The sequence below is a fragment of the Oncorhynchus nerka genome, linkage group LG1, assembly GCF_034236695.1.
Source record: "Oncorhynchus nerka isolate Pitt River linkage group LG1, Oner_Uvic_2.0, whole genome shotgun sequence".
NCBI lineage: Eukaryota > Metazoa > Chordata > Actinopteri > Salmoniformes > Salmonidae > Oncorhynchus > Oncorhynchus nerka.
The window spans coordinates 24415592-24487680 of NC_088396.1; the positions used below are offsets into that span (position 1 = coordinate 24415592).

The 72089-nt window shown below is 42.0% G+C and overlaps 1 protein-coding gene across 2 annotated transcripts; it reads right to left on the minus strand.

Annotated features, from left to right (window-relative positions):
* Nucleotides 1-18464: 18464 nt before the first annotated feature.
* On the minus strand, nt 18465-57556 carry LOC115124619 (cystathionine beta-synthase-like). Of its 2 annotated transcripts, none has more exons than XM_029654078.2 (14): nt 57283-57554; nt 46594-46974; nt 42954-43060; nt 40438-40572; nt 40039-40118; nt 39742-39946; nt 39554-39645; nt 28177-28302; nt 27869-27953; nt 27426-27531; nt 27019-27231; nt 26735-26843; nt 26528-26612; nt 18465-21572 (listed from the first exon to the last, which is right to left on the minus strand). In XM_029654078.2, the coding sequence occupies exons 2-14, from the start codon at nt 46965-46967 to the stop codon at nt 21412-21414; spliced, it is 1878 nt and encodes a 625-aa protein (XP_029509938.1). In that variant the 5' UTR covers nt 46968-46974; nt 57283-57554; the 3' UTR covers nt 18465-21411. The 2 variants fall into 2 exon arrangements, with proteins under 2 accessions (XP_029509938.1, XP_064873495.1); XM_065017423.1 differs by having other exon boundaries at nt 21482-24439; nt 57283-57556.
* Between the last annotated feature and the right edge of the window lie 14533 nt (nt 57557-72089).

Genomic DNA, 72089 nt, shown 5'->3' on the forward strand with positions numbered 1-72089 from the left:
GTGAGTCTCTGATCCACCTCTACGCAGACGACACCATTCTGTATACTTCCGGCCCTTCTTTGGACACTGTGTTAACAATCCTCCAGGCAAGCTTCAATGCCATACAACTCTCCTTCCGTGGCCTCCAATTGCTCTTAAATACAAGTAAAACTAAATGCATGCTCTTCAACCGATCGCTACCTGCACCTACCCGCCTGTCCAACATCACTACTCTGGATGGCTCTGACTTAAAATACGTGGACAACTACAAATACTTAGGTGTCTGGTTAGACTGTAAACTCTCCTTCCAGACCCATATCAAACATCTCCAATCCAAAGTTAAATCTAGAATTGGCTTCCTATTTCGCAACAAAGCATCCTTCACTCATGCTGCCAAACATACCCTTGTAAAACTGACCATCCTACCAATCCTCGACTTTGGCGATGTCATTTACAAAATAGCCTCCAATACCCTACTCAACAAATTGGATGCAGTCTATCACAGTGCAATCCGTTTTGTCACCAAAGCCCCATATACTACCCACCATTGCGACCTGTACGCTCTCATTGGCTGGCCCTCGCTTTATACTCGTCGCCAAACCCACTGGCTCCATGTCATCCACAAGACCCTGCTAGGTAAAGTCCCCCCTTATCTCAGCTCGCTGGTCACCATAGCATCTCCCACCTGTAGCACACGCTCCAGCAGGTACATCTCTCTAGTCACCCCCAAAACCAATTCTTTCTTTGGCCGCCTCTCCTTCCAGTTCTCTGCTGCCAATGACTGGAACGAACTACAAAAATCTCTGAAACTGGAAACACTTATCTCCCTCACTAGCTTTAAGCACCAACTGTCAGAGCAGCTCACAGATTACTGCACCTGTACATAGCCCACCTATAATTTAGCCCAAACAACTACCTCTTTCCCAACTGTATTTTATTTATTTATTTATTTTGCTCCTTTGCACCCCATTATTTTTATTTCTACTTTGCACATTCTTCCATTGCAAAACTACCATTCCAGTGTTTTACTTGCTATATTGTATTTACTTTGCCACCATGGCCTTTTTTGCCTTTACCTCCCTTCTCACCTCATTTGCTCACATTGTATATAGACTTGTTTATAATGTATTATTGACTGTATGTTTGTTTTACTCCATGTGTAACTCTGTGTCGTTGTATCTGTCGAACTGCTTTGCTTTATCTTGGCCAGGTCGCAATTGTAAATGAGAACTTGTTCTCAACTTGCCTACCTGGTTAAATAAAGGTGAAATAAATAAATAAAAAAATAAAAAATAATGAACATGCACAATAAACTCTTTACAGTGTAGCTTTTCCTGACATTATTTTTGCAAATTAGCAAAACAGTGTGAAAGGCATAACCATTAAACACTTAAACCACTCCAACATTTCGACTGACAGTTGGCACAAATGCACATCAATATTTAGCCACTCCCCCACATATGTTAATGAGCACCGACCAGTACACTGCACTCACTTATGTTAAAGCACAGTAATGATAGTACCTTATATTCAAAATATTGGGTAGAAAAATCACCCATATCTACAAGGTACTGAACTATACCATGTCAGTTTATATGTGTAGCTGTGAAGTGTACCTTTTTTTGTACACCAGGGAACAACACTCTACCATAACCATACCCTTCTTTTTTTAAGTGTGTTAATCATTGGAGGCTCCTCAGAGGAGAAAGGAGAGGACCATCCTGTTCTGTGAATTTAATAGAAATAAAACTTGTGAAACATTAAAAAAGTTGTCCTTTTTAGGTAAAACTATACAAACTATATTCACGTCACCAAATAATTGATCAAAAGGCTGGGTTTCTGTATAGCACTTTGTGACATCTGCTGATGTAAAAAGGGTTTATAAATACATTTGATTGATTGAATAAAACACACTGTTTTGAAATTAAGGTCTACTGTAGCCTCCACAGCACTCTGTAGGGTAGTGCCATGGTGTAATCGGAGGACAGCTAGTTTCTGTCCTCCTCTGGGTACATTGACTTCAATACAAAACCTAGGAGGATCATGGTTTTCACCCCCTTCCATAGACTTACATAGTAATCTAGTCCGGAAAGCATACGCTACAGCTAGCTAGAGCTGTAGTGCATAAAATGTGGTGAGTAGTTGACTCGAAAAGAGAGAAAAAATGTTTTTGAACCGTTTTCAACAAATGTATTTCTTAAAAAATGAAGAAGCAAGAGAGAGCGAGCAAGCTATGTTTTGTTGTATTTTTTGCCACTATCACTTTCACTTACCCAGCGAATGCAGCTAGCTAGTTTAGCCTACTCAAACACCTCTCAAACACGTCTCAAACAGAGAGGGATGCTATGTTAGCTAGCTGGCTATGCCTATCCAACACTGAAACTCTTCCAAGTCAAGGTAAGCTTTTTATAAATGTATTGCCACCGGGGCCCGCCAGTGTAACTGCTACACTGCTTGATGACTGTACACTACTGCATGATTGTAGTGGATTTACTAACATGTTTGCTCTAGTACAGTGGTTCTTAACCTGGGTTCGATCGAACACCAGGGGTTCGGTGAGTCAGTCTCAGGGGTTCGGCGGAGGTCAAGACACACATCCGACTCATATGCTTCGTGATGACACGCCCCGCTTGGCCATCATTGGCTGCAGGTGATCACGCTACATCGCTTGGCCTATCTGTGCTGCAGGGAATTTGGTGCGCTCAGTAGTCGACTTGTGACTGTCGTGATGGTACGTCTTGTGATTTCTTTCTTAATATTTTAATCCCTTCATACTTACTATGTCGAGCAAAAAAGAATGTGGTCGGACGAATATGTACAATATGGATTCACATATATAACGGAACGTGATGGGAGTCAGCGTCCTAACTGCGTGATTTGCAATACCAAGTTGAGCAATTCTAGTCTAGCACCGGCAAAACTAAGAGAACACTTCCTTAAGCTGCATGGAGATGGAAAATACAAGAACACAACGCTCGCTGAATTCAAGGTGAAGAGAGACAGATTCGATGAAAAGGCTACTCTGCCTGTTCTCGGCTTTGTACCCATCAACAAACTGATCCTCACAGCATCGTTCGAAGTTGCTTACCTGATCGCAAAGCAGGGCAAACCACACACCATTGGTGAAACACTCATAAAACCAGCTGTGTTGAAGATGGTGAATATCATGCTGGGAAAAGAGGCTGAAGTTAAGTTATCCCAAATTCCTCTTTCAAATGACACCATCAGCGACAGAATAGAGGACATGAGCAAAGACATCTTGGCTGAAGTAGTTACAGATCTGATTTCAAGCCCGGCAAAATTCAGCCTTCAACTCGACGAGACCACAGACGTTTCCAATCTAAGCCAGCTTGCTGTATTCGTGCGCTATGTGAAAGACGACGTGATAAAGGAAGATTTTTTATTTTGTAAGCCTCTTACAACAACAACTAAGGCAGCCGATGTAAAGAAACTTGTGGATGACTTCTTCAAAGACAACAATCTTTCGTGGGACATGGTTTCTGCAGTTTGTTCGGACGGAGCTCCAGTCATGCTGGGAAGAAAGTCTGGTTTTGGTGCGCTAGTGAAAGCCGATGCACCACACATCATTGTCACGCATTGTATTCTGCACAGGCATGCGTTGGGAAGAAAAACCTTGCCTCCAAAACTGGCAGAAGTATTAAAAATTGTAGTGCAATGCGTGAACTATGTGCGAACTAGTGCTCTGAGGCACCACATCTTCAGTGAGCCGTGTAAAGAAATGGGCTCTGAATTTGACGTTCGGTGGTTATCCCGGGGACAGGTGCTGAATCGTGTTTTTGCCGTGCGTGTGGAATTAGCCCTGTTTTTTCAAGAGCACCAAAATTGTCATGCAGATTGCTTCAAAAATTCTGAGTTCATTCTCATTTTAGCGTACATGGCTGATATCTTCGCAGTTCTCAATCATCTCAATCAAAAGATGCTGAGCGGTGGAGTCAACATCATTGAAGCGGAGGAAAACCTGAAGGCTTTTCAAAAAATCTACCGTTATGGAAACGACGAACAGAGAACGATAACTTCGCAAACTTTCCCCTGCTGGACGACTGTGTAAGTAAGATCGAAGATGTATCTGGAATCGGAGACATTTCTGTACCCGCGGAACTGAAGCAAGCAATTGCCACGCACTTAGATGAGCTTGCAATGTCTCTCGACGGATACTTCCCTACAAGAGAGTCATATCCAGCATGGGTGAGACAGCCGTTCACGTTTAGTGTTGAGACAACAGATGTCAATGATGAATACCTCGATGAAATCATTGAAATTCAGCAGAGCCAGGTTCAACAGCAACTCTTCAGAACAACAACGCTTTCAACGTTTTGGTGTCAACAAATGGTAACGTACCCTGTTATTGCTAAGAAAGCTCTGGAGATTTTCATACCTTTTGTAACAACATATCTTTGCGAGCAATCCTTTTCGAGGATGCTGGAAATAAAAACGAAGAAAAGGAACAGGCTTTGTTGCGAAAATGACATGAGAGTGGCACTTGCCAAGGTGAAGCCGTACATTTCTGAACTGGTCTCTGAAAGGCAACAGCAGAAGTCACACTGATTTGCAGTAAATATTCGTTATTATATTTTTGTTTTTGTGTGAAAATCACGTTTTGATGATTTTGTTCTTTGAACACAGTGATGTTCATGCACGGTTCATTTTGTGCACCAGTAAAATATATACCTATGTTTTGAATTTGAAAAAATCATATTTTATTATTCCAATTAAGAAGGGTTCGGTGAATGTGCATATGAAACTGCTGGGGTTCAGTACCTCCAACAAGGTTAAGTTCTAGTAGCTATGTTGACTTTGACATTAGCTAATATGGTGACAATGATGTAGGCTGTGTGTAGCGGTTAGGGGTTATGATATAAAGGTTTGGCTTGGAAAGTTTTTTTCGCCTGGTCTCAGACAGCTGATGTGTTGTGCACTGAAGTCCACAAGCAAGGGAAAGGTGAGAGGTGGAGAGCGTGTAGATGCGAGAAGGAATTATAGCTACAACGATCAAAGGGATGATGCTGTTTGTATGTGGCTGGTATAAGTGAACTGTGTTTGCATGTGATCAAGGGTGTATTGATTCCACCGATTCTGTTCTAAAACTTCTTAAACAGAAGCAAACAGAACGAAACGGGATAAACTGAATTTGTCAAATAGAAACTCTCGTTTGCAACTGTTGGGCAAATGATTACACTTTAGATCAGCTAGATTCAGGTAAGAGTGTGCAAGGCAGTATTTAATGTTTCAGTTTGTCACCCTGATTACTCAAATTTCTCTCAACCTACGTTGTAAAATGTAATTCATAGGCTAGGTTGCAGCAACCTCATGATGGATATAGGGAAGATTTGAGTATCATGTAGTAACCTAAACCTATCAATGTTACATTGAACTGGATGAATGGAATATGAATGACAGTTATCCAATATGCTGTAATAGAAATAATGCCATGCTCATTAAAAAAAAAATGGTCCTCCCTCATCTTAAACAGCACCAACCGCCACTGGTGTTAATATACTGTATGTTCCAAACAATAAGTATGTACCTGGTGGAACTGTGAAAACATTGATGCACTTCCAAACAAGAAGTTGGAAGTGCTGCTCTCCAAAGAATTTGTCTACACTGAGTGCACAAAACATTAAGAACACCTGCTCTTTCCATGTTATAGACTGACCAGATGAATCCAGGTGAAAGCTATGATCCCTTATTGGTGTCACCTGTTAAATCCACCTCAATCAGTGTAGATGAACGGGAGGAGACAGCTTAATGAATGATTGACAATTGAAACGTGTATGTGTGCCGTTCAGAGGGGGAATGGGCAAGACAAAAGATTTAAATGCCTTTGAACAGGGTAAGGTAGTAGGTGCCAGGTGTACCAGCTTGCTTGTGTGTCAAGAAACTGCAACGCTGCTAAGTTTCTCAGGCTCAACAGTTTCCCGAGTGTATCAGAACTGTTCCACCATCCAAAGGACATCCAGCCAGCTTGACACAACTGTGGGACACATTGCAGTTAACATGGGCCAGCATTCCTGTGGAACGCTTTTGGCGCCTTGTAGAGTCCATGCCCAACCATTTGCGGCAGTTCCGAGGGCAAAAGGGGTTGCAACTCAAAATGAGGAGGGTGTTCTTAATGTTTTGTACACTTAATGTATATAGTGTTGGACCACCCCAAAAAATATAGTTGTCTAAAAAAATATCCCAATTCCCAGTGATTGGGGACATTGTCCTGTGTAAGGTGCTGTCTTTCGAATGGGATGTTAAACAGGTGACCTGACTTTATGGTCACTAAAGAACTTACCTGGTAAAATAAGAGTAAATAATAATAATAATAAAATTGTTACACAATATCATCTCATATTGTACTTTTAACCATTACACAAAGAGGTCTCTATCTCTTGATAAGGTCACTCAGTGTTGAATTAAGGGCATTTCATTAATATTAACCAGACTTTATTGCCACATGCTCTTATGTAAGCATTATAAAGACTTCAGAACTGGCAGCAGGCATGCTTAAACTTGAATCTTCTTCTTCTTTGAGATTGGGTTGGCGGAGCGCATCCAACTTTTAGGTGCATACACCGCCACCTACTGTACTGGAGTGTGAGGCCAGTCATGGCCTAACTACATTAAATTCCGGTAATACAAAATTGGGGAACAGGTAAATTACTCTGCCAACTATTATCCTTCAAAAAGAAAACACCACCCCATTCCACTATTTAACCCTATCTAATCCTACTCCAGGCCCACAGTCTGGGGGACAGAACACTACCACTCAACACCTCCTGCGAATCTTCTGCAGTAAAAACTTGCAATCCCAAGTACTTCTCTGCAGCTGCCAGCACATCCTCTATTTTCTGTGACTAACGTCCCATTTCTGCAGTACAGTTGACAACCATAGCTATGAAAGCTAAGAAACCCACTTTACTCAGGGACATATTATTCTCAACCTCTTCATTGGTCTCTGCCTACTCACACAAATACTCTCCTCTACCACTCTTTTCCCTGCTTCAGCATAAAACACTTTCTGTACTACTCTGACCATGGCAACCTCAACATGCTTTTCTTTCACCAGACACCTCTGTGCTCCAACCCCATGGTCACCCCACAGCTTACCCAGGTTTGGCACCTTAGTATTAGAGTACTCTAAAAATACTTAACATAACCATAGACCACTTAAACTGGTACAACACTTCCATATATGGGTGGCCAAAAAAATAACTGATTTTACAAGCCCCTGCAAAGCCACACCTCCAATATCATTTCCCAGTGTGACTTGCCTTTTTTAGTCAATTGTATATTTACCACCAATGACTGTATTTGTTAGTGACATTGTTGTTAAATTCATTCATTTTCAGTCCTGTGGTCTTCACCAAGTGAGTGTAACAGTATAGCTTCTGTCCCTCTCCTCACCCCTACCTGGGCTCGAACCAAGGACCCTCTACACACATCTACAACTGCCTCCCACGAAGCATCGTTACCCATCGCTCCACAAAAGCCGCTGCCCTTGCAGAGTAAGGGGAACAACTACTTCAAGGTCTCAGAGTGAGTGACGTCACCGGTTGAACCGCTATTAGCGCGCACCCCGCTAACTAGCTAGCCATTTCACATGGGTTACACTCACCCCCTTTTGACCTCCTCCTTTTCCGCAGCAACCAGTGATCCAGGTCAACAGTATCAATGTAACAGTATACCTTCCGTCCCTCTCCTCACCCCTACCTGGGCTCGAACCAAGGACCATCTGCACACATCAACAACTGCCTCCCACAAAGCATCATTACCCATCGCTCCATAAAAGCAGCGGCCCTTGCAGAGCAAGGGGAACAACTACTTCAATGTCTCAGAGCGAGTGACATCACCGATTGAAACGCTACTAGCGCGCACCCCGCTAACTAGTTAGCCATTTCACATCGGTTACACGAGGTCCTTCTGTAGGTAAATTGTATCAAAATTAAAGTTTTTATAACAATACATTACATATCATGCCTTACTTCAATGACCATGTATTACCCCAACGCAGTGGTGCTAGGAACCTGCTGGTTTACAGGCCACATCAGGCCTGCAAATCACATTATATTGGCTTGCAAAGCTATATGTAATTCCTATTGGAATCAAGACAGAGTTAGGACATCCAATAGTTGGACTTTTTATTCACCACAACCTACATTCAGAGTAATTGTCAAACGGGACTACCTAAACCATTTAAAATGGAACAACCATTTCAGTAACAGGTGCAATATATCTAAGTAACTGATTGGATTAGTTTAGAAAAATGTAGGATATTTATATTTGTGTAGCATATGATTAATCAATCAATCCATGGAAAAACATGGAAAAACACAGATATTAAAAACGATCCAAAAAAATGGAACTGCAGTAAAACATACTGGGAAATAAAATAATGATGGGCGTGGTTTTGATGGGAAGGTTTTTTGTCACCACAGAGTAAAACTGACACAATCAGGGTCTCACACAATACTAGTGACTTTAGGATCAACGTTGTGAATGTACCAGCCAGGGCCTGCTCCAGGCATAACTGGCATAAGCTGTCACATAGAACCCTCTGCAAATAGAGTGCCCACGAGCCCAAAAGAATGAGCTCAGTCAGGATTTTAACTGAGGATAGTAGAAAACACCAAGTGCAATTTTAAAATATGATTGTGCATCAGATGTTTTTATCTTGTTATGTCAGTCACTCAATTAGCTGACAATTAGCCATTTACATTTTTAGATTGGTAGTTAGTCAAGACAGCTATCAAAACTTGTAATAATCATGGCTGAATACTGACTTGCAGGGCACGTTTAAGGCCACCAAAAGGCTAGAGCCAGCCCTGGTACCAGCTACAGTCATTTTTCATACTTGGGTCGACCTACTATGAACTTTTTTCATCCAAATTTCTTCCAATGTGAAGAAAAAATATTTTTGCCCAAACGTATGATGGCTCTGCTGTAATGGAATGTATTTGTATTTACATCTAAGTCCCCTCCTCTTCCCTGACTTAAGAAATGATGATGATGATCACTCAACTCCACTGCAAGTGTCAACTCTCTCCTTATTTGAACTGAAGCCATGTCTCATGTGCCCTCTCATCCCCTGGCACATTGAATGCTTCTTCTCCAAGCACTGTGAGTAAGTAGCCCTGTCAATGTTCATTACTGTATGTAGAGTCAATCACATACACAAATACAATAACATTATTACACATCAGTGTGATTTTAATCCTTGCTCTCGGACTAACTCGTTGTTTTTTTGTCTAACTGAGTTGGGTTCGTGTTTTTTGTCTTCTCAGTCAGATCCTGTCCTGTCCTCATTGGAAGAGTTGATCCCTCCTCCAATACCATCCATCCACGATGAGGCTGTCCAGCATTGAAGCCTCTGAACACCTCAATCCCTGTCCTGCACTGAAATTAAGCCTCCGAACACTTAAACGTATGCCTCATTCTGTGATCATTCCTTCCCAATACTAAGTAGTAGCCCCCTCATTCCCATTCCCAATAATATTTTACTATAAATGTATTTATGAAAGGTCAGCAACCTTCCCGCTAGCCATGATTGGCTGAGATAATGAATGGACTGGATATGCCGAGAGATGTGCTTGGATTGTTCTGCCATATAGCATGCCTCTCTCTAATTTAGCTGGTCAGTATGTGTAGGTAATCCTGTGTATCGTGTAGTAAAACTGCATAGGTGTTGCTCTCTACTTTCTGGAGGACCGACTTTTGAAATCAATGGAATTCAAGTATGAGAGCTAAGGAGATGGAGAAAACACCTGTCTCCAGATTACATTTCCAAACCAAGGGCAACCATGGCATCCGTGACAGGACACATGTTCATCTATGATAGTCTAGCCTAGCGAGCTACATTTTCAGATATTACACGTTTCTAATTTTGACAGAAAGGGGTTTCATTTCATGTTAAAGTGTACTGTCAGCTAGCTAACATTAGCTGGCTGGCTTGCTAGCTAAAGTTACGTGTATGAGCTTATTATTCGTATCTCAGAGGGATTTGCTTGACTAGTTACAGCCTAATCTTAGCTAGCTGACATTGAACCAGGTTGGTTAGCTACCTGCAGATTCATGCAGGGTAGTAATGTCATGAGTTGGGATTATGGTTTATTGTTTAGCTAGCTAGCTAGCTACATGTCTTAACAAAAGACTCCACTATGTAAGTAACCATTTCAGGTATGTTCGTAAATTCAGTCTGGTCATCTACTCCGATTTCAGAGCACTCTCGTCTGAGTGTGCCAGAGTGCAGAATAACTGATGATTTACATACGTTCAACACACATTGAATATAGCCGGTGTCAGTAAAGGTTGCCAGTGTAAACAGTATAACTTTAGACCGTCCCCTCGCCCATACCCGGGTGCGAACCAGGGACCCTCTGCACACATCAACAACAGTCACCTACGAAGCATTGTTACCCATCGCTCCACAAAAGCCGCGGCCCTTGCAGAGCAAGGGGAACCACTACTTCAAGGTCTCAGAGCAAGTGACGTCACCGATTGAAACGCTATTTAGCGCGTACCACCGCTAACTAGCTAGCAGTTTCACATCCGTTACACCAGCAGCACAGTTACAGTCACTAATATTCTGGATGACATGTAAACAGCCTAACCAACGTTACCACGTTCATCTGTACATACAATAGGACGCAAGTATAGACACCATGGGACCACGCAGCCATCATACCGCTCAGGAAGGAGACGTGTTCTGTCTCTTAGACATGAACGTACTTTGGTGCGAAAAGTGCAAATCAATCCCAGAACAACAGCAACAGCATGCTGGAGGAAACAGGTACAAAAACAGGTACAAAAGTATCTATATCCACAGTAAAATGAGTCCTATATCGACATAACCTGAAAGGCCGCTCAGCAAGGAAGAAGCCACTGCTCCAAAACCTCCATAAAAAAGCCAGACTATGGTTTGCAACTGCACATGCGGACAAAGATCATACTTTTTGGAGACATGTCCTCTGGTCTGATGAAACAAAATATAACTGTTTGGCCATAAAGACCATCGTTATATTTGGAGGAAAAAGGGGGAAGCTTGCAAGCCGAAGAACACCATCCCAACCGTGAAGCACGGGGGTGGCAGCATCATGTTGTGGGGGTGCTGTGCTGCAGGAGGGACTGGTGCACTTCACAAAATAGATGGCATCATGAGGGAGGAAAATTTAGTGCATATATTGAAGCAACATCTCAAGACATCGGTCAGGTGGTTAAAGCTTGGTCACAAATGGGTCTTCCAAATGGACAATGACCTCAAGCATATTTCCAAAGTTGTGGCAAAATGGCTTAAGGACAACAAAGGTATTGGAGTATTGGAGTGGCCATCACAAAGCTCTGACCTCATCTTGTAAAACATTTGTGGGCAGAACTGAAAAAGCGTGTGCGAGCAAGGAGGCCTACAAACCTGACTCAGCGACACCAGCTCTATCAGGAGGAATGGGTCAAAATTCACCCAACTTATTGTGGGAAGCTTGTGGAAGGCTACCCAAAATGTTTGTCCCAAGTTAAACAATTTAAAGGCAATGCTACCAAATACTAATTGAGTGTATGTAAACATCTGACCCTGTCACACCCTGACCATAGTTTGCTTTGTATGTTTCTATGTTTTGGTTGGTCAGGGTGTGATCTGAGTGGGCATTCTATGTTACATGTCTAGTTTGTCTAGTTCTATGTTTGGCCTGATATGGTTCTCAATCAGAGGCAGGTGTTCGTCATTGTCTCTGATTGGGAACCATATTTAGGTAGCCTGTTTGGTGTTGGGTTTTGTGGGTGATTGTCCTTGTTCCTGTCTCTGTGTTTGCACCAGATAGGACTGTTTTTGGTTTTCCACGTTTATTGTTTTGTAGTGTTCATGTTTATCTGTTTTTATTAAACATGAATCAATATAACCACGCTGCGTTTTGGTCCGCCTCTACTTCACCACAGGAAAACCCTTACAGACCCACTGAGAATGTGATGAAAGAAATAAAAGCTGAAATAAATCATTCTCTCTACTATTATTCTGACATTTCACATTCTTAAAATAAAGTGGTGATCCTAACTGACCTAAGACAGGAATTTTTACTAGGATTAAATGTCAGGAATTGTGATACACTGAGTTTAAATGTATTTGGCTAAGGTGTATGTTAACTTCTGACTTCAACTGTACATCAGTTACATTATGTCCATGTGTTTGTGACAGACATTGAGTGACAGCCACAATAACAGACGTTGGGTCATTGACGTAACGTAACTGTAGCTTTCTAGGCATGGGTCCTGGTTTGTGACCCTGCTGGTACGATCATGTGACTATTCTGGCATTAGCTAATGGCAGAGCTGAGGCGGTGATCCGGTGTATCGGAGGGGTTGTCACTGACACCGGCGCTCAGGGACAAGTGGCCCATGTCTAACCGGGTGACATATGCAGGGCCAAGGGCCCAGTGACAAGCATTCTCCGTCATCGCTTATGGCCGTTTGCCCATGCTGAAACTGATAGGGCTCAAGTGCCACCAAGAGACACCACAGGGACATGTTACCCACACCATGTGTGTGTGTTTCTGGTGTACATTTTCTGTTATGAATACAGTGGCTTGAGTCTCTTCCTGTGACAGGTGTCACAATCTCTCTCTCATCCTGTTTTGTCTTAATACTGAGGGTTTGAATGAGCTACAGGCATATAGTGTGTGTCAATGAGAGAGTCTGTATGTACACTACATGATCGTCAAACATCTCATTCCAAAATCATGCCCATTAATATGGAGTTGGTAGCCCCTTTGGTAATATAACAGCCTCCACTCTTCTGGGAAGGTTTTCCACTAGATGTTGGAACATTGCTGCAGAGACTTAGTGAGCATTAGTGAGGTCGGGCACTGATGTTGGGCAATTAGGCCTGGCTCACAGTCTGCGTTTCAATTAATCCCAAAGGTGTTTGATAGGATTGAGGTCAGGGCTATGTGCAGGCAAGTCAAGTTCTTCCACACCGATCTCAACAACCCATTTCTGTATGGACCTCGCTTTGTGCATGGGGGCATTGTCATGCTGAAACAGGAAAGGGCCTTCTCCAAACTGTTACCACAAAGTTGGAAACACAGAATCGTCATTGTAGGCTGTAGAGTTAAGATTTCCCTTCAATGGAACTAAGGGACCTAGCCCAAACCATTAAAAACAGCCTCAGACCATTATTCCTCCTCCACCAAAATTTACCGTGGGCACTATGCGTTCAGGCAGGTAGCATTTTCCTGACATCCAACAAACCCAGATTCATCCATCGGACTGCCAGATGGTGAAGCATGATTCATCACTCCAGAGAACGCGTTTCCACTGTTCCAGAGTCCAATGGCAGCGAGCTTTACACCCCTCCAGCCGACGCTTGGCACTGTGCTTGGTGATCTTAGGATTGTGTGTGGCTACGCGGAAATGGAAACCCATTTCATGAAGCTCCCAACTAGCAGTTCTTGCTTCTATATTCAGTTTGGAACTCGGTAGTGAGTGCTTTTTTACGCCCAACGCGCTTCAGTACTCACTAGTTCCGTTCTATGAGCTTGTGTGGCCTACCACTTCCCGGCTGAGCCGTTGTTGCATCTAGACGTTTCCACTTCACAATAACAGCACCTACAGTTGACCGGGGCTGATCTAGCAGGGCAGAAATTTGACAAACTGATATGTTGGAAAGGTGGTATCCTATAACGGTGCCACATTGAAAGTCACTGAGCTCTTCAGTACAGGCCATTCTACTGCCAATGTTTGTCTATGGAGATTGCATGGCGGTGTGCTCAATTTTATATACTTGTCAGCAACAGGTGTGGCTGAAATAGTCAAATCCACAAATTTGAAGGCATGTCCACATACTTTTGGCCATGTAGTGTATACTGTAACTACATGTCATAGTGGCAACTTAACTACATGTCATAGTGGCAACTTAACTACATGTCATAGTGGCAACTTAACTACATGTCATAGGGGAAACCTAACTACATGTCATAGTGGCAACTTAACTACATGTCATAGTGGCAACTTAACTACATGTCATAGTGGCAACTTAACTACATGTCATAGTGGCAACTTAACTACATGTCATAGGGGCAACTTAACTACATGTCATAGGGACAACTTAACTACATGTCATAGGGACAACTTAACTACATGTCATAGTGGCAACGTAACTACATGTCATAGTGGCAACCTAACTACATGTCATAGTGGCAACTTAACTACATGTCATAGGGGAAACCTAACTACATGTCATAGTGGCAACGTAACTACATGTCATAGTGGCAACCTAACTACATGTCATAGGGACAACTTAACTACATGTCATAGTGGCAACTTAACTACATGTCATAGGGGAAACCTAACTACATGTCATAGTGGCAACGTAACTACATGTCATAGTGGCAACCTAACTACATGTCATAGTGGCAACGTAACTACATGTCATAGTGGCAACGTAACTACATGTCATAGTGGCAACTTAACTACATGTCATAGTGGCAACCTAACTACATGTCATAGTGGCAACCTAACTACATGTCATAGTGGCAACTTAACTACATGTCATATGGGAAACTTAACTACATGTCATAGTGGCAACTTAACTACATGTCATAGTGGCAACTTAACTACATGTCATAGTGGCAACCTAACTACATGTCATAGTGGCAACCTAACTACATGTCATAGTGGCAACGCAACTACATGTCATATGGGAAACTTAACTACATGTCATAGTGGCAACCTAACTACATGTCATAGTGGCAACCTAACTACATGTCATAGTGGCAACTTAACTACATGTCATAGTGGCAACCTAACTACATGTCATAGTGGCAACCTAACTACATGTCATAGTGGCAACTTAACTACATGTCATAGTGGCAACTTAACTACATGTCATAGTGGCAACTTAACTACATGTCATAGAGGAAACCTAACTACATGTCATAGTGGCAACTTAACTACATGTCATAGTGGCAACTTAACTACATGTCATAGAGGAAACCTAACTACATGTCATAGTGGCAACTTAACTACATGTCATAGTGGCAACTTAACTACATGTCATAGTGGCAACTTAACTACATGTCATAGTGGCAACTTAACTACATGTCATAGTGGAAACCTAACTACATGTCATAGTGGCAACTTAACTACATGTCATAGTGGCAACTTAACTACATGTCATAGGCGAAACTTAGTGGGTCAGGGATCCAGACAAGGTGATCTGTATACAGTATGCGGGGTAAGTAAGAGGACGTCACTGTGTTGGGCTCCTGAGTTGCGTATCGGTCTAAGGCACTGCATCTCAGTGGAAGAGGTGTCACTACAGTCCCTGGTTTGATCCAGGCTGTATCACATCCGGCTGTGATTGGGAGTCCCATAGGGCGGCGCACAATTGGCCCAGGGTCGCCTGGGTTTGGCCGGGATAGGCCGTCATTGTAAATAAGATTTTGTTCTTTAACTGACTTGCTTAGTTAAATAAAGGTTTCATGTTTTTTTTTAAGTGTGTCTGGAGCTTAGTGTGCCCAGGCCCACCAACTCAGGTGCCAGGCCCACCCAACCAGAATGAGCAAAAATGTATTTATTTATTTAATGCTCTTTACTTGTCACTGTTCAAAACTGGACATTATTTGTGTTTTACCTAAACATGCAAGCTCCATCAGATAGAATCCATAGGTTTGTCAGATTTGATTGAATATAACAGAACAGATGAACTGAAATGACATTCACTCTCACAGGATGGGAAGACAAAAATAACTAACTACCCCATAATGACAAAGCGAAAACAGAATTAGAAATGTTTGCAAATTTATAAAAAATAAAAAACATAAATACCTTATTTACATAAGTATTCAGACCCTTTGCTATGAGATTCGAAATTGAGCTCAGGTGCATCTGGTTTCCATTGATCAGACTTGAGATGTTTCTACAACTTGATTGAAGTCCACCTGTAGTAAATTCAATTGATTTGACATGATTTGGAAAGGCACACACCTGTCTATATAAGATTCCACAGTTGACAGTGCATGCAGAGTAAAAACCAAGCTATGAGGTCAAAGGAGTTGTCCGTAGAGCCCCGAGACAGGATTGTGTCGAGGCATAGATCTGGAGAAGGGTATAAAAAATGGTTTTGCAGCATTGAAGGTCTCCAAGAACATAGTGGCCTCTATCATTCATAATTGGAAGAAGTTAGGAACCACCAAGACTTGTAACAGCATTCCTCCTCCGCTTCTGAGGAGGAGAAGCGAGAAGGATCGGAGGACCAATGCGCAGCGTGGTAAGTGTCCATAACGTTTATTTACAGACATAAACTGAACACTATGAAAATACAAAACAATAAACGTGAACAGGAACGAAAACCGAAACAGTACCGTGTGGGCAACAAACACTCACACGGAAACAAACACCCACCACTCAAAAGTGAAACCCAGGCTACCTGATTCTCAATCAGAGACAACTAACGACACCTGCCTCTGATTGAGAACCATACAAGGCCGAAACAGAAACCAAACATAGAAAAACAAACATAGACTGCCCACCCCAACTCACGCCCTGACCATACTAAATAAAGACAAAACAAAGGAAATAAAGGTCAGAACGTGACAAGACTTTCCCTAGAGCTGGCCGCCCGGCCAAACTGAGCAATCAGGGGCAAAGGGCCTGCATCAGGGAGGTGACCAAGAACCCGATGGTCACTCTGACAGAGCTCCAGAGTTCCTCGGTGGAGATGGGAGAACCTGCCAGAAGGACAACCATCTCTGCAGCACTCCACCAATCAGGCCTTATGGTAGAGTGGCCAGACGGAAGCCACTCCTTAGTAAAAGGCACATGACAGCCTGCTTGGAGTTTGCCAAAAGGCACCTAAAGGACTCTCAGACCATAATAAACAAGATTCTATGGACTGATCAAACCAAGATTGAACTCTTCGGCCCGAATGCCAAGTTTTACGTCATAAGGAAACCTGGAACCATCCCTACGGTGAATCATGGTGATGGCAGCATCATGCTGTGGGGATATTTTTCAGCGGCAGGGACTGGGAGAATCATCATGATCGAGAGGAAAAATTACAAAGAACGTTCATGAAAACCTGCTCCAGAGTGCTGAGAACCTCAGACTGGGGCAAATGTTCACCTTCCAACAGGACAACGACCCTAAGCACACAGCCAAGACAACACAGGAGTTGCTTCGCGACAAGTCTCTAAATGTCTTGAGAGCCTTGACTTGAAGCCGATCTAACATCTCTGGAGGGACCTGAAAATAGCTGTGTAGCGACGCTCCCCATCCAACCGGACAGAGCTCGAGAGGATCTGTAGAGAAGAATGGGAAAAACTCCCAATATAGGTGTGCCAAGCTTAGTGTCATACCCAAGAATACTCAAGGCTGTAATCGCTGCCAAAGGTGCTTCAACAAAGTACTGAGTAAAGGGTCTGAATACTTTCTGAAATCACTGTATAAAACTGCAATTTTTCCTCTCTGCCCAATGGTAAATTGTGTCATAATTTGCAGCAAATTAGCTTTAAAATAGCAACATTTTCTCTCAGCCTCATGGCAAATTGTGTAAAATAGCAGTACGTTTGATTAAATGCTAATATCGGTCCCGTGACTTGAATGGGATTTGAGAAACAAATGTTAAAACATTAGCATTTGGAAACAGTGCCAAGTAAACTGTCCATAAGCATGGGTAAGCAACCCTGTTTCTGGAGTGCTGCAGGTACTGCAGGATTGTGTTCCAACTAGGCACCATAGGCTAGCACTGCCCCCTTATGGGGAAAATGTGCACAATCTTCCACTGTAATTGTCTTTAATTGAAGCATTGAGCATTAAGACCATAACACATGCATCCACACCTCTTACCCACATGTTAAACTGTGATAAACAGGAAAACATGTACACCCACGTGCGCACATACACCACCCCCTGGTTGATGCTTATTTATAAAACCATTTTAGGCCTCACTCCCCCCTATCTGAGATATCTACTGCAGCTCTCATCCTCCACATACAACACCTGTTCTGCCAGTCACATTCTGTTAAAGGTCCCCAAAGCACACACGTCCCTGGGTCGTTCCTCTTTTCAGTTCGCTGCAGCTAGCGACTGGAACAAGCTGCAACAAACACTCAAACTGGACAGTTTTATCTCAATCTCTTCATTCAACGACTCAATCATGGACATTTTTAGTGACAGTTGTGGCTGCTTAGTGTTGTCTCTACCTTCTTGCCCTTTATGCTGTTGTCTGCCCAATAATGTTTGTACCATGTTTTGTGCTGCTACCATGTTGTGTTGCTACCATGGTGTCTTATCATGTGTTGCTGCCTTGCTATGTTGTTGTCTTTAGGTCTCTCTTGTTGTGATGTGTTTTTTGTCCTATATTTATAATGTATTTTTGATTTTTTTTTTCAGGCCCTCGTCCCCGCAGGAGGCCTTTTGGTTGGTCGTCATAGTAAACAAGAATTTGTTCTTAACTGACTTGCCTAGTTAAATAAAGGTTAAATAAAATAAAAATGTTCAAGAGAAAAATAACAAGCCTTTATTGGAAGAAAGTAATAATATACAGTGGGGAGAACAAGTATTTGATAACCTGCAAAATCAGCAGTGTTTCCTACTTACAAAGCATGTATTTTATTGTAATTTTTATCATAGGTACACTTCAACTGTGAGAGACGGAGTCTAAAACAAAAATCCAGAAAATCACATTGTATGATTTTTAAGTAATTAATTTGCTTCTTTTTTTTTTTGCATGACATAAATATTTGATACATCAGAAAAGCAGAACTTAATATTTGGTACAGGAACCTTTGTTTGCAATTACAGAGATCCTACGTTTCCTGTAGTTCTTGACCAGGTTTGCACACACTGCAGCAGGGATTTTGGCCCACTCCTCCATACAAACCTTCTCCAGAGCCTTCAGGTTTCGGGGCTGTCACTGGGCAATACGGACATTCAGCTCCCTCCAAAGATTTTCTATTGGGTTCAGGTCTGGAGACTGGCTAGGCCACTCCAGGACCTTGCGATGCTTCTTACGGAGCCACTCCTTAGTTGCCCTGGCTGTGTGTTTCGGGTCATTGTCATGCTGGAAGACCCAGCCACGACCTATCTTCAATGCTCTTACTGAGGGAAGGAGGTTGTTGGCCAAGATCTCGTGATACATGGCCCCATCCACCCCTCCCCTCAATACGGTGCAGTTGTCCTGTCCCCTTTGCAGAAAAGCATCCCCAAAGAATGATGTTTCCACCTCCATGCTTCACAGTTGGGATGGTGTTCTTGGGGTTGTACTCATCCTTCTTCTTCCTCCAAACACGGCAAGGGGAGTTTAGACCAAAAAGCTCTATTTTTGTCTCATCAGACCACATGACCTTCTCCCATTCCTCCTCTGGATCATCCAGATGGTCATTGGCAAACTTCAGATGGGCCTGGACATGCGCTGGCTTGAGCAGGGGGACCTTGCGTGCGCTGCAGGATTTTAATCCATGACGGCGTAGTGTGTTACTAATGGTTTTCTTTGAGACTGTGGTCCCAGCTCTCTTCAGGTCATTGACCAGGTCCTGCCGTGTAGTTCTGGGCTGATCCCTCACCCTCCTCATGATCATTGATGCCCCACGAGGTGAGATCTTGCATGGAGCCCCAGACCGAGGGTGATTGGCCGTCATCTTGAACTTCTTCCATTTTCTAATAATTATGCCAACAGTTGTTTCCTTCTCACCAAGCTGCTTGCCTATTGTCCTGTAGCCCATCCCAGCCTTGTGCAGGTCTACCATTTTATCCCTGATGTCCTTACACAGCTCTCTGGTCTTGGCCATTGTGGAGAGGTTGGAGTCTGTTTGATTGAGTGTGTGGACAGGTGTCTTTTATACAGGTAACGAGTTCAAACAGGTGCAGTTAATACAGGTAATGAATGGAGAACAGGAGGGCTTCTTAAAGAAAAACTAACAGGTCTGTGAGAGCCAGAATTCTTACTGGTTGGTAGGTGATCAAATACTTATGTCATGCAATAAAATGCAAATTAATTACTTAAAAATCATACAATGTGATTTTCTGGATTTTTGTTTTAGATTCCGTCTCTCACAGTTGAAGTGTACCTATGATAAAAATTACAGACCTCTACATGCTTTGTAAGTAGGAAAACCTGCAAAATCGCCAGTATATCAAATACTTGTTCTCCCCACTGTACTTACACCACAAAAACACCTGAATAAAAAAAATAAGAGAAATAAAGAGACATATGAAATGAACAACTGAAACCAGAGGGTGGAAATAAAGAGACAGGAATGTAGTTCAAATATCACCTCCATAACTGCATCACCTCACGCAAATACTGCAGCATCTGTCTTAAGAACACTAAAGACATATATACATACAAATACATCCCTGCTAAAGTAAATAGATCATAACAGCTCTGGGTCCATGGTCATACATAACATTACACATGAATGATTGTACATGAAGTCAACAAGTACAGAAAAATGGTACAAAGTTGAAACAACCCAAGCCTTGGCGTAAACAACCTGCCCCAGACAGACAGGCCTGTATAAAAGAGCTGCACTGTGCACGCTCAGCCAACAAACTATTCAATACAGACTTATTCAATACATCTTGTTTCAATACCAGAACAAAATGACCCAACACAAGTCCTACTGTTTGGGTTGCAGTTTGGTTGTGTGCCAAACTCGCCTATCCTTAACCTGACCTACCCTGCGACCTTGGTTACTTTACCAAAGCCTTCAAACAAAAAGACAGGTACTCTTCACCGACATCCTATCTCTTTGAATGTTGTCAACGTAACGCTTCTTCTTGGTAACCATTTCACACTGAGCAACCCAAATAGCCATTTTTTTGGCCCATGCCCTGTCTTTAGCTGTCACTAGATGGCGATGTAACTTCATTGGTATCAAAGAAGCAGCAAAAATCTATAATGTGCTTTTAAGTCTTAAGATGAAGCTCACATTCGCATATCAGTTATATACAAATCTCAATGCAATACAAATGGTAGCTATATGATGACTATTTAACTGAAAGATTCAAATGTACTGAGTTGTTAGTCTAGCGAGGATATTGTAATGTTTCAGTATCCTCTGCAATAAAAATGACAAGTCAGAGGAACACTATTATTTTTAAGGAGATTAAAAAGTAGAAGACTTTCGATAATGAAGAGGCAAGGCAGTCTAGTTGCACACTGTTTGTTTCCATACCTTAAAGTTAGAGGAAAACCATTTATCTGAAACCAGCTAAGCTGCTTCAATCACAGTATAAGCTACAGTGAATAATTATTATCATCACAGACAAATAACAAAATCAATGTAGTCAAAAGGAGAGGAAATTAATATTGACTTATTTTAAGACTAAACCACAACCCCCACCACTTCTACATCATCTTCATCGTCATTGTCGTTACTTAGAGGGTGTCAGGTGGGCGGTCACTTCCTCCTCTCCACAGGAAACAGGAAGTGGTCACAGCTAGTCGGTCAGCGAGCACTCTGACGTTATTGAGCACTCTGACAGCGTGCGCTCGCGTGTGCTTCCCTGCCGCTCGCGCGTGGTGATGTAATTAAGTATGTCAATGGCGGTCACCACCCCGAATACCATCTGTCTAAGACAGGGCGAGCCATCATCCATGTCTTAACAGAGAGAGAAAGAGAGAGGGAAGAGAGATGGTTATTACTACTATTGAGATAACAGACTGTGACAAAGGTTTGTGACGAAAGGTGAATTAAGAGCAGTAGAACCACATCAATTATGTTAAATTACTTCTCCAAGTTCAAGATTTGGTAGATGGGAATGTTTTCCACAAAGGAAGTTGGAAACTAACTTCCCAAGCTCTTTATCCAAGGATGCAATAGTTGGAAATTACACCAAATTAAACCAATCAGTTTACAAGAAGTTATGTAACTAGCTTCCTGTTTTCGAGAGACAGGGTTAGAGTTAGGTCCCAACGAGAGTTTCCAGTGTAACATTTCTAGTGTTGATTCAGGAGTTAAATAAATAACCAGTGTTGAGTGTGTCCGTTTTACTCTGTTGAGAGTAAAACATTCCCATCAAAACCATACCCAACATTTCCCAGCATGCTCTACTGCAGCTAGATTTTTTTAAAGATTGTTTTTTAAATCTGTGTTTTTGCTATGTACAGTACATTGACTGAATGATTGATTAATCTTATGCTACACAAAGATAAATAAAATACATTTTTCTAAACTAATCCAATCAGTTAGATTTATTGCACCCGTTACTTAAATGGTTGTTCCAGTTTCAAATGGTTGAGGTAGTTTCCTTTATCAATGTTCCTAACTCTTGACAGTCATTATAAATACAAGGCTGCAGGTGAATACAAATTCTAACTGTTAGATGTCTGAACTCTGGCTGGATTCCAATAAGAATTACATATAATTTTGCAAGCCAGCATAATGTGACTAAATCAAACATGGCCATCAAAGTAAGGCCTTATGATATATGTAACATATTGTCATAAAGAGTTTAATTGTAATGATAACATTAGCCTACAGTAGGAGCTCACTTGGTGAAGTCCACAGGACTGAAAAATAAATTAATTCGACAACCATGTATCTGTCATTAACAAATTCAGTCATGGGTGGTAACTCTACAATTCACTTGAAAAGGCAAAGCACACTGGGAAACTATGTTGGGTGTGTGGCTTAGTGGGGCCGTGGCTTTCAATTACAGTTTTTCTCAATTGCTAAAACACTAAAACCCATTGGCTGAACATAGTTCTCAGTTGCCTGGACTCATTTAGCTAATTATGCAGTCTGTTGTCAATACCTTAAAACATTTCACATGGTAAAACACAATTTTCAGATCTCACTTAGACTTTTCAGCAAAACTCCAAACACATTCTCATTCTCAAAACACATTCTGCACTCTAATGCACATGTCATCCATACTAGTAAACACAAGTGGCAACAATCAAATAGAAATAGAGAACACATGTCATTGATTGAACACAACCACTCAAAATTGATTTAACCTGTTTCAAATGATGCAACACAACCAATATAAGCCAGTTCAGAGAGCAAACAGGTTGTTGAAGGTGGGAAGGAGAAAGTCTGAGAATGGATAGAAGAAACAATGTGAGAGGACGAGTGCGTATGCGAGGAGGAGGAGGGAAAGAAAGAGGAAGACAAAGAGTGGAAATATCTGATGAAATTGGAGCAACAGTTATAGACCATGTTCTTGTCCATGGACTGACAATGAGGGAAGCAGGACTTAGAGTGCAACCCAATTTGAGCTGATGTTCTGTGTCCACCATAGTAAGGACATTCAGAGAAGAGAACAGGTACAGTATACTACTGTATTTTTGTAATTACACATTTACTGTACTACACTATATGCAGCTGTTTCAATAGACATTTGTAATGTTAATCACTGTATGTATTGTACTGCATGAATATGTTTTGTAACTGCACAACTACTTTTTGTAGAATTGCAAGGCTGCCACATGCAGGTGAAAGGACAGCTATATTCACTCGGGAGCAAGAGGCCATTATTGGCATGGTCCTTCAAGATAATGCAATACAACTCAGAGAAATCCAGGAACGAGTGATACAAGACAACACACACTTCCAGGGAATCGACAGTGTGAGCATTTCCACAATTGACCGTGTCCTCCATCGTAACAGGATGCGAATGAAACAAGTATACAGAGTACCTTTTGAGCGCGAGCTCAGTATGTGCAAGTAAGTGTACATTCAGAAACATTTACTGTAATCCAGATTGTCTACAGTACTAACACATACTATGTATTTGAATCAGAAGCCTAATTGTACTCTACAGTGTAGCACTGTCTCTGTACGACTTACAAAATCCTATATACAGTATATTGTATTTCTACACAGAAAATATTTGACTTGGAATCCTTGGACAGACCCCATGAGTTCATCTTTGTCGATGAAGCAGGGTTCAATCTAACAAAGAGGAGAAGGAGAGGCAGGAAAACATGATTGGACAGCGGGCCATTGTTGAAGTCCCTGGTCAACGAGGTGGCAATGTCACAATCTGTGCTGCTATCAGCAACCATGGTGTTCTACATCACCATGTTACACTCTGGCCATATAACACCAAGCACCTTCTAAGATGTATTGCCAATCTAAGAGATATTTTATTTGAGCAGCAGGTTCAAGAGCAGCAGGGTCAAGAGCTAAATGAGAATCCCATTCCCACCTATGTGATAGTGTGGGACAATGTTAGTTTCCACCGAGCAGCTCGGGTAAGGAAATGGTTTAACATCAATGGGCAGTTTATCAACTTATACCTCCCTCCATACTCGCCTTTCCTGAGGAGTTTTTCTCCTCTTGGAGATGGAAAGTGTATGATAGACAACCCTACACCAGAGTAAATCTGCTGCAAGACATGGACTTAGCCTGTGGTGATATAGGTGAGGAATCATGTCAGGGCTGGATACGGCCAAGAGGCTTCTTCCCCCATTGCCTCAGGAGGGACAATATTGCTTGTGATGTCGACGAAGTGCTCTGGCCTGACCCAGCCCAAAGAGAAGAAGAAGCACATTGATCACATTTACTCCTTTCATTTGTCACTTAGTATTGTATACTGTAGTACAGTGCATTGTAGACTGTATACTGTACAATGGACAAATTGTATGACCCTGAACATTGTGCTTTCCATTTATTAACAGTACTGACTGCTCAATAGATTTTGACTGGTTGCAGGTTCATATCAACAAAGAACAAGAATTACAGTATCACAGAGACAAAGGACAAGTTTGTGAGATGCAGGGTACAGTACTGTAAAAATAGGGCTATAAGGAGGAGGGAGAACAGAAAACAAAATTACAAAGAGCAAAGCAGAGTAGTAATTTCTGATCAATATTGAGCTACTATGATAGAACATGTTTTCGTTCATCAAAAGATAATGACGGAAAAATATGAATATTTTTTTAGATTAAAAATGTTCTTCTCCCTGAGAATTGTATGTTTTGAACAATGTGTTTTCTATTTTTCGGTGTATTGTTTACTGACTGCTTGAGAGTGTATATCATTTTGATCACTTTGTTTATGATTTGAGAGCAGTGTTTGATTTTGAACACAGGTAAAACTGTTTTGTGGCGAATGTTTCATTTTACAAGAGGAGTCAGAGGTTATGTAAATAGTGCTTGAAGATGAGGTTTTATGTTTTTGGGAAATGGAGCAAGGTTTCAGAAATGGTGTTTTAGCAATTGAGAAAAACTGTAATAATTTTTGGCCACCCGAGAGTGGAAGTGGTCTACGGTTATGTTGATTCAAGTTTGAGCACGTCTGCTGCCAGTTCTGATGTCTTTGTACTGTAAATGCTTACATAAGAGCATGTCGCAATAATGACTTGTAAATATTTAGAGACACAGGCCTCTTGGTGTAATGGTAAAAAATACAATATGATGGGTTATTGCATAGCACCATTGGTGCAAACTATATACACTTCCTAGTGTTAAAAATACTTTATAAGGTGTTATTACACAACACCGACAGTGTTAATTCTCTAACACTGAAAAAGTGTAACAGTGTCAGCACTTTGCACCGTGTTCATTTAACGCTCAAAGTGTGGACCCATATAGACACTGGCCAAGTGATATATTGAATACTGCTGATTTGACACTGGAAAAGTTGCGGTCTACCAATGAGTATAAACTAAATACATGTTGAAAGTTCTTTGTCTTCTGATGAAGGTGTGGTGGTGGGTTGACAAAAATAGCATGACCTATTAAGCAAAGTCCCCTCGTCTGTCCTTACACAACAGTCTGATTATTGCATCACCATCTACTGGTGGCCAGGCACCTCCAGGCACACAGTCACCAAAACACCACCGGTGGACTTTGACAACCAACACACACCTTGTTTAGCTAGTAGACCACAACACTGCCAGGAAACAAAGCTGATGCAACAGGGCCTTAGAGCAAACTAATCCGATTGATAGAGAAACATGGGAAAAACACCAGCGAGGGAAATCAACCGCCATGTTGCCTCTGGCTGGGAGAGGGGCTGGTCACCTTCAACAGAAGAGAGCAGGGTTGCATTCAGTGCGTTTTTACGTTCTGGACGTTCAATTGAACAGACACGGTGCTGTACTTAACAACCAATTGAAAAACGGGGAGGGTTGTGGGTTGGGGAACGCTGGCCACTGCCCTTTAAATACGTCACTCATTGCTTCAAGCCTCACCTCGCCAAACCCACCAAACGGGCGCAAACGTTCCTCAAAGTCTGTTCAAGAACGTAAAAGAGCGTTTTAGGGAAATGTGTCGTTCAGTACAAACCGTTCCGCAACGTAGCAAATGTTCAGGCGAACTGAACGCACTCCAGGTGTTTCTAAGACTGTTCGTCTCTACTGTCTGACGGAGGTAACTAGCGGTGGTAGAAAAAGGACAGAAGGAGCAAAGTGGGGGCTATAAAAGGAGGGAAGAAAAAGACGGCATTGGTGAGAAGATTTCTTTTAAAGGAGCGAGAGGGAAAATAGGATGAAGCAATACAAGAAGAGTAGGAGTGTGATAAGAGGAAGTGAGAGTGAGGAACAGGAAGACAGAAAGATGGGAAGATGAAGGTCGATAAAAGAGAGGAAGGAGGGGTAAACTTACATTGGATCTGCTCATGCACCACCAGGGCAAAGTGATCTGTCTCCAGGATACGGGACAGCTTACCCAGGTTATCTGTCAGTCGCACCTGAGGACGACACATGACAATTAGGAAACCCTACTCAATGATGACCTTTTTGTTTGAAAGCTATTTGTTTAGGAGGTTACGGTTGAGTCGAAGTATAAGAGCATATAGGTGAGGTGACTGACCTGTTTGAATTGTTTGTAAAGCACCTTGGCGACAGGGTCAGAGGCCTTGACCTTCCCAGCCAGTACTGAAGACAACATATTGCCCAGGGTAACCATCCCTAGGATCACGCTACACAGACAAAGATAGAGAGGATATGGTCATTATTATTATGACAACTGAATACAGGCAATGTTTTTTCAATACTAATCTATGTTTTGTCAATAACAATACTAATGTTTTGTCAACATTTGGAACATGGCCTCTATGGCAGCCAGGTAACTAGGGTAACCAGGTCAAATCGTACCCGGACTCATCAACGACGGGTGCCTGGTCGTAGGCCTTCTCCTTGAGGATCTTGATGGTCTTCTTGATGTTGACTGAAGGCAGCACAGTGAGGGGGGAAAAGAGGTTCAGACCCTGCAGACTCAGGTTCCACCACCAGGGTTTGGACACCATCAGGTCTTCTGGGGTTAGGAAGCCCTTATCACACATCCAGTTATCACTCAGGAACTTAGACCTGGGGGGTAGGGGTTAGAACTGGGTTAGAACTGGGTTAGAATTGGTCCTACTAAAGTTAAATCCCTGGTATCCCATAAAAAACCTTAGCAATTCTCCTTCTCCCCAAACTTAACTCCCCCACATTATCCTTTTCCCCTCAACCTCCCTCCTCTTCCACTCATCCCCCTCTTCTCTCCCTCTCTAGTTGCTTACATGTAGTTGCGGATGGAGTCAGGCAGGATGACAACACAGCGCTGGCCCTCCTTCAGCTCTGTGGCCATTCTAACCGCTGCAGCCATGGCCGTACCTGAACTACCTCCTACACTTACAGACAGACAGAGAGAGAGAGAGGGAGAGAGAGAGAGAGAGAGAGAGAGAGAGAGAGAGAGAGAGAGAGACCAAGAGAGAGAGAGACAGAGAGAGAGAGAGACACCAAGAGAGAGAGAGACAGAGAGAGAGAGAGAGAGAGAGAGAGAGGGAGAGACACACAGAGAGAGAGAGAGAGAGAGAGAGACAGAGACACAGAGAGAGAGAGAGAGACACCGAGAGAGAGAGAGAGAGAGAGAGCTAGACCATACAGTACTACACAGAGACACACACTATTAGAGAATTATGATTTTTGGGAGCACCAGTCATTGTGTGTGACATCAACCTACCGCAGAGAAGCCCCTCCTCCCTGATCAGCATGCGTGACATGGCAAAAGACTCATCGTCATTGGACTTATACCACCTGTCAACTACCTGCAAAAGAGAGAAACATTCATATGCATTCTACCATAGCACTCAGATACAACATACAGTATGTATAGATGATGAGTCATTTACCTTCCACAATTTGAACACACTTGAGTTTGGCTGTCATACTGTATATTATTGTAGATCTTACTGTATCCAGAATAGTAAACCCAGCACTACCACAGTTTCACACACAGCTCATCTCAGGAGGTCACTGTCACACACTCACAGATCTGTCTAGTACAGTAGGGATGAAGTCGTATCCGATGCCCTCCACCTCGTACTGGGTCTTATCTGTTTTGTTCAGCTCCTCTGGCTCAGCCAGTATAGAACCCTCAGGGTCCACACCCACGATCTACACAACACAGAACAACAATGTTAACTAACCATTAGCCAGTATAGAACCCTCAGGGTCCACACCCACGATCTACACAACACAGAACAACAATGTTAACTAACCATTAGCCAGTATAGAACCCTCAGGGTCCACACCCACGATCTACACAACACAGAACAACAATGTTAACTAACCATTACATCAATGGGCCAAAATAACACGGTAATAAATACATCACACACAAAGGTAACGCAAAGGCAAGTGAGGCAACTGTTTGATCTTTACTTTATCAATTTGAGATACATGTTATGGCTTTATTTATCAGTGGCAGGATTAATATTCTTTTAGGATCCAACTTCATGGCTTAGCTCAATACGTTACACTACATGACCAAAAGTATGTGGACACCTGCTTGTCGAACTTCTCATTCCAAAATGATGCCAATTAATATGGAGTTGGTTCCCCCTTTGCTGCTATAACAGCCTCCACTCTTCTGGGAAGCCTTTCCACTAGATGTTGGGACAATGTTGCAGGGACTTGCTTCCATTCAGCCAAAAGAGTATTAGTGAGGTCAGGCACTGATGTTGGACGAGTAGTTCCAAGTTCCAATTAATGCCAAAGGTGATTGTTGGGGTTGAGGTCAGGGCTCTGTGCAGGCCAGTCAAGTTCTTCCACACTGATCTCGACATAACATTTCTGTATGGACCTCGCTTTGTGCGCGGGGGCATTGTCATGCTGAAACTGGAAAAGGCGTCCGCAAACTGTTGCCACAAAGTTGGAAGCACAGAATCGTCTAGAATGTTATTGTATGCTGTAGCTTTAGGGGCCTAGCATGAACCATGAAAAACAGCCTGTTAGAGGAAATTGTGGTTGAGATGATTAATTATGTATACATTATTGATTAGAACCATTTATTCTAATACTATTATGTTATGGTATGAAAAGTAAAAGTTATTGGTTAAGCTGTTACTGAAAATGTAAGCAGAACGAATTAACTGTCTGGGCCTCTTGGGCAGTTAAAGGGGGAGTGATGCTATGGTTTTTCAGACAGATAAGAAATGTCTGGGAGATGTTCCAGACCTAAAACAAAACAATGGGCTCTTGTGAGAATCGGAGAGAGGGTGGGAAACTGATGATGTCATGTTCAGTTTATAACCTGTCGAAAAATGTATTTGAGTTAGTACTCTCTGGAATAAAACGCTCTTACCTGGCTTTTAAGACTGGTCTCGATCTACTTCATGCATAATTAATGAACTTACACCTCATTAATGAATTAGAAACTAGTGCGAAAATGGTTTTGGCAATAAAACATAAAGGAATTTAGAATTCCTCTATCAATTTGGTCCTTCGAGGTGCCGGATCTAAATATCTCTACCTGTTATCTGAAGGTAATACGCTGAAAATCGTGCACGGACGAGTTTTTGACTAGTTTTACTAAAGACCTGACCTCTGAATTGAGGTTAAAATTGAAACAGGCCTGCGTATTATCACAGAGGACAGAGAGGGTGACTAGATTCAAACGAACAATGCTTATCCCAGTCGGCAGCAGGTAAAGTAGCTTTTATTCTCGAATTTGGGAGGGATTATTTAGGATATTTATTGATTAAAATGTTATGAAGGAGTTGAATTTGATCAATAATAGGTGCTTGAATATTCCGAACAAATAAAATGGGTTTCTACCGGGGGTATTAACCAGGATATCGATAAAATGGAAGCAGGTCCGAAATTGACCTGAGGTAAGGTGCGCTACCAAAAAATAAACTAGAGCTTAATAAAGCCTGGTCTTGCAAACCAGAAGGATTATTAAGGAGTGATATAGTACGCATTGGAGAATTAGGACGCTTGTTCCGTACAAATAGGGTGGCCAATAATTCAATAAACATACCTAAATAAAGTTTTTACCTAATAGTCTATCTGTATATGGGAAGCGGACTGTGGAAAGTAGCAGATAGATATGTTAAAACAGGTGAGGATAAATTAGGCTTGGTGAGAAGGCAGGGTAATTCTAGGCAAACAGAATAAATGAACCTGTACAATGCTGAAAGAAATTAATATCAAATGATAAGTGATTAGTCTAGAGTAGTGAGATTTGAGACATTTTACGTTGAAAGTGAAATTGGATGTCCGATCAAAAGTCTTCTATAGACGTGGTTCACAGGAGAGGTCAACTTAGTCTAGAGTAGTGAGATTCGAGACATTAACGTTGAAAGTCCCAAAAGGAATATCCTATGGGTGAAATGTGATGTCCGTTTAAAAGTCTTCTATAGACGTGGTTCACAGGAGAGGTCAACTTAGTCTAGAGTAGTGAGATTCGAGACATTAACGTTGAAAGTCCCAAAAGGAATATCCTATGGGTGAAATGTGATGTCCGATCAAAAGTCTTCTATGGACGCGGTTCACAGGATGGAAAATACATACTGATTATTTTTAAAGGGACACACACATAGGCAGACAGAATAGTAACTAGAAGTAACTAAGTAACGGTAAATTACAAATTTATAGAACTGCACGCACATAGAATTTAAAATTATATAGAAAGGCATAGATAAGTGTTTAAAGACCATAGCTACTAGTAACGGTAAGGATTAAGAATGGGGAGAAATGCCTCGAAAGAAGCCCCAGAACTGACGGGAGACGAGCGTTACATGGCACAGAAAGACAAGAGAAACATCGATTTCTGTCTAAGATGGGGAAAAAAATATGATTTTGATGGCCGTCTAAATGTAGAAACGCTGGAATCCCTTATAAAACAGATACATAAGGAATGTGGTAATAATGTGAAAAAGCAGAATAAACAGGGGTTATACACAGCCGGAGTTTGGCTTTCGGAAGCAAAAAAGAGAATGGGACGCGCCGAAAAAGAGATTAAATTTAACAAGGTTCGAGAGACACTACCCACCGTTCCCGCAGATAGAGAAGTTAACCAATTGGGTGGGCGTGAGGGTAACAAACTATATCTTCCTCGATTATACCAACAATGCAGAGATAATCCAGTCAACGAATTTGTGATTATAAGAATACGGCTGCTGGAGCAACCGGTGAAATTACCACCCAAGTATGTGGATCCCGCGGTAACTAAGAGAGGTATAATGAAGTTAGAGAAGGAAATAAAGTTGAGAAAAACGAATAAGGTGAGTCAAAAGAAAAATACAAGATGTTTTAATTGTAACAAAATTGGACATTTCGCCCGGGAGTGTAACACTCCACGAAAAAATCGTCAACAGGTTGTAATTTAACTGTGGGGAAGTCAGAGGCGACAATCGAGTAAAGAAAGGGAACTGAGGGAAAACTTTGGGCGTTTAAATGTGGGCTATTTTCTGTTGTCTAGATGTTGGAGTAACAAATACAGATAACTGTGAAAATGGGTATATTTGCGGAGAGTCTCAGTCAATTCCATTGTACTAGTAGGGGAGTGGTGAGCACAACAGTCTCACCAACGGTAATCCACGGTTCGGTTCCCGGCCGAGGTATTTAACTAAAATTGATTTTAGATCGTAATTGACCTATTTGCATGTTTTGCCTGAAAAATACGGTCGCCAGTGTTTGCAAAAGATATAACTGAACGGATATTATGTGTTCTAGATAAGAATTGATAAAAGAATTCGATGTAAAACGCCTGCCTGGACTTTGTGGCTATTTGTGAGTCAATTGACATGAGAAGTTTAACACAAAAACATGGCGTTTAAATGTTAGGATATAGTAAGTTGAGAAGTTCGGTTGGGTTTACTCTGATGATTAGAATTTAAAACTGAACTCAATCTGAATAGGGAATATATATTTTACAAAGGCGGGCAGATTTGTGTCTATAAGCCAGCAACGGAATTGCTAGACACTCAATGGGGCTATATAGTGCAACGGTTTGGACTATAAATTAGGTAAGAATAGTTTAATCGTAAAAAGTTGTGATTGTTTTTCCGAGTATTGATTTTTGGTTAAGGTAACGCCAGTGAAATTGAACAAAAAGTAACGTATTCTAAAAATGATCTGAATTCCGTCCTCATTGCGGGGAACAAATAAAATGTCTTATCTTAAAGGGACAGTGCACGGTAATCACAGTGGTTTGAGTGTATGATGGTGGAAAAAATATTGTGGGACGACAATTCGAAGATAGAAAAATAAGTTACATGATACATCAAGAGATTTAAAACGAACGATGTGAAGGGATCATCAGAATTATTGGGTGTCGTTGTAGGAGTGAAAGTTTGGGTTAAGGGGATTTCCCTGTTCCCAGAGACAAGGCATTTTTGAGGCGTGCACTCACTAAGGCTGGTCTGAGTTTGTAATTAGACAAGTGAATAACGTATTGGGAATAGAGTTGTAATTAAAATACTAAGTCAAAGACGAGACAGGTATTTAGAGCAAAATGGATTCTAAATGATAACAAAGAGACAATTATGATTTATGCCCATCGAAAAGCTTTTATAAAATTGGCGAATTTAGAGATGTTGGTTGGGGTGGTAAATTATAATTCAGGATTTGAACAGATGTGATAAATTAGGTTTGGTTAATCGAACAAGAATTATTTACAATCCATTTGAAGTCGCTACGAATTGGCAGGTTGAGCGCTTGATGATGACGTCACTAGCGAGACACTTTTGTCACCAGGGACTGGGGATAACGGAGCAAACTGTATGGCTGTTAGTGTGTGTATCGAGGCTTCGAGTAACCTTTCAGAAGTTGAGATAAAAGTGTTTTGTTTACTTGTTTATTGGTTATAGTCAATTTTAGGGTTTGATTTAACTTAGTTGAACAGTGTGTTCTGGCGGGTTTTAGATAGAACTCTTTGTTCCGGAACGGATGAGAGTTACCCAAAATAAGTAAATTAAAGGAGCCATGAGAGAATGCGAATACATATTTATTAAATATCGGGGATTAAATTACGGATTCCTTACACTGCGAAATGTACAACATTTGCGGTAGAGAGAAAAAGTAATGCATTGAATAATAATGTTATCGGGTTAATTGTATCTAAAGGTAGCATGGTCATTTAAGTAAACATATCCGTAGACGATGTTTAAAACTTATGATTATTGATTTGAGTCAAAGGGGAATTATCATTAGGTTTTAGAGGCACGCTCACACAGGTGACCATTTCTATTGTAAGGATAAAGGGATCTTTATGTCTAATATGGTATGACCTTTTGACCTTATCATGACTGGCTTCTGAGGTCTGATCAGCCTCAGGGGAGAGTCATTTGTATAATGAATGGGGTCATATTGAGTTACTAGTTTTAAGGTAAATTCATTAGAAATGAAGCAGTTTTGGTTGAGGGTTTAGAATTACTGTTTGAACCGCAAATGAGAAAGTGGTTCAGGATTCCGTCTTATAACAATTAGCTGTGAAGTTTTTTGAATGGGCTATTAGGAAGTCTGTATTGTAACAGAGAGAAAGTCATATTCATCATTGAGAATAAATAGGGGAAGATAACATATTTTGAGCCAACAGGGCAGGGAAGAAATTTAGGTATTTTTGTTTGGTTTTAACACCCGTGTACAGGAGTGTCAAAAGACGGGGGACATTACCTGTGTAATGGGGGAGGGTATCCGTATGGGGATTACATGATAACCAACTTGGGACAGTTCTGGGACTGGAGAAGAGGATATCCTTATAGCATAGGGAATCCCACAAAGGTGGATAGGTTTTCCATGATATGGGGGAAACCTGGGAGCACTGTTGAACTTTGTAAAGGTGATGAAATCCTACTAACCATCAAAACTATTAAGCTCTCTGATGCAGGCACTTACACCCCCGGACTACAAAGGAACGGGACAGACACGGTGGGTGTGTTTTCTATTAAGGTACTGCCAAAACCAGAGGTCCCAGACGAACCAGGGCCAGACACACTCCTCTACCACCCCTGGACCGAACCTGCCACCACTGTGTTAAAAATCCCATTCAGGTAATTAATGTTAGACTATTCAGCTATTGATCAATTAGGCACGGAGACTGGTTTTGATGGTAGGGACAAATTGTGGCTGTCTTATACAGAATAGACTTGCTTAGGATATGCTTCTTGCTAGTCAGGGGGGCGTCTGCAAGATGTTCGGTGAACAATGTTGTACGTATATCCCTAATAACACCAGTCCAGATGGTAGTATATCTAAGGGCCTTAATGGGCTTGATGCACTATCTGCTGAGATGAGGACCATGGCGGGGTGGAGGAGTCTGACTGTTCTTAGTTGGGAGCCTGGTTAGGTAAGTACACTGGTATGGTGGTTACTGGATTTCTGACCCTAATTCTTGTATTATTTGTTATTGATGTGATGTGCTGCTTGCATCATACCGTGTTTTAAGAAGTCTGTTACAGATGTGGTGAAGGCTTCAGGCATGATGCTTTTGCTTGATGCTCCAGTTGGAGAGGCTGAGGTGAAGCATGCTTTCAGGGGAGGATGGGACTGACTGAGGAGGACCCATGTATGTTTGTTCTCCCTGTTGTGAGGGGTGGCATGGGGCCCACCTGGTGCAGGATAGGAATAGCTGAGAGGACCAGATGGGTTATAAGAATGCTTTGTTCTGCTTTACTCTGTTATCCATGACCAAAGTTTTATTCCACACTTTGCAACACATATTAAATCCATGTTATTGTCAGATAGAATACTGAGGGTCCCCAAGGAGAGGGCTTGTTAGTGTAGGAAGGATTTTTAATATGGTTAGCATTTATTAGATTATAAGTTTTTAAATAGTATTATATTTAACAGGAATATAGGACATCTATGATGATTTAGGATTATTGTTAGGATTAAGATAGATTGATTAAGGACTTTAGAGAAAAGCCGCTCATAGACATGTTCTTTCTAAAAGAAAATCCATGAGTTTAGAAAGACAAACAGTGAGGCATGTAGTTCAAATTTGGGAATGTGAAAAACAGCCACGGGCAGGCAGAAGAGCCCTCCCCCGCACTGCAGAGATCTTGAAGGTTGGAGAGCAGAGAAGTTTTAGAAGGGGAGCCAGGAAGAGCAAAGATAACATAGTGTGTAGATACTAAGTGGAGACAAAAGCGAGAATTGGACATGTGGAAAATGAAAGGGACACTCCTAAATGATAATGTCAGACATAAGGATAATTCACTAAATCTTACCTCATTGTGTAAGAATAAGGCAAGGTTGTTACCTGGGCAGAGCCAGGTAACAAAAGGGGGGATGGGTAAATAGTGTTCTGGAATAGGATGTGACCTACGGGATAATTAACTAATACAAATTTTTTTGGCTAATAAACAGAACGAATAAGAAACTGTTTTATTAGCCAAACCCGTATGTCAAAAGTTTTATGCCCAGCAGGAGAACTACAGAAGGAGGTGGCACACGAGATTCAACCAGGAGACTGCGTCTGGGTCCAATCACTAAAGAAAAAAAAAACTGGAAGCAGCCTCGGTGGGAGGGACCATTCCAAGTACTACTGGTGACTGCCTTCGCTGTGAGATTAGCCAAAAGAGCTACCTGGGTGCATATCACACATTGTAATAGGGTAAGTCACGCTAACACTGTCGGACAATCACAGGAGTAGGAGAGGAACCGTGACCCATATGGAACGGGGGTCAAACTCCTTCTGAAGATTCCCTATACCCGACCTTTCCCCAGCTGTGAGCGTTCATAGAAGTGAAGTGATGGCTTGGCCTCTGGCTGTTGATATGTTCTCGGGGAGAGGGTGGGGCTTCACGTGTGCGCTGACCGTCCTGAGCTGTTTTATTGTGGGGGCCATGTTCCTGATCCACCATGATCCCCCGGAGAGTGCCAAAGAGGATAATTTGACTCATGTGCTAGATGAGGGAAATGGGATGTTACCAAAGATTCTCAAAAGGTCACTGAAACAAAACAGTAAGGAAGTGAGGGTGGAATTGGGCAAGGATCTCTCAGTAGAATTTTGTATAGACCAATTGGGGTCATTCACTCCTTGGCAGTCTAGAACCATGGGACTCTATGGGAAGTATTTGTGTAAATCACCGTGTGAGTCGTAGAGCCAGGTCATAGCTCACACTGAAAGGGATGGCTACGTAAACCCATACACTCAATTTGGGACCAGGTGGAGTATAGAAAGGGTTGGCGTTTTGGATTGTATAAAGGTGCGAATTAACATTAAGGCGGTCAATACTCAGGATCTCGGTTTATGGTATGTGGGTTTCGACCAGTTTTCAACTGATACTATGGTACCGTTCCAGGTGGCAGAAGTTAGAGTCGATAAGGAGAATATGATTGGCCGAAGTTCAACCAATCCCTCTAACACAACGGCTATTCCTAGTGTAATCATCCAGGGTAAAGGACCAGTACGAATAGTTCAGACCAAAGACCTTAAATAAGTTATAGAGCTGGAGACTGGGTTTGGGGAGTCCAACTTATGGTTGGAATGGATTCAATATACAGCCAGATCAGTGGCTAAAGGAGAATGTTATGTCTGTGCAAACGCAAAACCCCAGTTAACAACTATCCCTTTCCCACTGAACGGAATTAATTCCCCTAAGGGAATGGTCGGTATGGTAAAGCTGTTCATGAAAGCGGGAATGCCAGATAATGACAGTTGTATTGATTTGCACTATTTATATCCCCAGGAACCAAGTTAGTACAGAGAATATGACCACTGACGAGACCATGTCTGATTTGACAGGCTGGTTGAACGCTGGGGATTTCAATAAAATTAAATGGGCCAGAGTTGACACCTAGTGGTTGTGTGGGTCAGGTGCGTTGGATGTCTTTACACATTCAGACAACAGGACATGAAGTTATCTAAAAGGGAAAAGAGAAGAGATGCTCCATCCGGGTCTTTTGACGACAGAGTATATATTGATAACATTGGGGTTCCACGAGGTGTGCCGGATGAGTTCAAGGCAAGAAATCAGATACTAGCAGGATTAGAGTCAAGCATTTTCTGGTGGTCTACTCTCAATAAGAATGTAGACTGGATTAATTATAGTTACCAGAAGTGTTATTAAAGGTTTTGTAGAACAGACTGAAGCAACCAACTGGAAGACCTGACAGAATAGAATTGCATTAGATAAAAGGAGGAAGTGGGAGTGGTAATCAGGACCATGTCTTACATCCCAGGTAGCACAGCTCCGGACGAATCAGTGCCCGAAGCCTCAGCTGTTTTGACCACCCTGGCTCACGGGTTGGCAGAAACTCTGGGGTGGATACTTCTCTGAACTAAATTGGGTTGACAGTATTTATGGAAAAATGTGGTGTTATGGGCTTTTTTCACCTGTATGACTGTGTTAGTTTTGTACGTACGTGGTTGATTGCGTGTATGTATGAAAGTTATTGTTTCCAGGACTCTGGAGAGATCAATGACACTACAGATGGTGCGTTATGGGCCGATTCCAGGTTCTGACCGTGGAGGACTGAAGGCATGTCTACCGAGGAAGTGGACGAATCTGAATCTGTCATTTGTGGGGAATTTATGTTTGATGAGAATAGTGTTGAGATGAAGGGGAATTAGATTGTAATTTGTTTCAATGATTAAACTGTTTTTTAATAAAGATTGTGGCAAAAATCCTGAAAAAGGAGTTATGATTCTGATGTAGGTTTAAAACCAGTTGGAGTTAAGGTTAGATTTGATTAATGATGTGTGAAGAATCTGATAAACCTCTATAAAAAGGTTAGTTAAGTTCGTTTATACTTTTATTTTTATGATTAAATGGAAACTAGATGTAGGTTTGAATGTATAATATTTGATCAAAGGGAGGATTGTTAGAGGAAATTGTGGTTGAGATGACTAATTATGTATACATTATTGATTAGAACCATTTATTCTAATACTATTATGTTATGGTATGAAAAGTAAAAGTTATTGGTTAAGCTGTTACTGAAAATGTAAGCAGAACGAATTAATTGTCTGGGCCTCTTGGGCAGTTAAAGGGGGAGTGATGCTATGGTTTTTCAGACAGATAAGAAATGTCTGGGAGATGTTCCAGACCTAAAACAAAACAATGGGCTCCTGTGAGAATCGGAGAGAGGGTGGGAAACTGATGATGTCATGTTCAGTTTATAACCTGTGGAAAAATGTATTTGAGTTAGTACTCTCTGGAATAAAACGCTCTTACCTGGCTTTTAAGACTGGTCTCTATCTACTTCATGCATAATTAATGAACTTACACCTCATTAATGAATTAGAAACGAGTGCGAAAATGGTTTTGGCAATAAAACATAAAGGAATTTAGAATTCCTCTATCACAGCCTCAGACCATTATTCCTCCTCCACCAAACTTTACAGTTGGCACTATGCATTGGGGCAGGTAGCGTTCTCCTGGCATCTGCCAAACCCAGATTCGTCTGTCAGACTGCCAGATGGTGTAGCATGATTCATCACTCCAGTTGATGCTTGGCATTGCACATGGTCATCTTAGGCTTGTGTGCGGCTGCTTGGCCATGGAAAACCATTTCATTAAGCTCCTGACGAACAGTTCTTGTGCGGACGTTAGTGGTCCTGTTCTGTGACCTTGTGTGGCTTACCACTTCACGGCTGAGCCTGTCACGATTTCCGCCGAAGTTGGCTCTCCTGCCTGTTCGGGCGGTGCTCGGCGGTCGTCGTCACCGTCCTACTAGCCGCTACCGATCCCTTTTTCGTTTGTCTGTTGGTTTTGTCTTATTAGTTTCACCTGTGTGTATTTTGGTTTAATTAGCTTCCCTATATGTAGTAGTTTGACCCGCCCTTGTTTTGTGCGGGATTGTCTTTTGTTACGTGTGTACATATTAGGTCGTGGTGTACTTTATTTTCTATACTGGACACCCTGTGATTTTGGGGTTGTCTGGTATAGTGTCCTGCGCCCTGTATTGTATTGGGCTTATCAGTTTGGTGTGCAATAGTAAAGCACTTTACTCCGTTACTCTCTCTCTGCGTCTGATTCCTGCACACACACCTAGTCCCACGTGACAGAGCCGTTGATGCTCCTAGATGTTTTGCCTTCACAATAACAGCACTTACAGTTGACCGGGGCAGCTCTAGCAGGCCAGAAATTTGACGAACTGACTTGTTGGAAAAGTGGTCGTCCTTTGGCGGTACCACATTGAAAGTCACTGAGCTCTTCAGTAAAGCCATTCTACTGCCAATGTTTGTCTATGGAGATTACATGGCTGTGTGGTCGATTTTATACACCTGTCAGCAACGGGTGTGGCTGAAATACCCTGTGGGTCTTAAATTGATGTTGTTGCCTTAAACGTTCAGCTAAATTAATTTGGAATTGTCTCTCCAAGACAAAGAACACGAGGCAGGGCAATAACATGCAAGTCAGATTGCCTTCTTATAGATCTTGGGCATTGTGTTTGTGACTCAGTGCACTACCTTGATGTTGGGGCATCTCTCCTTCAGCTTGCGGGCGATGCCAGTGATGGTGCCACCGGTGCCAGCTCCTGCCACCAACATGTCCACCTTACCTGCAAGAGCAGAGTGGCGCAGAAAGATTTGTCTATCAGCACAGTAGTACGAAAATGGTATTCGTCACTCAATTTCTCTATCGCACACACACATACCATCACACTGCTCCAGTATCTCCTCGGCAGTGGTGTCGTAGTGGGCCAGGGGGTTGCTAGGGTTACGGTACTGGTCCAGGATATGAGAGTTGGGAATCTCATTCTTCAGACGCCAGGCCACGCCTACGTGGGATTCCGGCGAATCAAAGTGGGCGGCGGTTGGGGTACGCACGATCTCCGCCCCCAAGGCTCTAAGCACATCCACCTGAGGAACACAAGACCAGATTACAGTTAATTACATAACAAATGCCTACGCATGGACACACAGACACAGACACAAACACACAGCAGCCTCACCTTCTCCATGCTCATCTTCTCAGGCATGACGATGATGCAGCGATAGCCTTTAACTGCAGAGGCAAGGGCCAGCCCAATACCTGCAGCACAAAGAGAGAGAGAGAGAGAGAGAACAGGTGTAAATACAGGTGTGAATACCTGCAGGTCATGTCAGCAGTAGAGACCATACTGCACAACTTAGGGCTGCAGTAGATCCTAATGTCAAAGGTAGGCTGGGAGGTCTCAGTGATCACACCAGGCAAAACTCATTTTAAACGCACACACACTTGTACAGGCATACTCACACACAAAAAACACAAACAAAAATCCTTTAACTGGGGTGTAATCTTTCTGCTGTGAATCACATAGCCAGTTCCACAGAGAGGGCCTTGTCGGTCTGTCTCTCTCTCTCATGCGTACCTGTGTTGCCAGAGGTGGGCTCGATGATGGTGTCTCCTGGTTTGAGGATGCCATTTTTCTCTGCATCCTCCACCATCCTTAGACTGATACGGTCCTTCACACTGCCCCCTGCGTTAAAGAACTCACACTTGGCCACTACACACACACACACACACACACACACACACACACACACACACACACACACACACACACACACACACGTGTGAGGAAATGTTGAATTATGAATATGTACTGCGCTGGCTCATATTATCGTTTACTTAAGCGTAACAACATATGGGCAAAACAAACCAATTTAGAAAACACTTAAGATCTTTTAATACCACAGAAAAGACTCAAACTAAAATCCCACTATGTACAAGTTAATTATAAAGCCCCTCAACAACACAAGGGATTACATTAGAAGTTGCCCCAGGCATGGGAGGGGGGGATCATGGGAAGAGACTGAGCCCCCATGAGCCGATTTGGAAAATGAGGGGGGGGGTCGTCCAAAGGTCCGCACACATACCACACCCACTCTCCCTTTCACACGTACACAAGTACAATAGCCGATTGGCACAGATTCCTAACTGCCCCACATCTACTATAGACAGTCAAAAAGTACATCTGAATCACGTGAAAATCCATGGAAGTACCATGGAAACAGGTCTCTTTGTCCCACTAAGCCATGTGAATCAACCAGAGATGGACTCTAAACTATCAGGCCCATAAAAAACACTCACTGGCGAGAGGGGAAAGATTTAGACCGAGGACCGTGACATGGTTCACATGTGGTGAACTCAAACCCCCCCCGACATGGAGGGTGGTACCAAACGGCACTATTATTAAGTCTAGTATTATCGTACTTTACCGGTCATTGGTCAACTGTACCAATCAATCAGAGAAAAAACAAGGGTCTGTCTGAGCTAGTCGCCGGGCAGAATAACTGGTCTTTAACAAGAACAACAGATGCTACTATGTAATGACGGGAACATTTCCCTCAGAATCGACCTCCTGACTTCCCAAGCCTTGTGACTGTCACAATCCTGCCTAGTGGCACCTGATACAAGACCTTGCCCCTCTCCTGCCGCCCCTCCCACCCCACCTTGCTACAGTGGCCCTAAGGTCACCTATTCCCACACAGTAGAGGGTCTTTCAGGTGACCATACCCCCCTCCACCCAGAGTGGACTAACCTACGTCAGACAAGACCTCTACCATACAGTGAAGCCTAGTGGACTGTAATGTCAGGAAAGGAGGCTATGTGATACCCTTACGTTTACTTTGAAGTAATGACAGGATAACAAAGGGTTCACAGCTAAACTGTACTACAGGAGGAGTCTAGAGAGCCTCCTCTACCTCGCTCTTGCACTCTTCTTTGGTCAATTATTTAATTCTCCCTCACTTCTATTTTATCCCTCTGTCTTTATTTCTTTCTCCATCTCCTTCTCCCTCTCTCCATTCCTCCTAACCCTCGCTCCTTCTCCCTCTCTCCATTCCTCCTACCCCTCGCTCCTTCCTCTCTCTCCATTCCTCCTACCCCTCGCTCCTTCTCCCTCTCTCCATTCCTCCTAACCCTCGCTCCTTCCTCTCTCTCCATTCCTCCTAACCCTCGCTCCTTCCTCTCTCTCCATTCCTCCTACCCCTCGCTCCTTCCTCTCTCTCTCCATTCCTCATAACCCTCGCTCCTTCCTCCCTCTCTCCATTCCTCCTAACCCTCGCTCCTTCTCCCTCTCTCCATTCCTCCTAACCCTCGCTCCTTCTCCCTCTCTCCATTCCTCCTAACCCTCGCTCCTTCTCCCTCTCTCCATTCCTCCTAACCCTCACTCCTTCCTCTCTCTCCATTCCTCCTAACCCTCGCTCCTTCTCCCTCTCTCCATTCCTCCTAACCCTCACTCCTTCTCCCTCTCTCCATTCCTCCTAACCCTCACTCCTTCTCCCTCTCTCCATTCCTCCTAACCCTCGCTCCTTCTCCCTCTCTCCATTCCTCCTAACCCTCGCTCCTTCTCCCTCTCTCCATTCCTCCTAACCCTCGCTCCTTCTCCCTCTCTCCATTCCTCCTAACCCTCGCTCCTTCTCCCTCTCTCCATTCCTCCTAACCCTCACTCCTTCTCGCTCTCTCCATTCCTCCTAACCCTCGCTCCTTCCTCTCTCTCCATTCCTCCTAACCCTCGCTCCTTCCTCTCTCTCGATCCCTCCCTCTTTGTCATGTCCTCTACTACTGGATTTATGGATTCATGCTTTAAAACATATAACTGCTCTCTTGAAGACAGCTGATCGCCCACAATGTGTAAATCAAACACACTCGCACAGTTTTTGTTTTTGGGGGGGGGGGGACAGAAAATGTGAGTTAAAAATGACACAGCCTGATAAGTTACTGTATTTCCATCATGTTGACACAAACAAGGAAGTGCAAATACAGACATTGCCTTTATCTGGTTGTCTTCTGGCTAGTGTCAATATGCTTAGTGGGTGCCGTGCTGTGTGTGTTGACTGTGTGTGTCGTAACATGACTGTGTGTGTATGTGTAAATACTCACAGAGTTCACACTTAAGGCCGAAGGCTTTGGGGATCTTGTTCATGCGGACCAGAGGTGTGTCTCCGATCTTCCCGAGGATGTTGGGTAGAATGCTGGGAGCTTCAGTCCTGAGAGGCGGGTATGGGATGGAGACTCCGTTAATATACACAGAGAAAACATGGATCATTCCCAAATAGACAAGGAAACAAGGCAACAAAAACAAATCAAATTGTATTTGTCAAATGCTCTGTAAACATGGGTATATTTGATCCAAAGTACACTATATAAAAAAAGGTATGTGGACACCACTTCAAATTAGTGTATTCGGCTATTTCAGCCACACCTGTCGCTGACAGGTGTATAAAATTGAGCACTCTGCCATGCAATCTCCATCGACAAACACTGGCAGTAGAATGGCCTTACCAAAGAGCTCAGTGACTTTCAACGTGGCAACGTCATAGGATGCCACCTTTCCAACAAGTTAGTTCGTCAAACTTCTGGTGTGCTAGAGCTGCCCCGGTCAACTGTAAGTGCTGTTATTTCGAAGACGAAACGTCTGGGAGCAACAACGGCAAAGTGGTAAGCCACAGAAACTCACAGAACAGGACCACTAACGGCAGCACAAGAACTGCTCGTCAGGAGCTTCATGAAATGGTTTTCCATGGCCGAGCAGCCGCACACAAGCCTAAGATCACCATGAGCAATGCCAAGCGTCGGTTGGAGTAGTATAAAGATTGCCGCCATTGGACTCTAGAGCAGTGGAAACACGTTCTCTGGAGTGATGAATCACGCTTCACCATCTGGCAGTCTGACAGATGAATCTGGGTTTGTTGGATGTCAGGAGAAACGCTACCTGCATGAATGCATAGTGCCAACTGTAAAGTTTGGTGGAGGAGGAATAATAGTCTGGGGCTGTTTTTCATTGTTCGGGCCCCTTAGTTCTAGTGAAAGGAAATCTTAACGCTACGGCATACAATGATAATCTTGACGATTCTGTGCTTTGGGGAAGGCCCTTTCCTGTTTCAGCATGACAATACCCCCGTGCACAAAGCGAGGTTCATACAGAAATGTTTTGTCGAGATCGGTGTGGAAGAACTTGACTGGCCTGCACAGAGCCCTGACCTCAACACCATCGAACACCTTTGGGATGAATTGGAACGCCGACTGCAAGCCAGGACTAATCGCCCTACATCAGTACCCAACCTCACTAATGCTCTTGTGGCTGAATGGAAGCAAGTCCCTGCAGCAATGTCCCAACATCTAGTGGAAAACCTTCCCAGAAGAGTGTAGGCTGTTATAGCACCAAAGGGGGGACCAACTCCATATTAATGGGCATGCTTTTGGTATGAGATGTTCGACCAGCAGGTGTCCACATACTTTTGGTCATGTAGTGTATCTTCTTGAATGTTGTTACAGTTTTGTAATTTGGAAACTTATGTAATTTGGTTACTTTTGTAACAGGGTAACCTCTGTATCATGAAATCTTTGGGACAGAGAGTTTTGTAACATGGTACTGTATAGCCTATGGATTCTGTTTGTCAGTGAGACAAACACGCCTGTGCATGTGGCAGGCAGCACTGAGTTGTTGATGCCTTATATAACAACATTTAACAACTTACATTTATTGACTGGAGAGACTACAGTGTCAAACAGCCAGACTGTGCCAGAGAAATGCACACGCACATACCCTTTTCCCTAAGCCAAAATGCCAGCTCACTTCAGTGTTGCTGGAAACCATCCTAAAATTGCCATGTCATGGTGAAACACCAACCATCTTTTGCCCAACCCTTCCTCATTCCTGGGTCCTCTCTGTGCCTCTGGCCCTTTCAGGTGTGTCATTATGCAGGAAAATGGAGCCAGGCTATATATCAAATTCTTGCAAGTCAAAACAACATCCTGTTTTTAATGTTGTTGCTCAACCAAACGAGAGACATAAAAGCACATGGGGCTTGTGAAGCAAGCTGGTGACTATATCTTATCTACACAAGGGAAATTAGTGGAGTCAGTGAACTATGTAAACTATACAGTGCATTCAGAAAGTACTCAGACCGCTTGACTTTTTCCATATTTTGTTACATTACAGCCTTATTCTAAAATGGATTAAATCAAATAAAAATCCTCATCAATCTACTAACAATACCCCATAATGACAAAGCAAAAACAGGTTTATAGACATTTTTTGCAAATGTATTAAAAATATAAAACACATACATTATTTACATAAATATTCAGACCCTTTGCTATGAGACTCAAAATTGAGCTCAAGTGCATCCTGTTTCCACTGATCATCCTTGAGTAGTTTCTACAACTTGATTGGAGTCCACCTGTGGTAAATTCAATTTAATGGATATGATTTAGAAAGGCACACCTGTCTATAAGGTCCCATAGCTGACAGTGCATGTCAGAGCAAAAACCAAGCCATGAGGTCGAAGGAATTGTCCGTAGTGCTCCGATATCTGGGGAACGGTACCAAAACAATTCTGCAGCATTGAAGGTCCCCAAGAACACAGTGGCCTCCATCATTCATAAATGAAGAAGTTTGGAACCACCAAGACTCTTCCTAGAGCTGGGTGCCCGGTCAAACTGAGCAATTGAGGGAGAAGGGCCTTGGTCAGGGAGGTGACCAAGAACCCAATTGTCACATTTTGACAGAGCTCCAGAGTTCCTCTGTGGAGGTGGGATAACTTTCCAGAAGGACAACCATCTCCGCAGCACTCCACCAATCAGGCCTTTATGGTAAAGTGGCCAGACGTAAGCATCTCTAAAAGGCACATGACAGCCTGCTTGGAGTTTGCCAAAAGGCACCTAAAGGACTCAGACCATGACAAACAAGATTCTCTGGTCTGATGAAACCAAGGTTGAACTCTTTGGCCTGAATGCCAAGCATCACGTCATGAGGAAACCTGGCACCATCCCTATGGTGAAGCATACTGGTGGCAGTATCATGCTGTGGGGATTGTTTTCAGTGGCAGGGACTGGGAGACTAGTTAGGATCGAGAGAAAGATGAACGGAGCAAAGTACAGAGAGATCGTTGATGAAAACCTGCTCCAGAGTGCTCAGGACCTCAGACTGGGGTGAAGGTTCACCTTTCAACAGGACAATGACCCTAAGCACGCAGCCAAGACAACACAGGAGTGGCTTTGGCACAAGTCTCTGAATGTCCTTGAGTGGCTCAGCCAGAGCCTGGACTTGAACCCGATCGAACATCTCTAGAGAGACCTGAAAATAGCTGTGCAACGACGCTCCCCATCCAACGTGACAGAGTTTGAGAGGATCTGCAGAGAAGAATAGGAGAAACTCCCCAAATACAGGTGTGCCAGGCTTGCAGCGTCATACCCAAGAAGATTTTAGCCTGTAATCACTGCCAAAGGTGCTTTAACAAAGTACTGAGTAAATGGTCTGAATCATTATGTAAATGCGATATTTCAGTTTCTTATTTTGAATACAATTTCTAAAAAACAGTTTTTGCTTTGTCATTATGGGGTATTGTGTGTAGATTGATGAGGAAAACATTTGTTTTTATCCATTTTAGAATAACTAAATGTGGAAAAAGTCAACTGTTCTGAATAGTTTCCGAATGGACTGTAGGTGTTCAAAGAGGACGGAGGATCAGCAGAATATGTGTAAATACTCTGGTTCTGCTATGGAGATGTGACTCACAGTTCAGAGTGGCAGTGAGGGGACTCTACGGAAGACCCGCCCAGTTTCCAAGTGCATTTGCTGGGCAAGTCAGGACGGATCCACTGCCTCTCCTCCACGCCTGCGGCTGCCTTCTCTAGAACGTTCTCCCCCTCGTGCCCGTTCACATGGACCGACCCATTCTGGGCCTTATGGCCAGAACTGTCCTCGTTCACTTGAGCCGATCCATTCATGGAGAGCTTGTGACCGTTCAACATGGCTTCTCCGTTGACCTTGGACCCCCCTTTCAAAATGGCAGCCACTTCGTTGGCTTGTGCGTTGCTGAGCTTGGCTGCGTTGGGGCAGACGGAGGGCTCGGCACCCACAGAGTCCGTGCTGGAGAAAACCGACGACATGACTCACCTGAGAGAGAGAGAGGACAGAGAGAGAGAGAGAGAGAGAGGAGACAAAGAGTAACTGAAAGATTATCAAATTATTGTAGTAAAATGTACTACCCTTCTCAGCTAATATGCAGATCTATGAAAAATAACACACACCCAATGTGGTTACATTCTGTATATTTATACATTATTACCATTCCTGTCCTTACATAACAAGGACAAGCCAGGATATGTCCAGGTGAATACTGCCAGGGAGAATAGAATGCTCCCCCAACAGGCCTACCCAGACTTTCACACAGGTAACCTATATAGGCTACACACTGCAGAGACTAGAGTATAAAGCACGAAACCTCGGTCTCTGCCGTTGGGTCTCTTTTAAAAGGGCCGATTAGCCTAGCTCTGCATACACAGACACGCACGACTTATCCTGATTACTCTATTGGATAACAATGACAACTCTCCCTTTCTGTACGGCTTGAACAGACAAGCAAAGCACTTCTGAAATAGCAGTCTTCTCAGAGATTGCAGGTGGGAACGATCAAATAGAAAGCCTAACAGGTCAAAATGGACGAAATGTACAGCAACTTTGACCAAACAAAGGTCCAATGTGGGAAACAATGCTCTGTCCAGGGTTCATTTGTCAATTCTGTTCGTGCTCAGCTGGATTGGCCATCTGTATTCAACAGCACTAACATTCAAGAGCAATAAAACAAGCAAAACACAATTGTATCATTTTACGGCTCTTGCATTTCTGAATGTTTTAAAAGCCTTCACATCCCTACTCTCGTGACTGACAGACCATGACATGTGATAATCTGTAATCACATATAAAACAAAAGAGTCCAGGAAAGTAAGACATTCTTACTAAGTTGATGGAGTTCAAACTCGAGATAATCTCGTACAGATCCCAATGCACTTAACATTTTCTTAGCTGGCAAACACCCAATCGCCTACTAATCTCATTGCAACCCCCCTCGAGATCTCTGATCACTACTTTTTTCCTTTTCTGTCTCCCTCTCCTCCAACCCCAGCCTCTCAGCCTCTACCCTGATGGTCATGTGTCGTCGCAATCTTCGCTCTCCTGATTCTGCCGCTTCGAACCTACTATCCTCCCTTTCCACATCCTATGACTCGCATTGTACCTTTTCCTCCCGGCCGGCTCGGCCCTCCCACCTTGTTCCGTGGCTGAGTGACTCATTGCGAACTTACAGAACAGGGCTGCGGGCAGCTGAGTAAATATTTAGAAAAACTCAACTCTAATAATCATCTTTTCACTCTTCCTCTCTACCGCTGCTAATGCTACTTTCTATCACTCTAAATGTCAGGCTTCTGACTCTAACCCTAGGAGACTATTTTCCACCTTCTCCTCCCTCCTTAATCCTCCACCCCTCCTCTCTCTGTGGATGACTTTGTCAACCACTTCGAAAAGAAGGTTGATGAAACCCGCTCCACAGTCACTCCAATTGAATTCACTGATCCCACTCACACAGAACTACCCTACGCCTTGACCTCTTTTCGCCCCCCTCTCCCATTATTCACTTCCCTCATACACTCGTCACTGACCACTGGCTGCGTCTCCTCTGACTTCAAAATGGTCCGATGTCGCTTCCCTCTCAAGAAACCAACACTCAACCCATCTGATGTAAAAAACTACAGAACGGTACCCTGTCTTTCTTTTCTTTCCAAAACACTTGAGCATGCTGTCTCTGACCGACTCTGTCACCATCTCTCTCATTACGAACTTCTTGAACCTAACCAGTCAGGCTTCAAGATGGGTCACTCAACTGAGACTGCTCTTCTCTGTGTCACGAAGGCTCCCCCGCACTGCCAAAGCTGACTCTCTCCTCTGTTCCCATCCTTCTAGATCTATCCACTGCCTTCGACACAGTGAACCATCAGATCCTCCACCACTCTCTCAGGGCTGGATGCCTCAGGCTTTGCACACTCTTGGATTGCATCCTACCTGGCAGGGCGCTCCTACCAGGTGACGTGGAGAGGATCTGTGTCTGCACCACATACTCTCACTACTGGTATTCCCCAGGGCTCGGTACTAGGCCCTCTCCTCTTCTCTCTATACACCAAGTCACACGGCTCCGTCATATCCTCACATGGTCTCTCCTATCACTGCTATGCGGATGACAATCAACTACCTTTCTCCTTGCCCCTTCTGATACCCAGGTGGTGACACACATCTCTGCATGCCTGGCAGATATCTCAGCTTGGATGTCGTCCCACCACCTCAAGCTCAATCTCAACAAAATGGAGCTGCTCTTCCTCCTGGGAAAGGCCTGCCCGCTCCAAGACCTCTCCATCACAGTTGACAACCCCACAGTGTCCACCTCCCAGAGTGCAAGGAACCTTGGTGTGACCCTGGACAACACTCTGTCGTACTTTGCAAACATCAAAGCAGTGACTCGCTCCTGCAGGTTCATTCTCTACAACATCCATATAGTATGACCCTACCTCACACCGGAAGTAGCACAGGTCCTAATCCAGCCACTTGTCATCGCCCGTCTGGACTACTGCAACTCGCTGTTGGCTGGGCTCCTCACTTGTGCCATCAAACCCCTGCAACTTATCCAGAACGCTGCAGCCCGCCTGGTGTTCAACCTTCCCAAATTCTCCCATTTCACCTCGCTCTTCCACACAATCCACTGGCTTCCAGTCGAAGCTCGCATCCACTAAAAGACCATAGTACTTGCCTACGGAGCAGCAAGAGGAACTGCATCTGGTTCTGCTCAAACCCTACACCCCAACCCAAGTACTCCGTTCTGCCACCTCTAGTCTCTTGGCCTTTCGTGAACTTCAGTACCACTAGCACTTGACTCCGTTCCCTCTTATTAGCTCTGACCTTGCTGATAGCTACTTTATTGAGGGAAAACGTACTTACTATGACTGTGATATGTGGTTGTCCCACCTAGCAATCTTAAGATGGATGTCGCTCTGGATAAGAGCGTCTGCTAAATATCTCAAATGTAAATGTAATGTAGCAACATCGGAAAACAACCATAGAGATGGTCCACAGCTAACCCCAGCTCTGGGTGATGATGCAAGAGGAGCAAGGTCACCTTCACAGTGCAGATTATCCTGTCCTTTAGCTTACGACTACCCAGCAGGTAACAAATGGTTGAGTCAGTATCGTTTCCTTGTTATTTCAGGATACCCTTTCAACATTGCATCAACACTGCTATTAGGATGAATTTATAACCTGAGTCTATATGTGTTTTTGTTTAACACAGGTTAACAGAAAAAAGTCAAATGTTTCTACTTTGTTTTTAAAGGTCCAATGGAGCCATCTACCTCAACATCATATCGTTTCTCGGTAACAATGAAGTACCTTACTGTGATGGTTTTGAATTAAAATTGTCAAAAAGAAACAAAAATAGCTTCTTAGCAAAGGGACATTTTTCAAGCAAGGACTGTCCGTGAGTGGTCTGAGTGGAGAGGGAAAAACTGAAAAAATAACAAATATTCTTGGCAGAGAGGTTTGAAACGTGTTCTTATTGGTCTATTAACTTAACTACCGCATGGTGATGCCACCATGGAAGGACAAATCTCCATCCCACCAAAACAAATTCCAACTTCATAGTGTGGAAATAGATATAAAACACAGAGAAATGTGTTTTTGACTGCACTGGGCCTTTAAAATGTCAGATTGTGTGGGTTAACAACTCAATCAAATATCTATTATCACTTGACAGTGGTCCGTCATCTTTTCCTGCGATTACAACGGCACTGAAAGGGTCTGGTTTAAACAGAAGTAGCCTACCAAAGCTGCTGGTTAAGTTGTTAACAAACAGAACACAGCAGCTTCTCCTCTGCCTGGCTGAGCATAACCTATTCTATGGTGAACTAGTCTGAACTTAAACGACTTAAACCAGGTAGAAAGTGTGTAGAAATGATCATGAACATACATGTTTTAATCATTTAATCTCTGAAAAATGTTTCTTCAAATCACAGTATTTTCAATATAGAGCTATTAGCAGCGCTATTTTGGTAGATTTTTTAGGTTTCAAACCAGTGAGTTGATTAACATTCATCAAGAATATGGTCAAAATGAATGAGATGGAAACTATTTACCCTTGTCATGTAATTGCTACATTTACTATCAACATAGCATTAAAAACTGTTTTCCAGATTGGAAACTTGGGTCGCGACTGAGACAACCTGGTTCAATTTGGGTCCCGAGGCAAAACCAGTTGAGAACAACTGCTCTAGTGTAATCTACTGTACTCTACTTTTCTTTACTGTTTCTGTGCTGTCCAGACTTGTGAAACATAGACGTCGATGATTAGTTTAGATTTGGTCTGGTCACCAATCATGGACGTTGTTGTTTGGGCCAAATAAAGGCCGTCAGTGGACGTTGAAACCACAGACGGTCCGGCCCAAAAAACAGTGAAACCACAGACGGTCCGGCCCAAAAAACAGTGAAACCACAGACGGTCCGGCCCAAAAAACAGTGAAACCACAGACGGTCCGGCCCAAAAAACAGTGAAACCACAGACGGTCCGGCCTAAAAAACAGTGAAACCACAGACGGTCCGGCCCAAAAAACAGTGAAACCACAGACGGTCCGGCCCAAAAAACATTGAAACCACAGACGGTCCGGCCCAAAAAACAGTGAAACCACAGACGGTCCGGCCCAAAAAACAGTGAAACCACAGACGGTCCGGCCTAAAAAACAGTGACACCACAGACGGTCCGGCCTAAAAAACAGTGAAATCACAGACGATCCGGCCCAAAAAACAGTGAAACCACAGACGGTCCGGCCCAAAAAACAGTGAAACCACAGACGGAGCGGACTGACAAAATGTAAAGTACTTTTCAAGGTCCATGGACGTCCAGTGTCAGTCAGTGCTCAGTAGGTGCGGATGATGGTTTCAGTAAATGGAAAGTGAGGGGGCTCATGGGTTGGGTAGGTGTTAGTAAGAGCCGGGAGAGGTGACATTGAAAAGAGGAGGAGGGGCTGTCCAGACTGTTTTCAGTCTTGTTTTGACCACCAGACAGAAAGAGAAAGACAACAGTTATGAGCTGAACATAACAGTATGTCAGTGGAAGGGAGTAGCAAGTGACCCAACTGTGACTACTCTGATATCCCATTGTAGCAATTCAATTGCAGTAAGGTAATTACGAGTTTTAATCACTTAATAATTCATAAACAAAACATGACATAAGTAAAAACACTAGAACTAATTGGTAGGTCTACCTTTACTTGCTACTTCTATGAACTTGCATTATCCTCCCTCCTCATGAGGGAGAGAAATTAGAAAATATATTAAAGATAAGTGGGGTTTTGGTAAAAGAATTACAAGGCAATGTTTCTTAAACATACAGAAGGCAAATAATTTCTCCAAAACTAAATATATAAGTGTTGATATTAGTTGGCGGGGTCTATTGGTGTATTTGTAATATCTTTTAAGACGTTTTCTTGACCAGAAATCAAAGACTTCACTTATGCCAAAAACATTTATTATGGAAAATGGTTGAAAAATGAATCTATGCCTTCATTTCCCTAAAATATAGACTTAGCTTTAATTTGACACCCAATTTGATATGCTCCTATGAACTTGACGTTGTTGCTCATGGGTCCTTTTACATGGAAATGACAATAGGCACACACAGTCTGTATCCATCAACTCTAAAAGCAGCTGTTAATGAGTGCTAAGGGAAAGGAACACACACAGGAACAACCACATCTGCCCGGCACACACTGATTGACTGGTTACATGATGATGATGATGCAGACCAGCTCACACAGACAACAACAGCATAAGAAGCAACAGTGTTTACCGTTTCCAAGACTGTGTACTTCAGTATGAGGCTGCAACGCGCGCGCACCCAGGAAACTGAAACATTCTGAGCTTTAGTTACTGCCACTGATGTTGGCGAGACCAACACAGCAACACCACACACACTACATTTTACTACAGCTACTATTAATACCCTAGGTGTGCTCTTTTGAATACCTCTATAAAGCAGGTGTGTTGGTGTTTGGCCCTGCAACACAGACCCCAACAACAGCTGGGGCCGTGGGGAGAGAGAGACCACATGGGGATATGAGTGTCCATGTGCTGTAACAAATACTGAGTGGGAGAGCACACAGTCTGCAGAAACAGATACTGCCCATTTCAATGTATGTGATGCTTGGCTCTACAGTGCTACCATGTTGGTTGCATATGCTCCAAAACATTTTGCTGTGCTACCTGGAAAAAAAATGTGGAAGCACTCTTGCTCCTAGGAGAAAGAATCACGCCAATAATCATTTTTCGAACGATTACTTCGCTATACTGCAGCCTCTGAGTGCCATAAAAAATGCTTGAACCATTACTGCAAGGAAAACAGTTTGTTAACAGTTTATATAAAACTGTTCAAATGTTATAACCCAGATTACAGTTTTTTTTCTTGCTATCGCATATAGGTGGGACCGCGTTTTAACTTTCAGAAATGTCGCAGACCGTTCACGAGCCGCTTACCTTGTTCAGTCATGTTACAGCATTAGCTAGCTAGCTAACAACCTGATAACCACAGATGAATGTTATCATAATCTGGATTGGTCATCTCAACATCGTACCTTCAACATTTTAGATAGTAAACTAGACAAGCAGTCATTATTATGAATCACGTCGACAATCTACTGGCAAATCCTTTTCAATCCAAGTCATATGAAGAGAAATTATAGATAAAGCGTATCGGTGCTCATCGGCCATGAACAGTACACAACATGTCGGAAATCGCAAATTCAGCAATGAGTGGTTTGGAAGGAATGCGTGGACAATTGTTAACATCGCAAACAATCTCTATTTTGCTTCCCCTACCTCCTATTCGGTGGAGAGGGTGTGTGATCCAAGTCTGGGTTTACGAATTTAAAACATTTGTCTGATAGGGCCTCTTTTCCCAGGTTAAAAGGATAAACATTCACATGCAACACCATGGTTCAGAAAAGGTTGAACACATTGGCCATGTTGTCAAACCAGTATGACTTCTGCTGTGTTCAAAACAACTGGAAACTCAGAAATGTCAGACTTCAGTGCGTTCAAGACAACTGGGTTCTGACCGGAAAAATGTGTATTGAACACAGTGCGTAAACAGTGAGGTCTCGGGAATTGTACCACTTTAGAATAGCCTATCTATAGGTCAGGGATGGGAATATTTGAACGGTTCTAGGCCACAAAAAAAATCTGAATTAGAGGCCGCAGTGGATTGCGGGTCTGCGTACCCATCCATCCATCCATACCCAAACATGAAGTCAGAGCCGGTCCTAGCCTTTTGGGGGCCCTAGGCTACATTTTGTTAAGTGCCCTGCCCGCTCTCTCCTTGCAAGCAAAACATTTTAGCAGCGCCCCTCTTGACAGCAAGCGGAGAGAATTGATCCATGGCCTACAAAAACACCAATTGCACATCCCTGCTATAGGTAAACTGTTAGGGCTTTCTGAATATTCAAGTAAGCCTATGCAGACTAATTGACGTCTTACACATTTTTCCGAGGATCATATTAGTTTTTTTGTTGTACTTATTTAACCCTTATTTTACCAGGTAAGTTGACTGAACACATTCTCATTTACAGCAATGACCTGGGGAATAGATACAGGGGAGAGGAGGGGGGATGAATGAGCCAATTGGAAGCTGGGGATGATTCGGTGGCCCTGATGGTATGAGTGCCAGGTTGTGAATTTAGCTTCAATGAATAGTAATTTAGTCTGCCAGCTATATCGGATCATTAAAAAATGATGTTTTCCTACATTTATTCTACTATCTAAAGGCAAAACCAGGATGCACTGGTCTTACATCAGTCTACACAGTGGGAATTAAAGCACGTCATTTCCCCCAATCCAATATACAATTTGCAAAATGTAAAATGTTTTGCAATTACAGGCTACACTACCTAGCTAGTACTGATTTAATAGTGTACACATCATTTTTTTTAAAAATCTAATCAAAATGTATTTGTCACAAGCGCCGAATACAACAGGTTACAGTGAAATGCTCACTTTACAAGCCCTTACCCAACAATGCAGTTTTAAGAAAAATTAGTGTTAAGAAAGTATTTACTAAATTAAACTGTAATAACAGCGAGGCTATATACAGGGGGTACCGGTACAGAGTCAGTGTGTGGGGGCACACAGTCGAGGTAATTGAGGTAATATGTACATGTAGGTAGAGGTAAAGTTACTATATAGAGGGGGTACCGGTACAGAGTCAGTGTGTGGGGGCACACAGTCGAGGTAATATGTACGTGTAGGTATAAGTAAAGTTACTATATACAGGGGGTACCGGTACAGAGTCAGTGTGTGGGGGCCCACAGTCAAGGTAATTGAGGTAATATGTACATGTAGGTAGAGGTAAAGTTACTATATAGAGGGGGTACCGGTACAGAGTCAGTGTGTGGGGGCACACAGTCGAGGTAATTGAGGTAATATGTACATGTAGGTATAAGTAAAGTTACTATATACAGGGGGTACCGGTACAGAGTCAGTGTGTGGGGGCACACAGTCGAGGTAATTGAGGTAATATGTACATGTAGGTATAAGTAAAGTTACTATATACAGGGGGTACCGGTACAGAGTCAGTGTGTGGGGGCACACAGTCGAGGTAATTGAGGTAATATGTACATGTAGGTATAAGTAAAGTTACTATATACAGGGGGTACCGGTACAGAGTCAGTGTGTGGGGGCACACAGTCGAGGTAATTGAGGTAATATGTACATGTAGGTAGAGGTAAAGTTACTATATACAGGGGGTACCGGTACAGAGTCAGTGTGTGGGGGCCCACAGTCGAGGTAATTGAGGTAATATGTACATGTAGGTAGAGGTAAAGTTACTATATACAGGGGGTACCGGTACAGAGTCAGTGTGTGGGGGCCCACAGTCGAGGTAATTGAGGTAATATGTACATGTAGGTAGAGGTAAAGTTACTATGCATAGATAATAAACAGAATGTAGCAGCAGGTGGGGGGGTCAATGCAAATAGTTCGGGTAGCAATTTAATTAGTTGTTCAGGAGTCTTATGGCTTGTGGATAGAAGCTGGTAAAAAGCCTCTTGGACCTAGACTTGGCGATCCGGTACTGCTTGCCGTGCGGTAGCAGAGAGAACAGTCTATGACTAGGGTGGCTGGAGTCTTTGGTCATTTTTAGGGCTTTCCTCTGACACCGCCTGGTATAGAGGTCCTGGATGGCAGGAAGCTTGTGTGATGTACTGGGACTTATGCACTACCCCCTGTAGTGCCTTGCTGTCAGAGGCCAAGCAGTTGCCGTACCATTTATGATTCTAGTTATTGATTATAGGTTTATCTGTTCAAGTGTCAGTCATCTATTCAGCATTAGATAAAGTGGACAGACAAACCTGTAATAAAGTGCACAGACAAACCTGTGGAGACGAATCTATTAAAAAACAGTTTAAGTAACATTAGACCTAAAGATAAATTCTGACATCAAATTGATACCTGCTATTATGTATCCTTTCTATTGTAGGCAACACTTTTGCCCCTTCCGTCGTAGGCTACTAAATTCTACACATCTTCCATTCACCAGCATGTCAAATTATACGTTTTGTTAGGCTCCAAAATGTCGTAAGAGATAGATGATGCAATCGCCGCATTTTACACTGAGGAGGTTCGTTTATCTGGCCCGGGTTACCCTAGTGGGAGGAGTTTATCTCGGGTTAAAAGTGATTGCATTCGTTTTGGAACAGGGATGCGTCCCGGTCGTGAGCCAGGTGTTCCGCTCTGGCGGATAGCGAAGACGCCTAAAAACAAAAGTGACGTAATTAATTGTTATACAAGCAAAAGTGATTGCTTTTGAAAAAAAACGCTTTTATCTGCCTTCCCAATGAAAACTAGTTTGAAGAGTTTGAAGAGACAACATTTCTTTCATGGAAAATAGATGTTTGTTTCTGGACGTTGTTGACACCATGACCAATCGGCGCAGATTACCGTTTGATATGAGATAGGCGCTCCTCCCTATCTTGACGGGACATTGCCCGGTTCATCCCAAACCAGCGTAATAGGACTCCACCATTGTCCCTGTTGGCTACAGTAGTCTACCTTGGCGCGACTGATGATGCTACTGTAAATTGTATTTCATCATGCTTGTTCATGTCACTCAGTTGTTTCAGATGGTCAAGTCACTCTACATGACACCACACAATCAATGAACCCTATAACATAACACTGTAATAGGTTAGAAAAAGTAGGAAAGAGACAGAGCGCTATGATGTTCAAGCGCCACACGTGAGGAATGATGGAGTGTTCTGAATCAGTCAAAACAATACTCAAAAATAAAAATTATAGGGTTATTAATATCGTTCTTTGGTAGTAACATTGATGTTCACTCACCTTTGAGTCAATTAAGGAAGCTAGTGGTGATGTACCGATATGTGATCCAATTTCAAAGGTCTTTCGTAGAATGCGACTATTTTAGCATTGCCAGCAGCCCAAGAGTGACAACGGTCCAATCTGATTCGAGTGTATTTGTTTGGTGTGTGCGTTGATTGGCTATCGTGGGGGCTTTTGTCGGTCTTGCTGTTCCAATCAGAGTTTACACATTTTGTCGGGCCTTTGCGCACATAAGACGCAAGATAGATCTACCAAAGATTTTAGAAAAGGAGGAGATAAGAATCCATTGGTAAATAGATGGCGAAACGTCTCATGCTCCGCCCAGCAGACTGTAGACCAATCGTGTTACCGTTGTCATTCTGCGTCACTCAGTTGCTAAGGGAATCGTCACGTAATCGTTTCTTAAAAGGTATGATGCCTTGTTCAGGGGAGATATGGCCTATTTCAGTCATGGATCAAATCATTCTGCTGGTGTTTTGACACTTATTCACAAGTTTAAAGGTGACGTTCTAGATTCCACATCTTCACAAGGCGGGAGATGGGTCATAGTAACTGTTAAACTTGACAATGCTATTTTCATCATCTGTAATGCATATGGACATAACGCACATGCTCCTAAAAAGACCCTTTTTACCCAATTTACCAGGAAAGTACAGGATTTAAGCAACAAATACTCAAAGGCTTTTCTAATTCTTTCAGAGGATTTTAATGAAACACCTGATGCATCTGCTGATCGTTTTCCTCCTAGAATGAGTCGAACCCCTCAAAATAGTAACATTTTCATGACATTATGCAAGGATCTCTGTGTTGAGGATGCCTGGCGTTATTTCAATCTGGATGCAAAGGGTTATACCTGGACCAACAAAACTATGTCACGTACATCTAGAATAGATTTCCTCCTAATTTCCCCTTTTTTGTTACAATTTGTTATAGATGTAGATCATCAGTTGGCTCCCTTTTCTGATCATCACTTGATTTCCCTGAATTTAGAAGCTACTAAAAAATCAAAAGGTATTCGAGGATATTGGAAATGAAACAACACACTTCTTAAAGATACTACTCTCATTGAAAACATCAAATCATTAGCTAAAGATATGTTTGCAAGAAAAGACTTGGGTCATAGAAGTAGATTGGAATTGTTCAAATATGAAATCAGAGTGGTAGCGATTAAACGCGCCAAAGAGCTGATGCAATTAAAGAACCTTAGAGAAAAGGAGATGATGAGCAAGCTTGACAGTTTTCTAAAGAAAGATCATCTATCTGAAGAAGAGGAGTCTGTGTTCAAGTCTTTACAACTAGAATTAGAACAGCTTTACACGGATCTGGCAAAGGGTGCCTTTGTAAGGTCAAGAGTTAAATGGATTGAAGAGTGGAAAAGAAACACTAGTTACTTTGTTGCACTTGAAAAGAGAAACTACCAAAGAAAATCTATAACTGCACACAAAATTAATGATGTTTTATGCAAAGATCCCATTACAATATTATCATTTGTCAATTCCTTTTATGAAATCCTTTACAGCTCTCAATTTCAGGAAGATGGTTGTGAAAGCTACATTTGCCACATTCAGAATTATGTCCCTGTAATTGAGGATGATTTCCACTCAGTTTGCGATTCACCTGTGTCAATTGAAGAAATTAGAGAGGCTCTGAATTCAATGAAAAAAGGGAAATCACCTGGCCCTGATGGCCTGTCAGTTGAATTCTATAGACAGTTTTGGGAGTTACTAGAAGACCCGATTTTCAATATGTTTCAAGATTGCATTAAAAATTGGGAAATGGTCTCCACTATGAACCAGGGCCTTATTTCATTGATTCCGAAGCCCGATAAAGACCCTTCTCTCATTGACAATTGGAGACCAATTACTTTATTAAATATTGATTACAAATTGATTGCTCTGGTTTATGCCAAAAGATTAAAGAAAGGAATAGATACCATTTTAAATGAGACTCAAACAGGATTTATGAAGGGCCGTCACATAAGCTCTAACAACATTCGTTTATATATATATATAGGATAGGATAAAGTAATCCTTCTCACCCCCTCCCCCCTTAAAAGATTTAGATGCACTATTGTAAAGTGGCTGTTCCACTGGATGTCTTAAGGTGAACGCACCAATTTGTAAGTCGCTCTGGATAAGAGCGTCTGCTAAATGACTTAAATGTAAAATGTAAATGTTTAGTCTTGGACCTTATAGATTATTCAGATGCAATTGACTCAGATGCGGTTGTCCTATTTTTGGACTTCTGTAAAGCCTTTGACACAATTCAACATGAATTTCTCTTTTATTAAAGTAATTCGCATGTTTTACAAAGATATAAATAGTTCTGTGCTACTAAACCTTAATACTTCCAAAAGATTCAGTATCAACAGAAGTGTACGACAGGGATGCCCAATTTCGCCATTTTTATTAATTTTGGTTGTGGAACTTCTATCTCTAGATATTCTGAATGATGCAAATTTGTATGGCTTAACCATTTTTAACAAAGAAATCAAAATCTCCCAACTGGTTGATGATACTACTATTTTCTTAAGAGACAAAGACCAGGTCACCCATGCCCTTAATGCTATAACTGCATTTTCTATTGCGTCAGGATTAATGCTGAATGTTTCTAAATGTGAAATCTTATGTTTATTTGACTCTGATGATAAAGAAATAGAAAATATTCCTGTAAAGGACTGTGTTCAATATTTAGGAATACATCTGTCAAAAAAACACTTAGTCAGACAACATTTAAATTTATCTCCTAAAATTAAGAGAACTAAAAATATATTTAATAATTGTCTACAAAGAGATCTTTCTATACTTGGGAGAGTACTTCTGTCCAAGGCAGAGGGACTGTCTCGTTTTGTGTACCCCTCATTATCGTTATGTGTAAATCCAGCTACTTGTAAAGAGATCAATAAGACCTTTCTTGACTTCATCTGGAAGAATAAGTCTCACAAACTAAAAAAATCTGTCCTTTCTAACAAAAGAGCTGAAGGCAGTCTAGAAGTGTTGGATTTTGTTGACATAAATAACACTTTCAAGAGAAACTGGTGGAAAAAATGTTTGATCAATACTGATTCAATATGGTATTTCATTCCAAATAATGTGATTAATAAATCTTCAATTTTTACTGAAATGTAATTATATTCCTGAAATATTACCTACTAAATTGGCTAGGTTTCACCAACAAGCTTTAATGGCCTGGAAAATATGTTTCCTGTACAATTTTCCCCCACATAAAGCTCTTTTGTGGAATAATTCAGACATAACTGTAAGGAATAAGTCATTGTTCTACCCCAGCTGGCATGAGAGGAATATTGACTTTGTTCTTGATATTTTCGACAACAAGGGTAATATTCTCACATATGAACAATTTATAACATTGAAAGAGTTTCCAAAACCTTTCAGAGAGTTTATTTCTGTGATCCAAGCCGTTCCCAATGGTCTAACTACACTTATGAAAACTCATCTTAGCTTTGGTAATGATCACAAAGTTTATCCAGAACTCAGATTGGAAGGCGTGGGCTTACTTGAGAGAGCTTGTTGTAATAAATATATAAGACAAATTCTTCATTCACAAAACCAACTTACACTGAGAGGAAAGTTATTCTGGAACATGCTTATTCCTGACATTGTCTGGAAAAATGCATGGTTAATGCCTTACAAATACTGTATACCAAACAAAGTTAAGGAAGTGTAATTCAAAATTTTACATAAGATATATCCATGTAATTCTATGATATCCACATTTGTGGCTATTGATGATATCTGCGTTTTCTGTGAAGAAGGTGAGAATCTGTCTCACTTGTTCTTAGAATGTAAATTTGTGTCAGAATTTTGGAAAAACCTTGCAAAATACGTATTTACCATTATGAACACTGCCTATGTTTTTGACATGAAAGATGTAATATGTTACTATTGCAATGATAACAAGACCACTGAAATGATTTTTAATTTTTTTAATTCTTGTTGCCAAATATTTCATACACAAACAAAAATTCTATACCAAAATTATACATTTTTCTGATTGAATTTAATTATCTTATTAAAACATTAACCCTAGTTAATAACAACAAGAATAACATCTTCCTGAATCATTATAATAAGATATTTTCAGAGTGAATACAATTGCACTAAAATTGATTATTTTTTGTATTATTTTATTTTATATTTTTTGTATGTTTGAGTATTTTCTTGTTAATACATGTTTGTTTTTTTGTTAGACATGTTTGATGTAGCAATGTAAGTTGATTTTTGTATTATGAATTTTTTTTATTTATTAAAAAATGTAAAAGAAAAAAAAAGTTGCCTTGTTCACATCTACTCGGAAATCTTCGACTTCCGACTTCAGTGCATTCAAATCAACTGGGAACTCGTGGAAAAAACGATCTCCAACTGGGAAAATAATTTTAAACGGTCATACAGAATTCCAAGGTGGAAACACTGGCATCCTTCTACAACTCTGACTCTCCAACCTGAAGATCACTGACCATGATTTGACTTTGTTTTTTTCAGAGTTCCCAGATGTCCCAGATGTGTAGGCGCTCATTGTAAATTAGAATTTACTCTTAACTGACTTGCCTAGTTAAATAAAGTTTATATTAAAAGAAGAATAATTAAAGGCACCGTGAGTTGAGAAACCTGCCTATTATTTTCCTCTTAAGTATTAATGTCACGATTTCAAAGCTATATGATATTACAGAGAACAAGTTAATTATCTGACATCTCGGGAAAATATTTGTAATGTTTTAGCTTTACTTTATTCATGTTAATGTTAAGATTTCAAGCTAGTGCCCAATTGACTCCCATTCACTCCTTCCAATGGAGTTTCCCATCTAATCAAAAATATCTCTGCCTGGATCTACTAAGTATTTTGGTCAGTACTATCCAGGGTCCTTGGGATGTTCCCTTAAACCCTATCCTTAACACCTACCCTTACTACAACCTTAACCATAACCTTTACCTAACCTTAACCATTTTAAAGTTCTACTTCAATAGAGTAGGGATGTCCCAAAGATCCCGGATAGGACAAACGTTTTCTTCAGTTTCACATTCCAGCTCAGGCTTCATCCTTACTATAACGGTGGATATTGCTCGTCCTCCTGCTGCTAAAGCGTAAATCATAGTCCACAGACGCTGAGACAAGATAGTTCGCTGACCCATTGTGACATACAGTAGGTACACGACTCTGAAACCACACCCACGAACACTCACCTCCACACAATTCCCAACCAACCAACCCATCTCCAGGTATATGTCCTCTATTAATTTGAATGTGTTGACAGTTGGAGAAATTGCTTGAGCAATTGCGTGGCATTTTCCTGTAAAGATGACAAAAAAATGAGTAAAAAAAAACAAATACAATTCCATGTTCAGATAAATAGTTAAGCAGTTAGATTAAACAAGTCCATTGTAAAATAAATGTTTTAAAATTAAACATGTATGGAAACAGGTGAATTAACACTCCTCAGTTAGCAGACTCAAGCAAGCTAAAACCCACATGGTAGCGAAAACTAACTAGCAGAAAATGTTAACAAATAAGAAATGATTTAAACACACTTTGCTGTAGGCTACTATTTACCAGTTAACAAAAAATCATGTGTCATATAAAATATATTCATACCACCCAGTATTGTAATCAAAACTTACCAGAAAGCATGTAGTCCTTGGCTCTTGTGTGCAAGATCTTGAGAATCAGCGGTACATGTGATGGAGGAGTGCACTGCACATGTGATGGAAGAATGCACTGTGCATGCAGAGGGTTGCAATTCCATTGAACCAAAATATGCCACAGGACCTAGAATTGCCTTATGTGTATCCCACAAAAAAAGGTTCACTGTTATAAGCTAACATTTTTGATTAATTTAAGCAAAATTCCTGGGCTTAACTTCCCATGGAACATTTTTGGGAAATGTATGACCCTTTGAAATCCTACTTGTAACTGGTCAAAATTAAAGAAAAGTTATGTTGTAGCTATTGTGTAAAAAAGGTTTTTAGAAGTGCCACCTATATTTGAGTCATTAATGCAGACTTTGTTGTGCTTTGGTGTGCTTATCAATACACAACAACAAGCACCTTTTCCCCCCACTCCTATTGATAAAATAATGTACTGAAGTCATACAAAAGTGTTACTGAGCATGAAGTTGAAATATAATTCTGCCATTACTAAATGCGTAATGTGATATATTTTAATATTACATTTTTTTTTTTTTTTTTACATTTGATTAATACAATATGTAAAGCTGCAATATGTAACTTTCTGGGAGACTGACCAAATGCACATAGAAATGTGAGTTATAGATATGTCAATCTCATTGAAGGCAAGTCTAAGAAGCGGTATATTTGTTCTATGTAGGCTATTTCTATGCTTCCCTTTCTTATGTTTTGTTTTTGTGTCTTTTACTTTTGGTTTTGTACACCAGCTTCAAAAAGCTGAAAATACATCATTTTGGGTGCGTTGGTAAATTCACTGTCTATCTACTGCGATATCAGAGCACTCTTGTCTAAGTGTGCCAGAGCGCAGAATAACTGATTTGAGCGCTTAACACCTGTTGAATATGGCCATGCCAGTAAACGTTGAGTAAAAAACATAATTACATTGTTGCCAGCAGCACAATTGCAGTCACCAATGCCAACTCTGCTAAGGCGAGGTGTTCTCTCATTTGTGTCTGGAGGTAGCTAGCAAGCTAGCCAACTTTAGCCAGTTAGCTTGAGTGCTTCACTGCTGTTGTGAGCTCGGATCAACCCTACTCCTTGGCCAGAGCATCCAGTGTGCACTCTGAACGCTCCAAGAGCGAACCCTCTGAATTTGCGAACCCCAGAGCATACTCTGAGCGCACTCAGGCACTCCAGAGTGAATTTACGAACTCACCCTCAATGGGTGTTGCGCATTTGTAAATTCCTCAGTTATTCTGCGCTCTGGTACACAGAGGAGAGTGCTCTGAAATTGGAGTAGATAGCCAGAGTGAATTTACAAATGCACCCTTTGAGTTATAGAAAATATAATTGGATACTACGAAATTGGGGAGAAAAAGGGGTAAAATTCAACAACAAAAAAACACAAAAAAAGAATCTATATCCACAGTAAAACAATTCCTATATCGACATAACCTGAAAGGCCGCTCAGCAAGAAGAAGCCACTGCTCCAAAACCACCATAAAAATGCCAGACTACGGTTTGCAACTGCACATGGGGAAAAAAAGATTGTACTTTTTGGACAAATGTTCTATGGTCTGATGAAACAAAAATATAACTATTTGGCCATAATGACCATCGTTATGTTTGGAGGAGCCGAAGAACACCATCCCAACCGTGAAGCACGGGGGTGGCAGCATCATGTTGTAGGGGTGCTGTGCTGCAGGAGGGACTGGTGCACTTCACAAAATAGATAGCATCATGAGAAAGGAAAATTATGTGGCTATATTGAAGACATCAGTCAGGAAGTTAAGCTTGGTCGCAAATGGGTCTTCCAAATGGACAATGACCCCAAGCAAACTTCCAAAGTTGTGGCAAAATGTCTTAAGGACAACAAAGTCAAGGTATTGGAGTGGCCATCACAAAGCCCTGACCTCAACCCTATAGAACATTTGTATGCAGAACTGAAAAAGTGTGTGCGAGCAAAGAGCCCTACAAACCTGACTCAGTTACACCAGCTCTGTGAGGAGGAATGGGCCAAAATTCACGCAACTTATTGTGGGAAGCTTGTGGAAGGCTACCTGAAACGTTTGACCCAAGTTAAACAATTGGAAGGCAATGCTACCAAATACTAATTGAGTGTATGTAAACTTCTGGCCCACTGGGAATGTGATGAAAGAAATAAAGGCTGAAATAAATAATTCTCTCTACTATTATTCTGACATTTCACATTCTTAAAATAAAGTGGTGATCTGGTAACTGACCTAAAACAGGGTTTTTACTCTGATTTAAAAAATCTAATCAAATCAAATGTTGTTTGTCACATACACATGGTTAGCAGATGTTAATGCGAGTGTAGCGAAATGTTTGTGCTTCTAGTTCTGACAATGCAGTAATATCCAACGAGTAATCTTGTTATGCACTTGAGTAAGGACCCAAAAGTGGTTTAACAAAAACAGAGTCCTTTAATGTAAACACAGGGAAGACATAGATCCTCTTCAGATGTAGATAATGGAAAAATAGACAACCCGCAGAGAGGGCGACAAATGAAACAAAAAGTCCTTCTGATAATAACAAAAGAGCCTCCTTCTTAGCAGCAGAGGAGAATAGCTGGGTTAGCGGCGACAGGCTGCAGATCTCTCTGGGTAGGCGCGGGTCGTAGAGGAACAGTGGTACCTGATCTCACGTAGCATCCGATGAACTGGACACAGCACAAACGATAAGACAGTTAGCTGAGTACAGGATGCACTTGCCAGGCAGATACCGACAGGACGGGACGGTATAAGGGTGAAGCAAACGAGACGATAGTTTGTTTCTGGCATGAGAAACTCAAACGAGAATCTGACAAAGAAAGAAGCAGGAACAGAGAGAGAAATAGAGACCTAATCAGAGGGAAAAAGGGAACAGGTGGGAAAAGGGTGAACGAGGTAGTTAGATGAGATGAGGAACAGCTGGAGGAGGAGAGAAAGAGAAGGTAACCTAATACGACCAACAGAGGGAGACAGAGTGAAGAGAAAGAACAGGAACAAGACATAATATGACAATACATGACAAATCTAACCTAACAATTTCACAACAACTACCTTATACACACAAGTGTAAAGAAATGAATAAGAATATGTACATAAAAAATATATATGAATGAGTGATGGTATAGAACGGCATAGGCAAGATGCAGTAGATGGTATAGAGTACAGTATATACATATGAGATGAGTAATGTAGGGTATGTAAACATTATATGAAGTGGCATTGTTTAAAGTGGCTAGTGATACATTTATTACATCCACTTTTCCATTTATCCATTATTAAAGTGGCTGGAGCTGAGTCAGTATGTTGACAGCAGCCACTCAATGTTAGTGATGGCTGTTTAACAGTCTGATGGCCTTGAGATAGAAGCTGTTTTTCAGTCTCTCGGTCCCTGCTTTGATGCACCTGTACTGACCTCGCCTTTTGGATGATAGCGGGGTGAACAGGCAGTGGCTCGGGTGGTTGTTGTCCTTAATGATCTTTTTTTCCCTGGGTGGTGTAGGTGTCCTGGAGGGCAGGTAGTTTGCCCCCAGTGATGCGTTGTGCAGACCTCACTACCCTCTGGAGAGCCTTACGGTTATGAGCGGAGCAGTTGCCGTACCAGGCGGTGATACAGCCCGACAGGATGCTCTCGATTGTGCATCTGTGTTTTTGGTGACAAGCCAAATTTCTTCAGCCTCCTGCGGTTGAAGAGGCGCTACTGCGCCATCTTCACCACACTGTCTGTGGTGGTCGTGGAGGAACTTAAAACTTTCTACCCTCTCCACTACTGTCCCGTCGATGTGGATAGGGGGGTGCTTCCTCTGCTGTTTCCTGAAGTCCACGATCATCTCCTTTGTTTTGTTGACGTTGAGTGTGAGGTTGTTTTCCTGACACCACACACTTCGTTGTTGTTGCTAATCAAGCCTACCACTGTAGTCTCGTCTGTAAACTTGATGAATGAGTTGGAGGCGTGCATGGCCACGCAGTCGTGGGTGAACAGGGAGTACAGGAGAGGGCTCAGAACGCACCCTTGTGGGGACCCAGTGTTGAGGATCAGCGGGGTGGAGATGTTGTTACCTACCCTCACCACCTAGGGGCGGCACGTCAGGAAGTCCAGGACCCAGTTACACAGGGCGGGGTCGAGACCCAGGGTCTCGAGCTTGATGACGAGTTTGAAGGGTACTATGGTGTTAAATGCTGAGGAATTGTGAAAAACTGAGTTCATATGTGTTTGGCTTAGGTGTATGTAAACTTCCGACTTCAACTGTATATCTGTACACTCCTAACAATTTAATCATTACGAAACTTCTATTCGATCAAATAAACATCACATAGCAAATAAGCCATTTATTTTTTTGTTGACCAAATTCGACTCTCTCATTGATCTCCATACAAAAACTCCTTGATTGGGGGGCAAAACAACTAAAAGCCTATCTTCCTCTTCCTCTCTGCCTTTAATCTGTTATCTTCCTCAAACTAAGGGGTTGTTCAATCAAATTTCAACAAATTACATTTATTTATAAAGTCCTTTTTACATCAGCAGATGTCACAAAGTGCTTATACACAAACACAATCTTTGTAAGAGGCAGGGAATCTGACTTGTGGCTCAGTCATTTCATTCAGGACAAGTGGAGTTAGCCGTGCCCTAGAGCAGATTAGTTCTGAAGGATTCGTGACCATAGAAATTTACTTGACTAAAAGGTGAGCCACTTTCGTGTGACCAGAGATGAACTCAGAGTTGGCCCAAAGTTACTTCGCTAATTCCTCAATGGATTTTGGCCGACATGATGCTAATTTCTCATTGTACATTATGCTAATTTCTCATTGATTAAAAGTTTAATCTCAGTACAGTTTTCTGTTCCCAAAACTAAAACCTGTTACGAACAGAGTGGACTAAGTTTTGTAGATTTTACCCTTTGCAAAGTTTTAAAAGGAGTGCAAGGGTGAATTGATTCATTGCAGAAGTGCATTTCACAGAGTAGGAGTTCCCTAACTGAAATATGTTCTGCCCACTATGACTCATTTGTTGCTTTTTGGAAACAACAGGCTGTGGTCTATTTTGGGTTAGTTATAAAAGTCTTTGGTTAAGCTCTCTTTTTTTCTAGATCCAGCCAATGACTTATACAAGATGACTAAAAGGGGCACCTTGTTGAAACCACGGTGCATTCATCTTGGCACTCCCCCACCTTTAGAATTTTTTGGAAGCTATAGAAATGCATTTATCTACATTTGTTTTTGCCACATTTATTTAAGAGGCACTGTTGCGCCATCTTCACCACACTGTCTGTCTGTGTGGATGGACCATTTCAGTTTGTCCATGATGTGTACGCCGAGGAACTTAAAATTTTCCACCTTCTTCCTGCTATCCCATCAATGTGGATAGGGGGTGCTCCGTCTGCTGTTTCCTGAAGTCCACAATCATCTCCTTTGTTTTGTTGACGTTGAGTGTGAGGTTGTTTTCCTGACACCACACTCCGAGGGCCCTCACCTCCTCCCTGTAGGCCGTCTCGTAGTTGTTGGTGATCAAGCCCACTGCTGTTGTGTCGTCTGCAAACTTGATGATTGAGTTGGAGGCGTGCATGGCCACGCAGTCATGGGTGAACAGGGAGTACAGGAGGGAGCTGAGCACGCACCCTTGCGGGGCCCCAGTGTTGAGGATCAGCGAAGTGGAGATGTTGTTTCCTACATTCACCACCTGGGGGCGGCCCGACAAGAAGTCCAGGATCCAATTGCACAGGGTGGGGTTGAGACCCAGAGCCTCAAGCTTCATGATGAGCTTGGAGGGTACTATGGGGTTAAATGCTGAACTGTAGTCAATGAACAGCATACCTCTTGTCCAGATGGGATAGGGCAGTGTGCAGTGTGATGGCGATTGCATCGTCTGTGGACTTATTGGGGCGGTATGCAAATTGCAGTGCGTCTAGCGTGACAGGTAAGGTGGAGGTGATATGATCCTTGATTAGTCTCTCAAAGCACTTCATGATGACAGAAGTGAGTGCTATAGTCATTTAGTTCAGTTATCTTTGCCTTCTTGGGTACAGGAACAATGGTGGCCATTTTAAGCATGTGGGGACAGCAGACTGTGATAGGGAAAGATTGAATATGTCCGTAAACACACCAGCCAGCTGGTCTGCGCATGCTCTGAGCATGTGGCTAGGGATGCCGTCTGGGCCGACAGCCTTGCGAGGGTTAACACATTTAAATGTCTTACTCACGTCGGCCACGGAGAAGGAGAGCCCACAGTCCTTGGTAGCGGTGGCACTGTATTATCCTCAAAGCGGGCAAAGTTGGTGTTTAGTTAGTCTGGAAGCAAGACGTCCGTGACATGGCTGGTTTTCTTTTTGAAGTCCGTATTTGTCTGTAGGCCCTGCCACATACGTCTCGTGTCTGAGCCGTTGAATTGCGACTCCACTTTGTCCCAATACTGACATTTTGCTTGCTTGATTGCCTTGAAGGCAATGGAGCTCCGCTGGGTCTTTTTTTAAATTTGGCACAGGGGGAAGCGTAGGCTACTGAGTGATAGTGAAAGGGGAAGATACAATATGTCGTGTTGGCTTTTTTCACCCGATTTGTCCAACTCAACACCTCTAAAATGTAAATGAAACACTATAAAGAGTGAATATAATGTCTCATTACATACATATTTGAAGATTTGTGTCAAATTTGAATAGGGGTTTTAGGGAGGCGCTAAAGTTATCTTCACAAGTAAACTGCGGCTGTCACAGGTTTTGAGAGTCATGATGGCTCGCAGTGATGACACAAAAAACATTAACGATTGATTGAATTAACTATTGATGAACTCAAAAGTAATTAACTTTACACTCACCATTGATCATTTCTTGATAAATAAATAGCGTTAAATATACGAGTTACACAAAGTAGGGAACTTTATTTTCAGGGGGGATGGATGTGATTCTGTTCAAAGAGAGAGATGAAGGAATATAATGTTGCTTTATATAATGTTAACGTCTATACATATTGTTGAAAGTTTATCTAGCTTCTATAAACTAAAATTGTAATTTTAAAGTAAGTTACGTTTACAACGCTTGTGTGATAACCTTGTCTGGTGGTAGCTGGCTAGCTAACTTGTCTCGTGTTGCTATGACAACAACTGCATAGCTAGAGAAGTAAACTATCACAATCACCACTGAATTATTTTCAGTTCTCCATGTTTGTGCTATGTTAAGGCTGAATCATTCAACCAATTGAGCATTTCTTGCCGTTCTCATGTCTCAGTTAATGCAACATATTTAGGAAATGGAGTGAGACATTCAGGTGTATTGGGAGGATTTTAGTGATAAACACCGCTGCGGGTCTAACATTGAGTGGAGAGGGAGGACTGTTGTGTCCTAACCTGCCAGGGAGGGGAGGGATTCTTTGTTCCATTTGTTTTGATACATTTTGCAGGGTTATTGGGGTAGAATGGCAATCTGAAGGGATTTGTAATTCTACATATATCTGGTTTACAATTATTTAGTTGGCAACTGAATAGTCATTTTATGACTATCGTAAAGTTACTTTTCTACCCTTTTATGCATCAAACTGGTATTCACATCACCACAGATGGATCATGGCTAAATCATGGCTAAATTTGTGATCATTTCCTGTAATCTGAGGGGTTATAATGAGCCAAATAAGTGAATTAAATGTCTTGATTTAGGAATAAAGTTGACATTGCTCCATTGCAAGAGACACATCGTTTAGAGGGTGATGTCCAGACTTCAAAACAAATACTACAAACTGGCAGCTGCTTCCTGCTTTACATCTAAATCTAAATGGCTGCTTATTCTACACAAATGCAATCTACCCCTTACAATTGAAAAAAGTGGAAATGATAAACTGGGCAGATTTACTTACGTAGCCTAGTGGTTAGAGCGTTGGGCCAGTAACCAAAAGGTTGCTGGATTGAATCCCCGAGCTGACAAGGTAAAAATCTGTCATTCTGCCCCTGAACAAGGCAGTTAACTCACTGTTCCCCGGTAGGCCATCATTGTAAATAAGAACTTGTTCTGAACTGACTTGCCTAGTTTAATAAATAAAATAAAAAACATACATATGCTCCACTCTGTATGGAAGGAAAATAGCATTTGTATCTATTCATGCTCCTAACTCATATGACAAAGAGGGTCTCTCTTCTGTAACCAGAAGCCTGCTCAATTGACCAGATTATACGCTTGTTATTGGAACTGACATGAATGTCATTACTGATTCTAAGCTAGATAGATCTGGACCTTCTCATAGCTCATCACAAGTGAATGCTTCCAATGCACTTAAACCATTTTCTTTTTTAAAGATCTTCATTTTATTGACTGTTGGAGATTTTATAATCCCACAACTAAGGACAGCTATTATATCCCTACTATTTATTTTGTTTTTATTTAACTAGGCAAGTCAGATAAGAAAAAAAAACGTATTTTCAATGACAACCTAAGAACAGTGGGTTAACTGCCTTGTTCAGGGGCAGAATGACAGATTTTTACCTCGTCAGCTCGGGGATTCGATCTTGCAAAATTCCGGTTACTAGGCCAACGCTCTAACCACTAGGCTACCTGCCACCCCATAGAAAGATGAATGACTTTCTCGAGAACTGACTATGTTTTAACATCTACTGATATTACAGGTAACATGGAATTTATAAAAACATTACCGGCCATTCTCTCTGATCATAATCCCATTCTTTGTCAATGTCCAATGTTCCCAATGAAAAAGCACTGAGATGGAGCCTTAATAATACTTTACTACACAAGTCTGATTTCATCTTTCAGTTTAGATCCAATTTGAAATATGTTTTTGAAATAAATGACCACTCAGTGGAGGACTCAACTATGGTATGGTTAGCTGTAAAAGGTTTCATAAGAGGAAACACAACATATTTTTCCTCTAATTTGCAGAAATTAAGACTTCAGAAGATCAGTAAATTGGAATATCATTGTAAAATGCTGGAAGGCGTTTTGAGCTAAAAACAAGTAGACTGGAACTTAATGATCTGTTGCCACGTAGAGCAGAATTCACTATGCAGAGGGGGGAAAAATATTTTTTTCAAGGGAGAAGGCTGAGCCACTTACTGTTGCTGCTGTTTATATCTTGAAACAAGATCAATACAGCTGATCAGATCCCATACTAAGGGACTGATATCTGATCCTGCAGAAATAAATACAACTTTTACAGCATGTTA

Coding starts and splice junctions, on each gene's coding strand:
- LOC115124619 (XM_029654078.2), bottom strand. CDS start 46,967: ATGTCGTCGGTTTTCTCCAGCACGGACTCTGTGGGTGCCGAGCCCTCC. Junction 27,232..27,425: donor GACTCCATCCGCAACTACAT/GTAAGCAACTAG, acceptor CCTACCCCCCAG/GTCTAAGTTCCTGAGTGATA. Junction 21,573..26,527: donor GGTGCATGAGCAGATCCAAT/GTAAGTTTACCC, acceptor CTCTCTGTTAAG/ACATGGATGATGGCTCGCCC.